General features: G+C 47.4%; 1 protein-coding gene and 1 long non-coding RNA gene across 2 annotated transcripts; one reads left to right on the top strand and one right to left on the bottom strand.

Annotated features, from left to right (window-relative positions):
* Positions 1-26,387: 26,387 nt before the first annotated feature.
* Positions 26,388-51,841, top strand: KRT80 (keratin 80). Its single transcript, XM_038378946.2, has 9 exons — positions 26,388-26,862; positions 32,181-32,395; positions 37,404-37,464; positions 39,470-39,565; positions 45,345-45,509; positions 45,960-46,085; positions 47,265-47,485; positions 48,420-48,475; positions 48,564-51,841. Exons 1-9 carry the CDS (start codon positions 26,536-26,538, stop codon positions 48,794-48,796), a joined length of 1,500 nt encoding a protein of 499 aa, XP_038234874.1. The 5' UTR covers positions 26,388-26,535; the 3' UTR covers positions 48,797-51,841.
* On the bottom strand, positions 49,493-58,348 carry LOC122458355. Its single transcript, XR_006278363.1, has 3 exons — positions 58,131-58,348; positions 55,781-55,905; positions 49,493-49,627 (listed from the first exon to the last, which is right to left on the bottom strand). It is a non-coding gene; the product is annotated as an uncharacterized LOC122458355 (long non-coding RNA).
* Positions 58,349-63,421: the final 5,073 nt, after the last annotated feature.

Raw genomic sequence — 63,421 nt, 5'->3', positions numbered from 1 at the left:
AAACAATACAATAGAACCTCAGAGTTACAAACACCTTGATAACGGAGGTTGTTCAGAACTCTGAAATATTCGTAACTCTGAACAAAACATTTGGGTGGTTCTTTCAAAAGTTTACAGCTAAACATTGACGTAATACAGCTTTGAGACTTTACTATGCAGGAAAAAAATGCCACTTTCCCTTGATTTTTATTCGTTTACATTTAACACGGTATGGTTGCGTATTTGCATTTGGTTTTGTTTGTTTTTCTCTGCTGCTGCCTGATTGCGCATTTCTGGTTCCAAATGAGGTGTGTGGTTGACTGGTCAGTTCCTAACTCTGGTGTTCGTAACGCTCAGGTTCTACTGTATATGGCAGATCCCAATTAAACTTCACAGAGCAGGTGTGCCTGGCATCTTTCTGTTTCTTCTGACTTTTTCCCTTCTTGATCTAAAATAAAATCCAGTTGAGACTAAAAGTGTGTGTTTTACACTCTGGGCAAGGAAACGTGTGGCTGTATAGCTCCGTGGTCAAAACATGGAAGGTCAGCTCCTGGGGTAAAGCATCTGACTCCCACACAGAAGGAGGCACAAAGTAAAAATATTTTTGAAAGCCTCTCCCACTTCTGAATGTCTGCAACAAGAAGTATGTCCCTGCTAGGCTCTTTAAGCCCTACCCTGATATTTGAAAATCATGCATGGATATTTAACCCCCTGTGCTCTTCTGCAGGGCAGAATGGGGCGGGGAGGCAGGGAATGATGGTACAATGTTCTGGCTAAATCACTTTCAAAATATTTGCCCTCCCCTGCGTGGGCAAAGTGGCAGGCAGCTGGAGTGGATCTCAGCCGTTCCAAGCAGGATCCTCTTTGTTAACTATGTAGGAGAAATAGCCATGAGCTTTACTGACTGACAGACATATTGGGTTTGCTGCTTTCTTTCTTTGCACCAGTGCTCAGGTTGGATTCAATTAACACATGCTAGCAAAGCCCAGCCCCGGCATAACCTTTTGCCTAGCGTAGAACTGGCTCTTGGTTTTAGCTGATTGAGCTTGATCATTGACTCCTTTGTATTGTATTGTATTTACACCAGTGCAAATTGGGGATAAAATGCAGCCAAGCAAATCTGGGTGTGTGACATACTTCTTCAGTTTGCACAGAGAGAAAAGGACAACATAAGTTGCAAGGCCGGAGGGAATCAGACCCATTAAAAGGTAACCTTGATCTCAGTTAAATCCATATAAATCCAGATTTACACTTATGAAGCCAATGGCCCGCCCTGATTCAGATGTCACTTATACCAGTTCTAACCCACGGTAACTCTATTTATCACAAAAAGAAAAGGAGTACTTGTGGCACCTTAGAGACTAACAAATTTATTAGAGCATAAGCTTTCGTGAGCTACAGCTCACTTCATCGGATGCATTAGCTTATGCTCTAATAAATTTGTTAGTCTCTAAGGTGCCACAAGTACTCCTTTTCTTTTTGCGAATACAGACTAACACGGCTGCTACTCTGAAATCTATTTATCACAGTGGACTTAGCCCTGATTTACATCAACAAGAGAGAAGAATCAGGTCCATTAAAAAACAGTTTCTACTCTCATTTACACTCAAGTAACTTCACTGATTTCAACCAAGTTAACTCCAGATTTACACCAGGGAATGTGAGAGGAGGGTTTGGCTCTGCACGTTTTCTCTGGCAGTCCCGGCAGATTAGAAGCAAAGTTTCTTTTTGTTGTTGTGGACACCATGGTAACTCTGCATAGTTTTGCACCTGGATGGACTAATGAATACTTACAAATGAATGTGAATAGCCCTTAGTGACTCTGCAACAAGACACAGTATGAACCTGTTAAACACCTTCCCTTTGGGAAGCAAAAGCGTTGGAGTTCTGGATAGAGCTGGGGCAACATTTCCCCAAAAAGTCAAAACCTTTCATTTCACCTTTTTTCAAAACAAAAAATTTGGACTTTTTGATTCAAATTGAATTTTCATTTTGAATTTAATCTAAATTTTGTTTTTAAAACATTTTTAAAGGTGGTGGTGGAGAACCCTTCCAAATGAAACAGTGTTTCATTTGACCAGAAACAAAAAAAACCCACCTTTTTCAGTTTGCTGAAATTTTCAAAAAATGTTCGTTTCAGGTCGACCCAAAACTATTTCCCCAGATTTTATGGTTCAACCATTGAACGAAAAAAATCAGTTATTTGAACAGTCCGGATTCAGGTTGTTTGTTGCTTAATCTTTTTCTTTATTGAGTCACACCACCCATCCGATGCAAGCCTGAGAGCAGTCCCTTTTCTGTGTGCACACAGAGGAAGAAATGGAATGAGTCATAACAGAGAAAATACAAAGTAAATACAAAGTCCTTATATAAACACATAGGCATGCACAAGGAGGTGAGGCCTCATTTCTGCAGGTGCTTGCACAGCAAGAGCTAGTTGCTGCACTCTGGTGTCTAAACACAGCCCTCTGCATTAAGCAGCAGTGAGTCTAGCCCCGTGTGAACCTGAGTTGTTAATATCAAGAGTGGGGGGCAGGAAAGAGAGGCTGTGTTGGCAGGAAATGGACATGATTCTCATCATGAAAACAAGGTGCTTATGTACCACAGATTCGTAGCTTTTCACAGAATCATGGAACTGGAAGGGACCTCGAAAGGTCAGCTAATCCAGTCCCCTGCACTCATGGCAGGACTAAGTATTATCTAGACCATCCCTGACAGGTGTTCGTCCAACCTGCTCTTAAACAACCCCAATGGTGTAGATTCCACAACCTCCCTAGGCAATTTAGTCCAGTGCTTAGCCACGCTGACAGTTAGGAAGTTTTTCCTAATGTCCAATCTAAACTGCCCTTGCTACAATTTAAGCCCATTTTACAGCCAGATGGGACCATTAGGTCATCTAATCTGGCCTCTTGTATAGCGTAGGCCGTAGAAGTTCAGCCAGCTACCCCTCCATCGAGCCCAGTAATTTACGTTTAGGCTTCGCAGAAATAAATTTCTATTTTTTCTTCATTTCGGTGGATAATATCGATTCTTATTTTTAAACATTTTTCACAGCTGCACAGAATTATGGGGTTTAAGCAATTTTTTTTATTGATTTAAATTTTCACCATTTCGGGAAATGATGGGAGGCTCGCACAATAGGAGGGGTCAGACGACAATTATTTCATGACAAGCGACACTGAGATTCGGAAAGCGAAAGCTTTATCACCGTTGAAACGCCGGTTGCCAACGTCACGTGTCAAAATATACAGAGCGCATAGCCTCCGATCAAACTTTAATACATTCTCAAGCAGGATTTCTCGTATTTTGCCTATTTGTGAGTTTTGATTATTCCCAGTGGAAATGTCTTTTGATTGGTTTCAGTGTGCTGCGGTAAAATCAACATTTACCTGCAACCCCTTGCAGTGTAGACATACCAAGAGTGGCCTGGGTAGGATGATGATCCCTTCCCCAAATGGTGCATCTGAGCAGTATCCGGCTAGTGATTAAACACAGGCATGGGTTAGGGTTTTCCCTCCGTTAATAGGCTGTGCTGGTGAATATGGAGCTGAGGAAGAGCAGTTGTAAGTGTGTCTGATGACAGAGCCAGGAGGAAAGAGAAGATCTGCACTGCAGATCCGACTGTAAAGCAGCAAGCTCTGCAGTAACTTGACCCTGGCCAATCTCCGCATGACTGAGAATCTCCTGCAGAAGCGCTGGTTGTGCAGGTTAAGCCTGCTCGGGGTGGAGGTTGGGGGCTGTTTTGATCCACAAATTCTCCACGATTGTCAGTAAGTGAGAAACTTGTTTGGGTCAGTTCCATCCTCTCTTCATTCACCTTGAAATAGGCACCTCTCCCTCCTCTGCCTCTTGCATCTAACAGCCTTGCAGCTGTGTACATCAAGACAGCATACTTTAAAAGAGAGAACAGCATTACATCACCACCTGGTCATTTAGGGCCTGATCCAGGCAAAGAACTGACTCCCTTTGAATTCAGTGGTAGTTGGATCAGATCAGAACACACAGGGAGTTGAACCAGGGACCTCCACAGATTTAAAAAAAAAATGGCTTACTACAGTTTGAGCAAATCCAGGCTCTGCAGAGTGGGCATATGTGGCACACCCTCATTGCACCGTGACTTCAGCTACTACAAACCCAACAGAGCACACCATGGGGTTCTTGTGGCTCCATTCATTCAAAGAACACTTCAAAGGCAGCTTTCTCCTCTTGCGTTTGGTTTGTAGATTGCCTCTGGATTTGCAACTGCATTCAGTTCTGATGCAGACTGGTACACGAGACACACCCCATGCTCTCTCCTGGAAACTTTGTTCTTTCTCATTTACCATCTTTTAGATCCCATCCATATTGGCCAGAATTCTTATGTTTTGAGCAAACCTTACACTTTCAATACAGATGTCTTCTATTTTAGAGTAAGAAAAATAATAAAGAAGAGATTAAAGTCTGTGGAGAGAGCACAGTGTGTTTGCCTCTGCAACAGGCTGCAGCGGAGCTGTGCACAAAATGGTACCTGTCTCCAGCAGACTCTTAGGGCTTGTCTACATGGGGACGCTCAGGAAAGTTAATCCAAATTAATTAAAGGTGTGAAAGTGGACTATGCAGAGCACATTAAACTCCTTTGTGGACAGTCTTACTCTGAATTAAAGTGGCTTTAATTCAGGTTAGCTGAATTCATTTTCTAAAAAAGGATTTTGTTGCATGGGTCTGATTATCCACTGTTCTGCACTTTGTGATGCTATTTACAGCTGTGTAAAGGGAGGGGTGATGTGCCACCCAATCGCAGGTGCCAATGACATCACCTTACAATGGAAAATCAGTCTGTGTGAGTGGGATGAGAAGGGGGCCAGTAATAATACATAAGGAGTTTTAATATACCAACACCCAGGCCTGAAGGCTTCTGGGTTCCTTAACAAAAGACAAAACACATAATTAATCACAGCCTTCCCAAAGGCATCTGAGAATAGGCACTAATAATGACATGGCTAACACAAGCAACTCCTCTTCCGGTGATACCCACAATCCCTGTGTACAATAAACAACCCAACAGCAAATGACTCAGGGCATGTCTACACTGCAGTGTAAACCCAGGATTTGAAATCAAACCTAATCCCCCCTACCATCTACACACAAATCATGCTAACTTAGGGCTCGGATCTGGGGTGCAGCATCTGAGCCTGAGTCAAGCTGGGACGCAGGCTTCAAACCCTGTTGCTTTGCAGTGTAGACACAGCCCCGCTGGACTCACGCTTTGGGAGTTCACCATGAGTACCCCACAAGCCTGCTTCCTTTGTCCTCTGGTTGGTTGAGTTTTCCCACATTGCACCATGAGCCAAGGGCTAGAGCAGCCATGTTTTGGGAGGGCGCTAGGAAGTCTGGGATTGTGGTGGTTGGATTTAGGCCCACATAATGCAGTGTAGATGCTGCAGCCCCAGGTTGAGACTCAGAATGCAACAATTCCTTCAAGGTTTTTAAGACCTGACTTGACAAAGCCCTGGCTGTAATGATTTAGTTGGGGTTGGTTCTGTTTTGAGTAGGGGGTTGGACTAGATGACCTCCTGAGGTCTCTTCCAACCCTGATCTTCTATGATTCTATGAATTCCTAACCGAGGGTTACAAATGAGTGTAGACGCTCAAGCCCTAGGGTAACAAACCCAGGGCCTGCTAACTCGAGTTCTACAAACCCAGGGCTTGCATTGCAATGTAGACATACCTTCAGGAGCCGATGGCCTTCTTGCCCTGGGGGGATGTTACAGATGGGTTATGGGGAACAGCTGCAGCAGCTCATCTGCAACTGGCTGCACTACAGTTTGAACAGGCACCTGCAGTGATGGGGCCAGATCCATGCAAGTGGGCACAGACTCTCTGCGAGGTCTATGCCACAGCATGCTGGAAATAGATTTTAAGGCCAGAAGTGACCATGGGATCACCAGTGGTCTCCAACCTTTTCAGACCCAAGATCACTTTTTGAATTTAAGGGCAACCCAGGATCTACCCCGCCTCTTCTCCGATGCCCCGTCCCTTCCCCAAAGCCCTGCCCCCTCACTCCATCCCCACCTCTCTCTGTCGCTTGCTCTCCCCCACCCTCACTCACTTTCACCAGGCTGCGGAAGGGGGTTGGGGTTTGGGAGGGGGTGCGGGCTCTGAGCTGGGGCCAAGGGGTTTGCGGTGTGGGAGGGGGCTGGGCTGAGCCTGGGGAAGGGGGTTGGGGTGCAGGCAGGGGGAGAGGCACAAGCTCTGGGAGGGAGTTTGGGTGCAGCAGGGAGCTCCAGGCTGGGGCAGAGGGTTGGGGTGCAGGATGGGGTACAGGGTGCTGGCTCTGGGAATGGGGTCAGGGATGAGGGTTGGGGTGAGTACTCCCACCACCTACCTCTGGCGGCTCCCGATTGGTGGTGGAGCGTGGCTGCTGCTAAGGCAGGATCCCTGCCTATCCTGGCCCCATACCACTCCCAGAAGGGGTCGACGTGCCCCTGAGGCCCCTGGACGGGGCGGGGGGCACGTGGCTCTGTGTGCTGCCATCTCTGCAAGCACCGCACCTCAGCTCCCATTGGCCACAGCTCCCCGTTCCCGGCCAATGGGAGCTGCAGGGGCGGTGCTTGCAGAGATGGCAGCACACGGAGCCACGTGCCCCAAGCCCCGTCCCGGGGCCTCAGGGGCACGTCGGCCCCTTCTGGGAGTGGTGTGGGGCCGGGATAGGCAGGGATCCTGCCTTAGCAGCAGCCCCACTTTACCACCAGAGATCGCGATCAACTGGGAGATCCTCTAGGATCTCCCAGTCGATTGTGATCGACCGGTTGGTGACCACTGAGTCAGTCTGACCTCTTGAGAATCACAGGTCACAAAATTTCACCCCTGTGTTGAGCCCAGTAACTTGTGTTTGGCTACAGCGTCTCTTCCAGAAAGGCCTCCAGTCTGGATCTGAAGTAATGTGCAATTGTGCAAGTCCAGATACGTCCTGTAGAATACACCTGCACAGCTGGGTGGATGCCAGAGTGCGTAGAGCATAAAGTGTTTATATAAACAGTGTAATATGATTGCATGTATACAGTGGCGCATGGGTGAGGTAGGAGAGTCATCCAATTGGGGCACATGACTAGCCAGCAGATCGCGATATTGTGTGACCTCCGGCAAGTACCTCCCTGCCTCAGTTTTCTCCTTCTGTAGAATGGGCATCGTGAAACTGGGAAGCTCAGGAGGCTTCATCCATTAATGTTTCTGGGATTCCTGGATATTATACTGAACGACGCCACAGCAAAGCCTCTAAATAAACAAGGAGCTTCTCAATGACACGATGCCAATGGGCGTTAGGCACCTAAATGCTACTTGTGCCTTTGAAAATGTCACCCTACATTGCTACCAGTGAATATAGTCTCTGGGCCAGATCCTCACCTGGTGTTTATACCTTGTGTTGTGGCTGCTGCCTTGGTAACTGTTTGTCCAGTATGTGTCGATGAACGGTGCAGCTGAATGGTGCTCACTGAAGTCACTCATTAAGGAGTCCACCTTGGGACACAGCAAGGTGCTGCATGTCGCAAGATCCTTAAACAGCTGTTTGTAAGCTGTGGGTTTTCCCTTCCTGGGTTTTCCTTCCTTTTTGTGAGTGACTCTCTTGGGTGTAACTAGTTATATATTTCCTTCTGTGTCCTATACCTTTAAATCTCTATGAAGGGTGCAGAGACAGGCAGTCATTTTGAGTTCATTTCAGTGCAGACCATCTCCTGGAAGACTTTGCCATAGGTTTCCCTAGCGATTTAGGGTTCCTCTATTTTTGGATGCCTAACACAAGACGCCTTAAAGGGCCTTCCTTTTTTGCCAACCCCAAATATTCAAAAATCGCGAGTCCAGTCTCCTGAAAACACAAGACGGGCTTAAAAATCATGGGGTTTTCTTTTTCAAATGAAAGCTGAGATTTTTCACGCAATATCATGATTCCGGCAGCTGAGACTTTAAGAAAAACATTAAAAATCACAAGACTTGTGATAAGGTCTTGAAAGTTGGACACCCTTGGTTCGGCGCTTTCTGAAAATCAGGTGTCTCGAGTTGAGAACTGAAAATTCGAGGCACCCAAAAATTACTAGTCTTTCTGAAAATAAAGATCTTTAATTATTGACATCAGTGGATCTACGGCAAATTCCACCAGTTGGGGACCTGACCAACTGTCTTCAGTGAAACCGTGTTGATTTATACCGGCTGAGGGTTCGGACCAATGCATGTATGTTTTAATTAATTAATCAGATTGCATAATGTGCCAGATCAAAAGCTGGTCTAAATTGGCATTGCTCCATTGAAGTCAAGAAAGTAACACTGCTTTACATCAGCTGAGGATAATTGCATTTCTATAGTACTTTATGGGCGTGATACATCATTGTGTTACTCTAGTGTTACTCCAGGCTCAGTTGAAATGAATGGAGTTACACCAGGATAAATATGAAGCTAATACAATAGGTAACCAGAACCAATCTGTCTTATCTTCATCTGGTGTAAACGGGTGTAGCTCCACTGAACTCAATTGCACTGTGCCAGTTTACACCAATTGACCCCGCATATTTAAAGAGGTGTAAAGGCATTTGAAACCTGAGTTTCAAAAAGACTCAACCCCCAACATTTGGGACACTTTAGAAAATCTCATAGACCTTAAAGTCAGAAGAGACCATCAGGATCATCTAGTCTGACCTCCTGCACATCGTAGGCCACAGAACCTCGCCCACCCACGCCTGGAATAGATCCCTCACCTCTGGCTGAGTTACTGAAATCCTCAAATCATGGTTTAAAGACTTCAAGTTACAGAGAATCCACCATTTACACTAGTGTTTGTGTTTGTACAGGGCCTAGCACATCGGTGTCCTGGTCCAGGATTTAGCCCCTTAGGAGGCCCTACAGCAATAGGAATAATAACTATAACCATTCTGCTGCCTAAATGGGAGCTGAGCTCTCCTGAAAAATCTCAGCCCAATTGTGAGCGCCGAGATCTTTTGCAGGTCAAAACCGTCAAAGCAAATTTGTTGCTTAAAAGTCTGAAGAAATGTTCATGGGCAAGTCGCAGGGGGGAAGGGAGAGACAATTTGCTGTGTTTGCCCTGGTAACTCGGCACCGGGGATGCCTTAGCTGGAGTCCTGAGTCCAATTCTGGGCACTGCTCTTTAGGAACGATGTGGACAAATTGGAGAGACTCCAGAGCAGAGCCACAAAAATGGTGAAAGGTTTAGAAAACCTGACCCGTGAGGAAAGGTTAAAAAAACTGGGCAAGTTTAGTCTTGAGAAGAGAAAACTGAGAAGGGACCTGATAACAGCCTTGAACTATTTCAAGGGTTGTTATACAGTGGACAGTGATCAATTGTCCCATAGGCTCAACATCCACCTGCCACCTGCTGATCAGCTGTCCGACAGTGGGCTGGAGGTGCTTGGTGGAGGGGGCAGAGCTGGGATGGGAAGAGGTGGAGCGAGGGTGGGACCTTGGGCGAAGGGCAAAGTAGGGGCGGGGGGGGGGGTGGAACACCCATAAAGAAGTAGTAGACTTAATCTGCAGCAAGGGAAATGTAAGTTAGATATTAGGGAAAACTTTCCAACTATACCAGCAGTTAATTCCTAGAACAGGTTTCCAAGGGAGGTTATGTAATCCCCATCATTGGAGGTTTTGAAGAACAGGTTGGCTGTCGGGGTGATCTAGGTATGCTTGGTCCTGCCTCAGTGCAGGGGACTGGACTGGACGACCTCTCGAGGTCCCTTCCATCCCTGCATTTCTATGATTCTAGGATATTATCTAAGAAAGGAGACTTTTTCAAAGCAGGAAGGAAAGAGGCAAAATTCCTTCACACTGCTCCATTCCCAGCCTGCACGCTTGTATCAAATTGAAGTTCTGAGACTGGTAGCAACGTAGGGTGGATTTGATCTCTGACAGGCACAGGGTTAATAATGACAATCTTTCTTACACCAGTGTCATCAGGAATTCAGTTACTCCAACCATGTCTATGGGGGTTATGTGAGTGTGAGAACAGTGTAAGATTACAATCAGGTCCTTGAGTGTGCAGGGCCAAATTTTCCACTGCACCTGGTGTTAGTCATTCCGACCTGGGCAAAGTGTTCGTGCTTTCCACAGGGGTAAGCGACAGCCCGAGATCCTATGTGTGCATGGAGGTGTTAACACCATCAAAATTGTACTGGAAGAACCAGATTCACCAGTGCTGCCTAGGGTGTGAAACATCAGCATGGAATTTGGCCCCGGGAATTAAAACTAGGATGAAGCGGATGATGTATCACAATCAAAGAGAATTAAATACTCTCCTGAGAGCTTTTGTTTGGAATTTTCTCTTTCTCTCTCTCTCACACACACACACTCACACACATAAACTCTGCAAGCAAGAAGATAATTCCTCTGTCCCCCTCAAGGGGCAGTGCACTGACTCAGAGCAAAAGGTACTGCCTGGTGTAAACTTGTGCAATGCGCTACAGAGCATGCGATTTGCTGCCAAAGTTTCCCATCCAGATCAACTAGGACAGCAGGTGGCACTGTTCCAAAACAAAAAGAAAAGGAGGACTTGTGGCACCGTAGAGACTAACAAATTTATTTGAGCATAAGTTTTCGTGAGCTACAGCTCACTTCACTTCACAAGTCCTCCTTTTCTTTTTGCGGATACAGACTAACACGGCTGCTACTCTGAAACCTGTTCCAAAACAGGTGATACTTGGAGTTAGTTGCCCAAACAGCATTAGCTCATGCCTACAGCACCACTGACAAGTACCCATTAAATGCTTGACCTCAACACTGACCAACAGGTAGTGCGCGAGTTGCATAACCCAACCAGCTCTGCAGCTGGCTGGGTTGCATCAATTACAAGTTTCAGAGTAGCAGCCGTGTTAGTCTGTATTCTCAAAAAGAAAAGGAGTACTTGTGGCACCTTAGAGACTAACAAATTTATTAGAGCATAAGCTTTCGTGAGCTACAGCTCACTTCATCGGATGCATTCGATGAAGTGAGCTGTAGCTCACGAAAGCTTATGCTCTAATAAATCAATTACAAGGTGGTTCACAGTGTGGAGCCATACGGCCCTAAGGGGGGAGCTTTGGGAGGCATCTAACCCCTGCTTTGCGCTCATTATGAGCAGCTGCTAATCATGGAACATGGTAGCGGAGAATCAGGTCCAATGAAAGTACCTCAGGCATAAGTGGCAGGAAATCAGACCCTTTGCCTTATAAAATATCTTTTTCAAAATCAAATTTTTGAATGTTTGAACTTTCAGATATTTGAAATGTTGTATTTTCTAATTTGTGACTTTTGTAATGTTCAAAAATTTCAGTTTTTATTCCCCCCACCCCTTTTTCCCCTTTTTCCTCTTCCTTTTTTGCCACTGAGTGCCATGAAATAAATAATTTCTGGGGTCCTTTCTCCTCACACACTTTTCCTACTCTGTACCTTTTTTAAACTTCACCAATTTGGAAAACGTTACCGAGTGGAGAATAACAGAATTTCATTTTCCCTTGGGCGTGGAAAAAGGAAAAGATGGTGTGTGGGGGGAGAGGGGAAAGAAAACAAAACGGGGCGTCATTCATGTGGTTAAATTCTGTGGCAAAAAGGGGGGGGGGACCTGAAAACTGAAGTGAAACAAATTTCAATTTGAAGCAAAACTAAACGGAACATTCGGTTTCACAGCGTCCCACTGAAAAATTTAGTTGAAAACCTTTTCCTGTGAAAAATTCCACACTCGACAAACCTTTATTTTTCGTCATTTTCAGGTAATGGCTCTAGCTAGCCACTCTGTCTGGTGTCTTCCTCCCTCTTTATGACTTCTCCTTCCTCTGATTTCTCTTTCCAACACAAGGCTCCCTTCTTAGCCCTGCTCGGGCTCAGCATATCGCTACAGTTGTGTCAGTACACAACTGTACACACCCTGGAACAAAACTGCCCCTTACCAGAAAATAAGGAGGTGGTTGTTTTGTTTTGTTTTCAAACAAAGGTTGCAGTGCATTCTAACCTCACGATCCATCTAGTGCAAGCAGCTACGCAATCTTATAAATACCCACGTTGCTTCATAAACCGCTAGCTTTGAAATGTTTGCAGCGCCCACTGTAACAGAATATACCATGACTGATGCCATAAACAATGAGTTAATGAGACATAATATAAAACCACAGGGCATCGTTAAAGAAGATGCTGCAACAAAGCAAGCCAGATCCTAATCTCATTTACAGCGGTGTAATATGGTGTACTGTAACTGAATTGAATTAACTTATTGTAGATTGGATAATACTTAGCAGCATATGTCAGAACACTTTGCAAAGGCAGGTATGTATCACTTATGCCCAATGGGGAAACTAAGGCACTGAACAGCCATGTCACTTGCTCAAAGTAACACAACAGGGAATAACAGTAATACCTAGCTTTTATATAGCACTTTTCATCAGAAGATCTCAAGCCACTTAACAATCTTTAATATTTTTAGCCTCACAACACCCCTATCAGGTAGAGAAGTATTATCCAAAATTTACAGCTAGGGAACTGAGGGGCTACATACAACCCACAGGGCTGAGAACAAAAACCAAGGTTTTGGGGGTCCCACGGTAGCATGTTAGACACAGAACCATGCAGCTTCCCTGTGCATAAGAGTAACTGAAAGATCACAATAGGCAGCAGGTTTAAAATAAACAAAAGGAAGTATTTCTTCACACAACGCACAGTCAACCTGTGTAACTCTTTGCCGGAGGATCTTGTGAAGGCCAAAATAAAAAACAGGGATCAAAAAAGAACTAGATAAATTCATGGAGGACAGGTCCATCAATGGCTATTAGCCAGGATGGGCAGAGATGGTGTCCCCAGCCTCTGTTTGCCAGAAGCTGGGAATGGGCAACAGGGGATGGATCACTTGATGGTTTACCTGTTCTGTTCACTCCCTCTAGGGCACCTGGCACTGGCCACTGTCGGAAGACAGGATACTGGGCTAAATGGAACTTTGGTCTGACCCAGTATGGCCATTCTTACGTTCTTACATTATGTTCTAATTTGGCTGTGTTTATTGTTATTGCTGTGTTCGTGCAAACAGACGTTAGATAAGAACACGAATAATTCTTTGTCGAAGATTGCAGCGTTAATCCTACTTTATGTCTTCAAATCCAGAATGTAGATTCATAGATTCATAGATATTAAGGTCAGAAGGGACCATTATGATCATCTAGTCTGACTTCCTGCACAATGCAGGCCACAGAATCTCACCCACCCACTCCTGCGATAAACCTCTCACCTATGTCTGAGCTATTGAATGTAAACACACAAGACCCAAAAGCAGAGAGAGAAAAAGCAGGCTGCTCACTAATTCAACTCAGACAGCTCACCCTGGCTCTTAGAAGGTAGCTGTGGTAGATGACCCAGAGCTCATGCATCCCTATGGAGCCCACCTAGCCTGCAAGCAGTCAAGAAAAGAACCCTGATCATTTAAAGTAATAGCACACAATTTGAATATGGTTTTCAATGCACCACAGTTATTACCTAAGTTGTCTATTCTGGCCTGTGTTCACCACTGCTGAAACTCCGTTGAGGTCACTGATGTTAAATCAGAGACAAAGCTGGCCCAGTATAGAAGGGAATTATTCACAATTACAACTAATTTGGAACCTTCTTGTACACTGCAGGTTTGAAAGACCTCAAACAGCATCAGCTTCTTGTTACACTTGGATGAGGAGAGACTGAAAACCAAAAAAGGAACAGAGAGGGAGAGAAATAAAAAGAAACCAACCAATGCCAGATTTGAAAACAGAGCCGAGAGCAGCACAGAATAAAACACACAGAGAGATTTCGCAGGGTAGCTAAGCCCTTAGTCTGATACAGTCAATGTGGCCTGGTGGATATTAAATTAGGACTAAGAAGAGCTGGGCTCCTCGTGTTGTGCCTCAGTTTCCCCATATGTAAAATGCAGATAATGATACAGCCCTCCTCTGTCAAGCACTTTGAGAACTACTGATGACCAGGGCTATGTAAGAGCCAGGTATTCTCATCTGGCCCAACATTGTGCTGGAGCAGCTCGTGAGATTTTAGCATTGCCAAGTTGGAAATTAGCCCCTGGTCTGCCTTGAACCCCCTCATTCCAGCCTAAGCATAACCCAGAAGCTGATGTGAACATTGCCCTTTGGATAAGTGAGTCTGTCTGTGTCTCTCTGTTGCTTCTTGTCTTTTACTTAGATTGGAAGCTGTTTGAGGTAGGGACCCTCTTTTCCTCTGTGTTTGTACAGCACCTAACATAATGGGGACCTCCTGGTCTACGTCTACTGGTAGGCAGTGTGATTTAGTGGTTAGAGCACTGGGTTGGGATTCAGGAGACCTGCGTTCTATTCCCAGCTCTGCTACTATTCTACTAATTGACCTTGGGCAAGTTACTTCACCTCCCCGTGCCTCAGTTTCCCCATCTATAAAATGCAGATAATGAGACTGACTTCCTTTGTAAAGTGCTTCATGATCTGCTGGTGAAAGTATTATGCAAGAGGTAGCTACTATTATTGTCACTGCAACACAAATAATAAATACATCATTAAAAAAAATAACAGCGTGCAAGACCAAGCTAGGCCACACAAGTCAAAGTCAGGCTTGTACCTGCCCCTAACCCCAACACCCGTCCACACACCAAACCCTCTCTCCTGAGCTCACAGTCACAAACTAGCAATGGTCAGAAGTGTGAAGAAGCAGACGCTGAACCAAAGACAGAGTGGCATGTGGAGACCAGAGAGGCATATTCAGGGAGCTGGGCACAGACACTGTGTCTACACTAAGAAAAGGAGTACTTGTGGCACCTTAGAGACTAACAAATTTATTAGAGCATAAGCTTTCGTGAGCTACAGCTCACTTCATCGGATGCTTATGTTCAAATAAATTTGTTAGTCTCTAAGGTGCCACAAGTACTCCTTTTCTTTTTGCGAATACAGACTAACACGTCTGCTATTCTGAAATGTGTCTACACTAGAGATCTGAACCAGCTTCAAGTGAACCAGTTTAAACACAAATAGGCTGAAATTTTCCAAGTGGTTTAGTGGATTTAGACACACAGCCCTCTTAATTTCAGTTTGCATCTAAAGCTCTTAGGTGGCATGACAATCTCAGTGACATGCCTCAATACGTCCACAGTAGCAATGCTGAACTGGTTTGAGTTTTGCCTCATAGGCATTATTCTAAGGGTCTAACTCTGCAGTGAAGATAACTTGAGTGATTGGCACCTGGGTCTACCTAGCTGAGGTCAGAGCAGCCACACTGGAAAGCCCTCTCCATAGTAACGTGTCCTCACTGGTCCCGTGCTACATGGGGGTGTGTCCCCCTTGGACTTTCTGGCGGTATGTCCCATGGGTCCTTGGAGCATCTTGTGGGAAGGCATTGGAGGGTTATAAGCATCAGAGTGATTTAGCTTTCACTGCAAAGTGGTTTAAGCGGGCAGAATACCAGAGCAACAGAAGAACATCTTTGCCAGCAGGCTGGCTAACCTAGTGAGGAGGGCTTTAAACTAGGTTCACCGGGGGAAGGAGACCAAAGCCCTGAGGTAAGTGGGAAAGCGGGATACCGGGAGGAAGCACAGGCAGGAATGTCTGTGAGGGGAGGGCTCCTGCCTCATACTGGGAATGAGGGGCGATCAACAGGTTATCTCAAGTGCTTATATACAAATGCACAAAGCCTTGGAAACAAGCAGGGAGAACTGGAGGTCCTGGTGATGTCAAGGAATTATGACGTGATTGGAATAACAGAGACTTGGTGGGATAACTCACATGACTGGAGTACAGTCATGGATGGTTATAAACTGTTCAGGAAGGACAGGCAGGGCAGAAAAGGTGGGGGAGTAGCACTGTATGTAAGGGAGCAGTATGACTGCTCAGAGCTCCGGTACGAAACTGTGGAAAAACCTGAGTGTCTCTGGATTAAGTTTAGAAGTGTGTGCAACAAGAGTGATGTCATGGTGGGAGTCTGCTATAGACCACCGGACCAGGGGGATGAGGTGGATGAGGCTTTCTTCCGGCAACTCACGGAAGCTACTAGATCGCATGCCCTGATTCTCATGGGTGACTTTAATTTTCCTGATATCTGCTGGGAGAGCAATACAGCGGTGCATAGACAATCCAGGAAGTTTTTGGAAAGCGTAGGGGACAATTTCCTGGTGCAAGTGCTAGGGGAGCCAACTAGGGGGAGCGCTTTTCTTGACCTGCTGCTCACAAACCGGGTAGAATTAGTGGGGGAAGCAAAAGTGGATGGGAATCTGGGAGGCAGTGACCATGAGTTGGTTGAGTTCAGGATCCTGACGCAGGGAAGAAAGGTAAGCAGCAGGATACGGACCCTGGACTTCAGGAAAGCAGACTTTGACTCCCTCAGGGAACAGATGGCCAGGATCCCCTGGGGGACTAACATGAAAGGGAAGGGAGTCCAGGAGAGCTGGCTGTATTTCAAGGAATCCCTGTTGAGGTTACAGGGACAAACCATCCCGATGAGTCGAAAGAATAGTAAATATGGCAGGCGACCAGCTTGGCTTAATGGTGAAATCCTAGCGGATCTTAAACATAAAAAAGAAGCTTACAAGAAGTGGAAGCTTGGACATATGACCAGGGAAGAGTATAAAAATTTTGCTCGGGCATGTAGGAAAGATATCAGGAGGGCCAAATCGCACCTGGAGCTGCAGCTAGCAAGAGATGTCAAGAGTAACAAGAAGGGTTTCTTCAGGTATGTTGGCAACAAGAAGAAAGCCAAGGAAAGTGTGGGCCCCTTACTGAATGAGGGAGGCAAGCTAGTGACAGAGGATGTGGAAAAAGCTAATGTACTCAATGCTTTTTTTGCCTCTGTTTTCACTAACAAGGTCAGCTCCCAGACTGCTGTGCTGGGCAACACAAAATGGGGAAGAGATGGCCAGCCCTCTGTAGAGATAGAGGTGGTTAGGGACTATTTAGAAAAGCTGGACGTGCACAAGTCCATGGGGCCGGACGAATTGCATCCGAGAGTGCTGAAGGAATTGGCGGCTGTGATTGCAGAGCCCTTGGCCATTATCTTTGAAAACTCGTGGCGAACGGGGGAAGTCCCGGATGACTGGAAAAAGGCTAATGTAGTGCCCATCTTTAAAAAAGGGAAGAAGGAGGATCCTGGGAACTACAGGCCGGTCAGCCTCACCTCAGTCCCTGGAAAAATCATGGAGCAGGTCCTCAAAGAATCAATCCTGAAGCACTTAGAGGAGAGGAAAGTGATCAGGAACAGTCAGCATGGATTCACCAAGGGAAGGTCATGCCTGACTAATCTAATCGCCCTTTATGATGAGATTACTGGTTCTGTGGATGAAGGGAAAGCAGTGGATGTATTGTTTCTTGACTTTAGCAAAGCTTTTGACACGGTCTCCCACAGCATTCTTGTCAGCAAGTTAAGGAAGTATGGGCTGGATGAATGCACTATAAGGTGGGTAGAAAGCTGGCTAGATTGTCGGGCTCAACGGGTAGTGATCAATGGCTCCATGTCTAGTTGGCAGCCGGTGTCAAGTGGAGTGCCCCAGGGGTCGGTCCTGGGGCCCGTTTTGTTCAATATCTTCATAAATGATCTGGAGGATGGTGTGGATTGCACTCTCAGCAAATTTGCGGATGATACTAAACTGGGAGGAGTGGTAGATACGCTGGAGGGGAGGGATAGGATACAGAAGGACCTAGACAAATTGGAGGATTGGGCCAAAAGAAATCTAATGAGGTTCAATAAGGATAAATGCAGGGTCCTGCACTTAGGATGGAAGAATCCAATGCACCGCTACAGACTAGGGACCGAATGGCTCGGCAGCAGTTCTGCGGAAAAGGACCTAGGGGTGACAGTGGACGAGAAGCTGGATATGAGTCAGCAGTGTGCCCTTGTTGCCAAGAAGGCCAATGGCATTTTGGGTTGTATAAGTAGGGGCATAGCGAGCAGATCGAGGGACGTGATCGTTCCCCTCTATTCGACACTGGTGAGGCCTCATCTGGAGTACTGTGTCCAGTTTTGGGCCCCACACTACAGGAAGGATGTGGATAAATTGGAAAGAGTACAACGAAGGGCAACGAAAATGATTAGGGGTCTAGAGCACATGACTTATGAGGAGAGGCTGAGGGAGCTGGGATTGTTTAGTCTGCAGAAGAGAAGAATGAGGGGGGATTTGATAGCTGCTTTCAACTACCTGAAAGGGGGTTTCAAAGAGGATGGCTCTAGACTGTTCTCAATGGTAGCAGATGACAGAACGAGGAGTAATGGTCTCAAGTTGCAATGGGGGAGGTTTAGATTGGATATTAGGAAAAACTTTTTCACTAAGAGGGTGGTGAAACACTGGAATGCGTTACCTAGGGAGGTGGTAGAATCTCCTTCCTTAGAGGTTTTTAAGGTCAGGCTTGACAAAGCCCTAGCTGGGATGATTTAACTGGGACTTGGTCCTGCTTTGAGCAGGGGGTTGGACTAGATGACCTTCTGGGGTCCCTTCCAACCCTGATATTCTATGATTCTATGATTCTATGAACCAGACTCTAACCCACCCCCCAGCCAGGCCAGCTAGCCCAAGTTGAAAGCACCACTAAACTGGGGAGAGAGGGGTTTGTGTGTGGCCAGGTGTTGGGGTTAGGGCAGGTACAAGCCTGAGTTAACTTGGCAGTGAAGACAGACCCTAAACCATTTCAGCTGCAGTGCTTTCTGGATACCTATCCCACAATTCTCAGCGCAGCTCCCAGAAGCCGTGCATTTTGGGAGATTTTTGCAAGACCACCAGTGCAGCAGTGACTAGGACAAGTTGACCTGTTTTAGCTTATCTGCGTCCACACTGGTACTAAACAAGTTTGGACTGAGCCAGTTTGACTTTGAACCAATTTAACTGCTATTCTAGGTGGCTATTGGACCAGCATTTCTGTGTGCATGTGAATGCAAAGTGTTCCATCACAGTCTGAGCCTTTAAATGGGATTTTTAAAAGAGACCAAAGGAGTTAGGCACTCAAATCCCATTAAAAGTCAAACGACTCCTTTGAAATTCTTTTAGAGTAGACCAGAACAACAAGACAGGGAGTACAAATGGGTGGGGAATGGATTCCCCCCCTCCATCCTGTTTTGCATTGGGATGAAACTGACACCACTCAAAGTTCTTTGTGAAAAAATAAGGGAGAGCCACACAGCCCTGATAGTCAATGGGCCGGTAGTTAGGGTGCTCACCTTGTAGACTGGTGTCTCCGGTTCAACGCCTTGCTCTCCCTAATTCAGACCAGGCGCTTCAATCTGTTAGAGCGCTGATTGCAGGGGAGTGACCTAACCACTGGGGTGTGGGTCTCTCTGGATCTGAGCAGAAATTCCATCCTGAACCTGATAAACTGCTTCTGGCTAACATAAGTTTTGGTTTCGATGAACTGGCATTTTCAGCTGAAAAATGGTTTAGTCGGAAAATTTGCAACCAGAGCCAGCGGGGGGGGTCGTTCCAGAGGTGCTGGGGAGCGTGGGAGTTTCTCTCGGCCTTCCCCTGCAGAGCAGAGGGAAAGAGACCTGGTGTCCACCAAGGAAGGCAGGCAGGAGAACAGGAAGAGACAAACGATTCCGTCACCGGAATTGGTGTTATTGTTACTTATTTTTTAGTGCCTGAAATTCCCAGAAGCTTACGTGGGCAGTGAATGGGTTGAAATCATCCTTGTGTGTGAAATTGGAAGTATCGTGCTGGCCTGTCCCATCCTGCCTTTTAAGACTCTTTTGTAAAATTCTCTTTGGGTGACGTCTTTATTTATTTATTTTTAGCGTCGCTGTTAGCTTTGGCAGCAGAATTCTGGGTGAGAGGGGAAAGGAAGGAAGGGGCAGTGGGGTGCTAGGAGGAGTGGTGGGGTGGGGAAGGATTTGGGGGAGCAGATAACAAAGGGATGAGAGAAAGGAAGAGTGAAATGAGACAAAAAAATGGGGAAGGTCCAGGAATAAATGAGAAGAAAGAGGGAATAGATGAATAAATAACAGGGGAGAAGAATAGTGTTGGAAGAGAGCTGGGATGGGGAAGAAGCCAGAGAAGAAAACTGGAGCCATAGTTCCCAACTTTTCCCAGACTGGGACCCTTTTTTTCCATACAGAGCAACCCCTACTCTGATGCTCCCCAGCCCCAGCTTGCTGCGGTCAGGCCAGATTTCCCCTCTCATTTAGCAATATGGGAAGCAATATGCAACCCGCCGGACACCCATATGTGAGCTTCCAGGTTGAGAACCCTTGGACTAGAGCAGCAGTTTTCAAACTTTAGCAACTCGAGGACCCCTGTTTTGATTTAAAAATTTTCACGGACCCCCCCATCCCCACCCCACTCAGCCCCAGGCACCACACCCACTCCACCGCTTCCCCCAAGGCCCCACCTCTTTCCGCCCCCCCTCCTCCAAGCGTGCCCCCTCCCCACTCCTCCCCCTCCCTGCCAGTACCTCCTGCACACCGCTGAACAAAATGACAGAAGCAGTTCTCCAGAGTGCAGGAGGCGCTGGGAGGGCAGGGGAGGAGCTGAGGTAGGGACGGGGAGGAGTTGATCAGTGGGGCCCGCAGGGATCCATGGACCCCAGTTTGAGAAATGCTGTACTAGAGGGATACGCTGAACAGAATGACAGAAGGGAAAGGAGAGAACTAAGACAGGAAGGCTAGCCTGGGAGTTGGGAAACCTAGCATCCATTCCCTGCTCTGCCACAGATTTTCTATGTGACCTTGGGCTAGTCACTTAGGCCCGGATCATGGAAGGTTTTTAGGCTTCTAGCGTCCATTTAGTTTCACTAGGAGTTAGCAGCCTAACTATCTTGGAGGCTCTGGGCCTTAGTCTCTCTCTGCCTCAGTTTCCCAACTGTAAAAGGAGGCTAATAGCACTTGTGAGAATTAAAGATTATGAAGTGCCCAGATACTCCAGGGAAGGGGGCCAGATAAGTAACAGCGTGACAGCATCCAAAGAGCAGGAATGGACAGAGACCCAACTAGAGGAAATGGAAAGGAACTGGCTCCCCTGGTATTTACACAGCTGAAAATCAGGAATGAGGCCGGGGGAGTTACTCCTGTTTTATGCTGCTGTGAAGGAGAGCTAAGTAAAGGGACTGATTGTCTGACATACTTGGAAAGGTGGGGTTGAAAGAAGTAGCCCAACCAGGCTTCCCCCATGCTTCCCTTCTGGGACCTTCCCCCCGACCCCCTCACAGAGTCCCAGAGCCCAGGCTCCGGCCCGAGCCTGAAGGTCTACACAGCAATTAAACAGCCCCATAGCCCAAGCCCTACAAGCCCGAGTCAGCTGACACGGGCCAGCCCTGTTTAGACATGTCCTTAGGGAGAGAATTGGACTCCAAAGCACACCAGTGTTTGCTTTCGCACACACCCGTGCAGCCTTCTCCAATACAGTGGGGGCCTCAGGGGGTGTTAGTGAGGACACAGCTTGGACCTCTGTCCTTATTATGGTGGCTTCTGCCATCTCTGGGGGGGGAGAGCTAAGCACTTACACAGACCAAGTCAGGGCTTAACCCACAGGAACAATTTGAGCTTTACATGAGACCTCCCTGGGGGAAGAGGGGGGTCGGTTGTCCCACATCTGCCCGCTGGGAGGCTCTAAACCTTCCTCTGCGCCACCCGGCCCTCAACTGTGTCAGAGACAGGCTACTGCATGGCATGGACCTGGGTCGGATCCCAGTGCCCTATCCACTACCCATCGCATTTGCCCGCCCCAAGATAGATCTGTGATATCCGGCCATTCCCAGAGACCAGCCCATTTTCAATTGCTCCAAATACCTTGCCAAGGCGGGTATTTTCAATTGTGCCTGCGGTGATTAACCTCCTGCGGTCCCACTTCATATATACCTCACATGCCTGAACTGGCTTCAATGAACCCTGCTGACCCAGGCCATTATATAGCCAAGATTACAACAGCGTTCAAAAAAGAACTAGCTCAATGCATGGAGGATACGTCCATCGATGGCTATTAGCCAGGATGGGCAGGGATGGTGTCCCTAGCCTCTGTTTGCCAGAATCTGGGAATGGGAGCCAGGGGGTGGATCACTTGATGATGACCTGCTCTGTTCACAACCTCTGGGGCACCTGGCACTGGCCATTGTCGGAAGACAGGATACTGGGCTAGATGGACCTTTGGTCTGACCCAGTCTGGCCATTCTTATGTTCATGCCCGCTCCCCTCTCTGGGTCTCCCATTCCTCTCTTGCCTGCCCTTCGTTGTTCAGACTCCGTGGGGCAGGGCTGGCTTGTTTATTTGTGACATGCACAGAACCTGCCTATAGCCCAATAAACAGTGTTGAATGAACTAAGAAATAACCCCACTAGGCAGGAGAAACCTGTGTCAATAACCGGAGGAGGTCAGTTTTGGGGTGGTGGGGGTGAATCACGGCAGGTTGGGGCAAGGTTTCTAGGAACCCTGTGGTTCGTCTGAACTAGCTGGATTGTCATGTCTTGCAGTTTTTGTTTGTCAACCTTCCCCCACCCCCCACTCTGCAGCCCAGAAAGCGCCAAGTGTTATAGATGGGAACTGCAGATTGTAGCCTTCAGAGACCAGCCCATTTTCAATTGCTCCAAATACCTTGCCAAGGCGGGCATTTTCAATTGCTCCAAATACTGCCAGCCGGAAGGGAAGGAACACCCTGAGACGGAAATGCTGCCTCTCCCACAGGGCGGGGGAGAGACACAAACATAAAGCAGGATTAATGCAGGTGGCACTCAGGGTACCCGCCCCCTCCATCCCTGCAGTAAGATCACACAGCAATGCCAATTCCTGCTGCAAGATTGGTAGGTGCGGAGTGGCTGCGGGCTTTCCAGCAGCAGTACCATGCCAATGCCGGGTCAGACTGGCAGGCTGAATGCTCCCCGTAGGAGCCTTGCAAACAGCTCCACCAGAGAGGACACCAGCGGTGTGAGCTCTCCTACAGCAGTGCCTTCTCTTAAAGGGCCAGACCGGTCCCCATCTTACGCAGCCATGTAGAGTGGAGTGAAGGGAGGAAGGATCTGCAAGTACCTTGCAGATCCTGCTCAGAACAGCACTCCCTGCACAGGCTGGAAAGAAGGGGCCCTTACCAAATTGCATCTCCTCCCTCCGACCCCCTGCTTGCCCCAGGTGAAGCTGGGAGGGGGTTGGAGGGGGTGGACAGAGCCCACAGGTGCTGCAGGGGGAAAAAGGGGCAGCAGGGCATTCTGGAACTCCTTAAAGGGCTATACCTCTCTCTGCCTGGTGCAACCAGAGAGCTCTGGGGGAATGTGTCTACACTGCAGCTGGGAGTGAGCCTTCTGGCCCAAGCAGACACAGCCGCTAGCAGGGCTCAAGCTAGCGTGCTAAAAATAGTGTGGACACGGCAGCTCCAGATGGAGTAGGGGTCCGAAGCCTGCCTGCCCCCTTTGGCTCGAGAGCTCGAGCTGCAGTGTCCACACACACTGTTTTTAGGACATGGGCTTGAGAATTCTAATGCAAGTCCGTTCACCCAGGCTGGGCAGGGTCCAAGGCCTCCATCATCATTGTGATCATCTAGGCTGACCTCCTGTATAACACAGGCTCGAGAACTTCCCTAAAATAATTCCTTTTGATACTAGAGCAAATCTTGTAAAAAACAAACAAACTTCAGTCTTGATTTAAAAATTGTCAGTGATGAAGAATCCACCATGATGCCTTGGCAAAATGTTCCAGTAGTTAATTCTCCGCACCGATATTGATGCTCTCGCTATAATCAAACCATAAACGAGCAGCCCACAATGCAGGCTGGGTAATCTTGCCTCGTCTTTCAAGACACATTAGTTTCTCCATTTCCTACGGCTGGATTTTGCTTTGAACCTTTGTGTTATTTTTTTAATTATTTGTATTCTGGTATCACCTAAAAGCCCCCGTGTGAAATTGTTGACCCATCGTGCGAGGCGTCGTTAAAAACGCTCGCGATGGTTGAAAGTTGTTCAACGGAACGTTTGTCCCCCTTGGAAAATGCCATTTTGTCAAAAGCGAAACTGAACATTGAAACTGGCCGCAGAATTGTGTCGCTTTCGATAAAAGTTCGGTTTTTAAAAAAAAGTCAGACTTCTCGGAATGGAACCTTTTGATTTTTCCTTTCAAAAGTTCTTTGATTTGGTATTAATTGTAAATTATAATAGACATTAAAAAAATAAGAATGACACGTTCGGATGGAACATTTTCAAAATTTTTGTTGTCTCAGAAATTTGGAATGTTTTTGGTTTTGTTCCAGTTTGGAATGAAAACAAATTTCAAAATGTCACTATTTCCCGCAGAATGGACAGTGTGCACTTCAACCAACTCGAACAACCTCAAAGTAAGGGCTAATCTCTTCCCTGAAGAGTTTATCATCTAAATAGGCAAAGGGTGGAAGAAAGGCTATAGCACTTTATCCTCATGAGGAACTAAGAACCATAGATAGTAAAATTGTCAAAAATGACTCAGTGACTTAGGTGCTTATGTTTCATTGAAAGACAATGGGACTTAGGCTCTTGGGGCCAGATTTTTAAAAGATTTTTAGGCACCTAATGATGCAGGGACATGCCTAGTGGGGTTTTCAAAAGTACCTGGGTGACAAACTCCTACTGGGTGCTTAGGTGCTTTCAAAAATCCCACTAGGCACCTCTCTCCATATTCAGGTGCCTAAACACCTTTAATAATTTGGCCATAAGGGCTCAAGCCACTTTTGTAAATGGAACTGAAATTCCTAAGTCACTTAGGGTACATCTACACTGCATCATATGCCCACATCTGTGGGACCCGGGTCTATGGACTCAGTATTGCCAAGCACGCACTTGAGCATCCACACTGCATTGTTAACCTGAACCCGGGTCTCACAGCTGTGCTAACGTGTCCACACTGTGCTACACAGATCATAGAATCATAGAATCATAGAATATCAGGGTTGGAAGGGACCCCAGAAGGTCATCTAGTCCAACCCCCTGCTCAAAGCAGGACCAAGTCCCAGTTAAATCATCCCAGCCAGGGCTTTGTCAAGCCTGACCTTAAAAACCTCTAAGGAAGGAGATTCTACCACCTCCCTAGGTAACGCATTCCAGTGTTTCACCACCCTCTTAGTGAAAAAGTTTTTCCTAATATCCAATCTAAACCTCCCCCATTGCAACTTGAGACCATTACTCCTCGTTCTGTCATCTGCTACCATTGAGAACAGTCTAGAGCCATCCTCTTTGAAACCCCCTTTCAGGTAGTTGAAAGCAGCTATCAAATCCCCCCTCATTCTTCTCTTCTGCAGACTAAACAATCCCAGCTCCCTCAGCCTCTCCTCATAAGTCATGTGCTCTAGACCCCTAATCATTTTTGTTGCCCTTCGTTGTACTCTTTCCAATTTATCCACATCCTTCCTGTAGTGTGGGGCCCAAAACTGGACACAGTACTCCAGATGAGGCCTCACCAGTGTCGAATAGAGGGGAAAGATGTTCTATTTGTCTGCAGCTTGAGTTGCCTCCCCACTGCAAAATGACAGGGCTTGGACCCGCATGACAGCAGGACTTGGGCTTTGACCCACCCCCTTCGCAAAGTCCTAGGACCTAGATCCTGAGTGTTTGCTGATCCGAGTCACAGTGGTGTGTGTGTGGACGGAAACAGGGCTGGGGCTCAAACCCAAGTGAGAGCAAGGGCATAGTGTGCAGACATATCCTTAGGTGATTCTGAAAATTTTTTTCATACCCAAGGTCAAAGAGGGGGTTACGACTTTCTCTGATGACTAGTGATTTTGCATGCCTTAAATTTTAGGTGCCTGACTTAAGACGTCTTCAAAGGGCTTCATTTTTAGAAAGTGCTCAGCACCTGCCCTCTGAAAACCAAACCCTTGTAAGGAGGGATAGCTCAGTGGTTTGAGCATTGGCCTGCTAAACCCAGGGTTGTGAGTTCAATCCTTGAGGGGGCCATTTAGGGATCCGGGGCAAAAATTGGGGATTGGTCCTGCTTTGAGCAGGGGGTTGGACTAGATGACCTCCTGAGGCCCCTTCCAACCCTGATATTCTATGATTCTATGATACCCCCAGCTGGCCACCCAAAATTGCTGGTCTCCTCCGAAAGCCCAGGGTAGAAGCAGGAATTGAATCACCATCTCGTGAATCATTGCCCATTACCTTATTGACATACCTATCCACTTTGTATGAGGGAGGCAGATCCTTGTGCCACTGGCTCGTTTCTTCACCATTTAAGGATGAGGAAGCCAGCTGCTCGGGGCACCCACTACTTTAATGACATACCTATCCACTTTGTATGAGGGAAGCAGATCCTTGTGCCACTGGCTCGTTTCTTCACCATTTAAGGATGAGGAAGCGAGCTGCTCGGGGCACGTGGGTGCGAGTGATTTCATTTCCCTGTGAGTATCAGGGCCTGTGTGCTCGCTCACCAATCAAACAAGCTGCACATGAAAGGCGGGAACATAAACAAACAAAAAAAAAGGCCAACAGGTTGATCTGGATTACCTCAACGGTCACGCCCTTCTCATTTTATGAACATAGCAGCGCAGGTGTTTGTAATGCATTAGCTAACCCCAGCTCAGTGGAGGCAAGAATTAAACAGACCATATTCCCCAAGGTGACACTTCTCTTTCTCGGCAGCAGCAGGTGGCTTAGTTCATACATCTTCTCCTACCTCCCCACCACCTGCCAAGCCAGGATGACCAGCCGCTCCAACGAATTCAGCAGCCTCAGCAGCAGTTCCCTATCGTCTTGGCAGGCATCATGGAATCAGACCAGGGGGAGCTCAGTTGTGACGTCCTCTGAATACTATGGCGACAGCAGCCCTGGCAGTCCAGCCAGCAGAGGCTTCAGCACCTCGAGTCTTGGTGGATACATGTCTTCCTCTTGCCCGTCCGTCTGCAGCAATGAGAAGCTCTGGACCCCGCTGCACCTAGACTTGGACCCCACATTCCAGGAGAGGAGGAAGCAGGAGAAAGAGGAGATGAAGATCCTCAACGACCAATTTGCATCCTTAATCGGGAAGGTAAGAGGAGCGCCAGGTTCTAGTGACCACAGAGGCCAGTGAGGGATGGGCTGTGAGGTGCCTGTGGCAGGAGAGATTCGCAGGGATAGCCATTCCCAAGTGCCCAGTTGGGGGGATAGTTCTTTCCTCCCGTGCTGTCTATTTTACCAAAAGTTTGCATGATTATTAGCTAACTATGGCAAATAGCCCAGTCCACCGCTTCCAAGACCATGCCCATCCCCATTGGCTAGTAATCTCCCTGGGCGATCCCTGAGAAAAGGGAAACTCGGCCACTGACGGAAGTAGGTATGGGGTAAGCAGCAAAGACAGGGGCTGTGAGGACAAAGGATGGAGCAGAAGGAGTTTCATACCTGTAGCTGGGCAGAGAACCGGCACAGAAGTTGCAATCAGTAAATTAGCCTATAGTTCCTGCTCGTCTTGTTGTCTAATGGCTAAAATGAGAGAAAACTGACCAGCCAATAATGTGGTGGGTGATGGGGGGGTTGGGAGGAAGGGTCGCTGGATCAGCTAAGCAAGCTCTCCTTCAGAGAGTCTTTCATCTGCTAAGATCCAGGGGAAGGTAGAAGATTTTTCTCAAGCAAAACACTTCGCCTACTTGAGGCAGGTTACTGCAAAGCTCTTATACTCTGTAATCAGATGGTAATCTCCCGAAAGGGTTGCTTCACTGAAGTATATTATGTAGGCAGTTAATTCCAAGCTACTATTTAAAAAAGAAGAAAAAACAGTGCTAATATGGGTCTGAACTAGTAACGTGGGGCTCTGTTTTCAACAGCATCTGCCCAAACTGCACCTATACAGGGTTCCACGTTTCCGTGTTCAAATGAGCATCCAGGCAGGCCCAGCTGCCCCCTGGAGTGTGCAAATGTGACCATCTGTGCATTGCACTTTTTCAGATGCCAGCCCTGAGAATGAAATCTAGGGTGTATGAAATTCACCCCCTAGCAGAGAGGCCAACACGAGACCCAGGCCCCACTTAAACCCTCAAAACTGGCCTTAAGTGGTGCATACGAATCCCACTGATGAGTGTGTATTACAGGGCCTCTTCTGTGTCTGACCCACAAAGCGTCTGGTATAATCCTAGCTAGGGTGGGTTGGCTCTTTAGCTCAAGGGCTTCTAGCTCTGGAGATCTCTAGTGTGTCAGCCAAGATGGCGCCCATCTCCCACTGGCCTTCTACACAGGGGTGAATTTCAACCTATTGGCAGAGAAACGTAACAGACAGTTGTGAATGTGCCACTGGATAGGGAGTGTGTCTTTTTATCAGGAATTCACATGACCTCAGTCAAATGCCACACAGGCCATAAACCCCCAGGGTAGTAGCTGTGGCCATAGCTGGGAGGTAGGGGGTTGACCATTCCCAGTCAGAAGGCCACGCACCTTTGGGATCTGCCACACAGCTGAGGATGATGAGTCCTGGTCAAGCTGTCACTGACTCTGGGTTTCCTTTTGATGTGGCTCACATGTATTTGGAGAGGAGGCAGATAATGGCTGGCTAGTAGGTTCTTAGTTCTGACCTCTTCTGCAGTCTAACGAATACAGGAACACAGGACATTGGACTGGAAGAGACTTCCTGTGTCATCGAGACCAGTCCCTGCTATCCCAGACAACCCCAGCATCTCATCCTGTTCATACTTAGCAAACCGGAAACAAGAGACCTCCAGAGATAACGTGTATGGCAGGTTCCCCCATTCTATGCTCAGTGATGATCATCTAAGGCCCATAGGTCAAATCTTGGGTCCCCCTATGAATAGCCCCAGTAACTTTGGAAAGAGGGGAGTGGCATGCTCTCCCCTCAATCAAGGCTTAGGGACCAGAACACCCAGCCTGCAAGGTCTCAGCCATCCCTGCAGCCTCTGAGCAGGAGTAGCAGCAACCACCAGCTGTGCCCCTTTCACACTGGTGTTTGGGGTCCCTGTGTTATGCAGGGACCCGGTAGCCACTTCCCTAGTCCGCCAGCCACCCCACTGTCCATGACTCCTCCTCACTGAGCTCTGCCACTGAGCACTTGTTCGGCGGTACTTTGCAGGTTGGCTCTCCGTGCCCTGCTGCCTTGTACCTCCGAAACCGGGCCTTTCCTAGTGCATCCTGGAGGATCTTTCACACAGGCCCGGGGTGGACTTGGCTCAGTGTTTGTGCCGGCTGTTTCCAGTGGTGCCTCTGTAAGCTTCTCTGTTTAGATGTAGGCGCATCAGGGTAGGGGTTGCCTCTTATTTTATTTATTATTTGTATTACGGTAGCACCTATGGGCCCTAGTCATGGAGCAGGACCCCATTGCGCTAGGTAGCGACTCCTGTTGCGCTAGGTGCTGTATCTTATTGATTAGGTGCACTATGGTAGCAGCTAGCCGCTTACAATCTAAGCATATGACAAGAGATAACAGATGGATGCAGACAGGGCCGGGGAGGGACACTAGGAAACAATGAGCTAATATTGGTCAGAGGCAGTGACGTCAGCAAAGCAACTGCCTAACCATTGTCCAGCCTTCCTTGTAGGTTGCATGGCAAAGGAGAGTTTCAAGGGGGGGGTTGGAAGGTGGGTCACGAGGGGGCTTTGCAGAAGTTCACAGGGAGTTCCTCCAAAGCATGGGGGGGTGGCAGCATGGGAAAAGGCAGGATGGTTCTCCTTGTGTGAACAGTGCTTCGCACAATGGGGTCCTGATCACAGCTGGTGCCTCGAGGCACTACTGTAATGTAAAGAAGAAGGCAGATCAGGAGGATCTTTCAGTGACTGCTGACAGATGCCAGACCAGGGACAAACTAAGCCAATAAAACACACTCTATTAGAAGGTCTTGTCCCAGGGCCCGGTGCAATTTTCTACCCCTGGGCAAAGGAAGTTAGATCAGTCCTCACCTACTCAATGTATTGGATGGGCAGGAGCAGGCAGCTTTGCACAGGTGATGCTGTTACTATCCTTCAGAGAGGACGCACGATTGAGTCATGAGTGAGCCATCCCCTCTGACTTATGGCTGCTTTACAGCATTTGGCAGCTGTCACCTACCGAATTAAGTGCAATTAAAGCAATTTGTTTTGTGCGTGGAGAGGAGAGCTGGCAATTAAATCGTTACTGGAAGCACTTTGAGGCTGAGCCGTATGGCTATCACTGCGAATATGGGAGTGTGCCAAGTTAGAATGGAGGGCAGACGACCTCCTGCATGTACCAAAAAAAAAAAAAACGTGCCCGCACACACACACACACACACAGATGCACGTACACTGACAGGACACAGGGTCTGTAATTCTTGCGGTGATTGTATGTAGCTCCATAGTGGTGCACGGCACTTGGCAGTGCAAACATTGGAACCTGATTCACTTGACATTACTCCAGTTTTGCCCTGGCGTCGGCCTACAATTATTTATTTATTGTATGGCTGTAGTCCCGAGTAGCAATAGTCACAGCCCAGTACGGCTCTAGTTGTACAAATACAGGTCAAAAAGACAGTCCCTTCCCCGAGGGGCTAATAATCTAAGTCACCCTTCCTATTTCACTGGAGTGACACTGGCATACACTGCAAGGACGCAGCAATGAATCAGGCCCATATTTATGTTTTAGGACCAACAGTTATTACTGATACCTGCAGGGAAGTGAATATCATGCTGGCCCAACTGGGCTGAGGAATTGTCTTATCATAGTGTTATTGTTTGTAGTATAGTAGCGAGATGGGAGCCCCTGTTGTGCCAGGTGCTGCACGGACACATAGCAAGAGACAGTTCCGTCCCTAAAGAGCTTACAGTCTTAAGGGGCAGAGGCTGGGGGGAAGGATGGTCCAGTGGCTAGGACATGAGCCTGACGCTCAGGAGATCCAAGTTCATTTCCCTGCTCTATCTCAGATTTCCTCTGTGACCTTGGGCAAGACACTTCTCGCAGTGCCTCACTCCCCTGACTGTAAAATGGGTATAATAGCAGTGTCCTACCTCACAGTGGTGTTGTGAGGATAAATGCATCAGAGATTGTGGCGTGCTCAGATACTACAGTAATGTAGGGCCAAATAAGTACTTTAAATAGAGGGGAAACTGAGGTACAGAGCGGTGAGTCATTGGCAGAGCTCAGGTCTTCTGCAGCCTAGGGTGGTGTGCTACTCGCTGGACCATGTTCCCTCATCAAACCAATATCCAGCTGCATGAAACCTGATGGACACAGCCCATACAGAAATCAAAGCACTGCCAGCATACGTAACAGAGATGCTGTCAGACAGACTGCAGGCTGAAATGGGGCGGGGGGGGGGGGGGCAGGTGGATGTCCTAGCAGATGAAAAGGCAAGTTGTTACTTGTAAAGAAAGATTGCAAAAATGGACAGAGAACAGAAAGATCAGGCAATCAAATAGGGATGGCGCCTATAAATTTTATCTCTGTTGGCTCACAGGAATGTTATCCAGGCTTCAGATTCATATCGAGGAGAAGGGGTGTTTACCCAGAGGAGATAGTGCCCTGTATTGTTTATGCCCCAATCACATCTGATGGTGTGGGAAAGATTCCAATACAGATTAGTATTATTCTATCCATGAGACCTTGCCTTTGGATTCTCCTACCAGCCTCTTCTCTCCACTCCGACCCATTTCCAGGAGTTGGTTTTGCTAGTTGAACCCTGATCTGCCACATTCTCTAGAGGGTGCTCTCAGCAGCCATCCACATCTATGTTGTTCATTCCCATAAGTTTACCCTCTTTAACGTTCAATGGATGGGTTCTATTGGTTGGCCTTTTGTGCGTTCCTTCAGCTGCCCAATGGCATGGTAGAAGCTCTGGCTTCAGTCTTTATGCACGTCCTAGATATTTTCCGCTAATTTTGTATACAAGCTTTGGCACTTAGGGGTTGAACTCTCTGATAAATCTCAGCATTCATTGTAAAGTCATTCCATTTAATAATTACTATTTTTCTAAGGCTTTTGTTCTTGACGGCATTGAGATGATTTTCCATCCCCTTGGTAGATCTCCAGCTTTTCACATCCATATGTGAAAACGGAAATAACCTTTGAGTTGGAGCTTCATAGCTTGGTCTTTAAGATATCAGGTTTTGATGCCATGTCCAATAGGATGTGCTAATCAGCTGTGATTTGATTTGAGTGATGGTCTGTCGGGAAACCACCAAGCACGTAAAGCAAAGCCTCCATATGTCAATGTAATGCCCTTCTGTACCTGATCTGCATGGGATTGAATTCTTTTACTGCTCCTTGCTTGAGAGCCTAGTTGGGTCCCTCAAGCTATAAAGGTTTGTGCATTTATTTCTGGGGTTCCCCATCTCAATGTCTAGTGTGTTGGCTGAGGGGTGGACATCAGCCTTCCACCATCAGCCTTCCTAATGTCTCTGGATTCCGTTCTGCAGGTCCAATGCCTGGAGCGGCAGAACAAGATTCTCACGATCAAGTGGAGCTTCCTGAAAGATCAGGACAATTCCCGTTCCGAGTCAGACATCAAACTCCTCTATGACCAGTACATGAGCAAACTGAAGCAAGAGATAAGGGCTATCGGCCATGAGAGAGAACAGCTGGAGTCGGAGTTGACTGAGGTGTTGAAGTCCATGGATAACATACGAAGCAGGTGCCAGTTGTCCTAGTTTGTTGGGGGTCTTTGGAAATATAGGGATTAATTTGCAGCCTATTGTTAGGTACCAGTTCAACAGAATGGACTGTGGATAACTAAGAGAATAACATGGAGGTCTCCTGTTGTCCTCAAGGGTCTGATTTTGGGGGGGGATGATGAGCTTTCAACAAGAACTGCAGGTTCTGAAAATAAGGCACACACTTTTTTCCTGCTTAATGAACTTAGACAAGTAGAAATCCATAGAGAGAAACAGAGAGAGAGAAAGAGAGAGAGAGAGATTCTAAGGGCTTGTCCACCCAATTTACATGCACAAAATCACATTTGCATGAACAGAGGTGGGATTTTTGCACGCACAAGTGCCCTGTTTGCACAAGTCAATGATTGTATTTTGACACAGAAATGAATACCTCACTCATTTCAAGAGAGTGCTCTCTGAGCCCTATGAAATGTGCCCCCTTCTGTCATGTTCTCCCAATCTGTGACTTTAGAAAGTGGGACTTTACCCCTGGATTAACTGTTGTATTGTCCAGTTATTACGGTTTTACTACTATTAATGAGCCTGATTCTTCTTTCACTTACACAAATTTTACACCAGTGTAACTGCATGAACTACAGCTGAGTTACTTCTGATTTACACTAGTGTAGACTGAAGAACAATCAGGTATAATATTCATTATGAGTCTGATTCTTAAACCCTTTACACCACTTTGGCAGTTGAGGTAGTGTTGCCAGTGGTTACAGTATGGGACTGAGACTCAGCAGTCCTAGGTTCTATCCTCGGCTCTGCCAGTGGCCTACTAATAACCTTGACCAAGTCACTTCACTGCCTCGTGCCTCAGTTTCCCCATCTGTGCAATGGGGATAACAATGCTGTTTGTTTGTAAAGCATTTTGAGATCTATTGATAAGTGCTATAGAAGAGCACAGATGTAAAAATTAGTATTACTTAAGTGGTTGTAATTATTTAATCTAATTTACATAGAATTTAAGCCCACACTGTCAGAGTGGTGCAAAGGAGCCTTAGTTTCAGTTAGAGTCATGCTCCTCTGCATTCAGCCCCTTTGTTGATTGACAAATCATCCCCAACCCTTATGGGTTTTGAACATATTGGTTATTTGTACCTTTTCAGCCAACACTGTGAACAAACCATTTTCACACAATGGCCTGACTGCTCACCTTGTTTAATTCGATCTGTTCCCCCATTGGGATGGTTCATGGAACTGGTGAATAATTAACAGTGAATGTGCTTCGCAGAGCAAATTTTCAGATCAAACAAACCACTGGAGAAAAAATTCATGGCATTTTGGGGCATTCGTGAAAAGTTTCTTGAATGAATGGTAATCATGCAAATATTTGTGCTTAGCTATTTGACCCAACAAATCATAGTGAAGCCAGCTCCCTGCTTTTATTCCGGGCGTGTTCCTCAGCAGATGAAAATAAATGTAGCTCCTGGATGATTCACCAGCTGAGGATCTGGCCTCAAAGGCTGGACTTTTCCTTTACTCTTCAACCAGCACTTGATTTTGCACAGGCTTTTTTCTCAAGCATTTAGAAAATGTTATTCTTTATCTCATATTTTCCCAGGCTTCTATAATAATACTTACCTTTTGTCATCCAGAGATCTCAGGGCACCCTTGACAAAGATGGGTAAATATCATGATCCCCATTTTACAGATGGAGAAACTGAGACACAGAGCGGTATCACTAGACAGCAGCAGAGCAGGGGATTAGAACCTAGGTTTCTTGATGCTGAAGCTGCTTGAAAAACAGAATTTCTGTCCCCTGGGAAATTCTGATGTTTTGACATTTTGTTTGGTCCTGCATTGGAATAAAATGTTGAAAGTTTTCATGGACCAAAAATGTCCAAAGAATTTCAATTTAGAAATATTGTAACATTTCATGACCAAGACATAGGGAGAGATAAAGAGGGGTGCATCATGGGAAATGTAGTCTGGCCAGGTAGCAAGTCCCATAAGGGAGAATAGAGGCATGAGGGGTCCATAAGTACGACTCCCATCTGGTGCTCAGGCGGGGACTCAGCGATCAATGTCAAATCAATCAAAAAATGAAATGTTTTGTTTTGCTTTTCCCAACAGAAAACTCCATCAAAACCAACTTTCCCCCACAGAGAATTTGTTGATTGGAAAATGCCTGATTTGAAATTAGTCAAGCAGTCCCTAGCTAACTCCCAGTCCACTGAGTCAGACAGGAGGACCTTGTACAGTGTGTTTTTGCTACCGTGCACCCTGCTGCGTTGCTACTCAATAGCCAGACCAATTACCCTTAAAGCTACACACTACCACGCAGGTCCTCAGGATCATCCTGAAGGAGAAAGCGAGCTGTGATCTGTTTGTGCTCTGAAAGGTCGCTCAACCCCCTCACAAGTCATCTCCCTGCTCCCAGGCCCTCCACATCTAAAGGCTTCTCTCTGCTACCCTTCTCTAGCCAAAAGCTGGATAAGCCAGAGTGGGGGCTGGGGGATGAGCATGGGTTGTGGACAAGCCCGGAAGCCATCCTGTCAGGATTGTTGTTTGCTCAGTAGGTGACATTATGTCAATGCCCTGCAATGCATGAAGCGTTTTCGGCAGGGACTGGGGTGAGGATGGAGCGGGAGAGAGGCAGGCTGTAATTAAGAACAACATACGTGCGCTGGCACCAAGTCAGACATTCCAGTTAAGGAGCAGAAAAACCAGAAGAACCAACCACTTCTCCCATTTGCCTCCCGATCATTTAACTTATGAAACAGTTAAATACCAGGGCGAGGCAGAAACAATGGCATCACCTGTCATTGTCGTTTTTTACCCTGTTCTCCTCCCTTGTGCCCTTCCCTTAGACCCAGGCTACTTTAGCACTTAGATTGTAAGCGCTCCGGGACAGGGACCATCTTCCTGGGCAGCAACTGGCGCTCTGACCGCAATGCAAATGATTATTACGAACGATCAATGATTAAGAAGAGCCACAGTAACTGTGGGATTTGAGTTTGGGTTCTCTAGTCCCATGTAGATTGGTCTTCTTTGCAAAGGTTACGCTCACTTGGGATCCGGCACGTTTCAGTTAGTTTTCAGATGGAGGCTACATTTATATGCAGGTTATAAAGGGTTAGTGGATAAGCAAGTCACAAGTGAGAGTAGCACGTGCTGCACACTCTCCATAAAGCGCTTCACTACAGGTGTGGAAGCCTGGTTATGAGCCAGGGTTAAGAGTGACCGATTGACTTTGTAACAATTGATTAGCCAGGTCTTAAAACCGCTAGGAAGCATTTATTAACCCTTTGCAAACTCTTTATGCAGGTAACCCTCAATATAAAGGTGTAACAATGCTGCCTCTGGCGGGACACAGCTGAGAGTATCAACTCAGGACAAATTGCTTAGAGCAGGGCAGTCACAGCCCAAGGCTGGGGTCCTTACTATTAAGTCACATCAAACCAGCCAAACAGAGAGGGCTTCAGTCTCACCCCACTGGCTAACCAGAAGTCATACAAACAATTCCCTTAGACCAGTGGGTCCCCAACGTGGTGCCCTTGGGCGCCATGGCATCCGCCGGGGCATTTATGTGCGCCCGCCTACTGACAAGGGAGCGCTTCTGCCAGACAACCCGCCGCCAAGGAGCGTGGCGGCTGGACAACCTGCCACCAAGAAGCAGCAACGCCAAGAAGCGTCGCCACCAAAATGCCGTTGCTTTTCGGCGGCATTTTGGCAACTGGTCATCTGGCACCTGCCACACTCTTCTGGGAACATGAATATGAATATGCAACAGAAAAGTTGGGGACCACTGCATTAGACATTCCAGTTTCCAAGTATCACCACCAGCGCCACTCATTATGGGGAGGAATGGTTATGAAAACCAATACCTCAGTAAAACAAAAAGGGTTCTCCCGATCCCAAAGGACCAAGCCCCGGACCCAGGTCAATATACAAGTCAGATCTTACCCACAAATCACATTGCCAATCCTTTAGAATCTAAAATCTAAAGGTTTATTCATAAAAAGAAAGAAATATAGATGAGAGCTAGAATTGGTTACATGGAGTCAATCACATAAAGTCATGGCAAAGTTCTGGTTCAGGCTTGTAGCAGTGATGAGATAAACTGCAGGTTCAAATCAAGTCTCTGGAGTACATCCACAGCTGGGTCATTCAGTCCTTTGTTTAGAGCTTCAGTTTGTAGCAAGATTCCTCCAGAAGTAAGAAGCAGGATTGAAGACAAGATGGAGGAGCTGCAGCTGCCTTTTCTAGTTCTTTTGCCATGTGGCTTGTAATTCCTTTGTTCCAAACACAAGCCACCCAGCACATGGCATGAAAAAACCTTAGAGTTCGGTCCATAGGCATATCCCTGCACACCTTGCTGAGTCACAAGGTGTATCTGCCTTCTCTCAATGGGTCAATTGTATAGCTGATAGTCCTTAATGGGCCATCAAGCAGGCTAGGCAGTGGTGTCGCCACATTGTCTGGGGTGTCACCCAGAAGCATAGCACAAGTTTGAAATACAGACAGTATAGAGCCAATACTTATAACTTTAAATACAACATGATACATGCATTCAGATAGCATAATCATAACCAGCAAATCATAACCCTGGTTGCACCAATGATCTATACAGTCACTGTTCATGTCAATAACTTCACAAAAGGGTTACCATCATTTCCTTTAAATGGCCCTTTATCTTTCCCACTCTGATGGAAGTTGAAGGAAGGCTGCCACTGTTGGGGTGGGTTGGGTTGTTCCCTTTTGAGAGAGGCAAATGGGGAATTTGGTCCCCTGGATGCAGAGTGGTCCAATGAGGAGACCATTGGCCTAGGGTTCAGAAGATCTTGGTTCTATTTCTAGCTGGACCAGCAACTTCCCCTCCCACAGTTTGTCTATTCCAATTATAAGCTGTCTGGGGATCATTGTGATTCTTAGAGATGTATTGGTACAAGAGGTGTTAAACAAAGCGACCTGCAAGATCTCCAATACAGGATTTAGCTAAGCCCTGCCAGGTTTCACTCCAACCTGCTTCTCTCTCCGTAGATACGAGGATGAAATACGTAAACGGAGTGGCATGGAATTCACCTTCACGGAGCTGAAAAGGGTAAGAGGCCATTCATCTTCACAGCTGTATAAAGGGCTGCGTGCCCATCTATGGAGAAGATGCACCTGCAGTGGAAGGAGTGTCTAGTGGTTAGGGTCCTAGCATGGGCTCAGGAGATCTGGATTTGCGTCTCTGCTCTGCCACAGACTTGCTGAGTGGCCTTGAGCAATGCATATAGTCTTTCTAGTGCAGGGCCTCAAAGATACTGTATTTAGGTGCTTAACGCCCACTGATATCAAAGGAAGTTAGATGCCCAGATTTCTTTGAGGACCTGGGCCTCAGATCTCTGTGAAATGGGAATAGTAGCAGCATGATGAGGTGCGCAGCTACTACCTTCACGGGGGCCAGGTAAGCACCAATAAGAGGGTTGGGTTGGCTCTGTATTTGCATGAGAGACCTGCCCCTATAGGCAATCTAGAGCCTGGCTACCCAGCACAAAAAGACCAGCAGCCATGAGCTGCAGAGCCCAGGTCAACTGCCTGCAGAGCTAAAATAGACTTTCAAGCCTTGGCTCTGAAACCTTGAAAGGGGGGAGGCGACTCAGGACCCAGGCTCCAGCCCAAACCTGAACATCTACATGGTCATTTTTAGCCCCGCAGCCTGAGCCGCACAAGCCCTAACCAGTTGACCTGGGCTCTCTTGCTGTGTAGCCATTCCCCTACAGTGATAAAGGCAGGGGGGTTATAGGCTCAGTAGATGACAACCTGGGCCATGAGGACCATAGTCTGGTGGAGGTGATGTATTTTGAAATGAACCGTAGAAAAATGAGGACCTGAGCACCTGTGGTTGCTCAAGACCCTAAGTTTTTGCACCAAATGCTGTGGAGTATTAGCTGCCGTGTCTTGGCCAAATTCTATTAGGCAAGATTCCGGTACAGTTTCAGTTGCATATACCATGGGGTCTCAGCCTGGGGTCATGATCCAGTAGGGTCACAAGGATGGGTCGTAACCACCTTCCCTTCAGCGGCACCCTGAAACATTTCTCTACATGTGGTCACAGTACGCAAAGGTTGAAAACAAGTGGCAGACAGTATTCTCCTTTACTCCCTGTGAAATGTAGTGCAGCCAGGCCCTGCTAAACAGCCACCTTGTTCCACCCCAGAGGTAGCTGCACTTGTGATGAGTGAATGGAAATCAATTGTTGTGTAGGTGGGTTTGGAATCTTTGGCAAGGAAAGATAGGGTGTTATGAGCTGTGGGGAATGCTCACCATGTTCTCTGTGTGTGTATATCAATCTGCCCTCTGTTTTTTCCACCAAATGCATCCGATGAAGTGAGCTGTAGCTCACGAAAGCTTATGCTCTAATAAATTTGTTAGTCTCTAAGGTGCCACAAGTACTCCTTTTCTTTTTTCATAAATGATTGTTATGGTTAATTACAAGTTGTTCCCAAGCATGCTCATGGCCTGGTAAGGGCAGTTTGTGCGACTTTTGTTTATTGCATCAGTGTTTTCAACAATCTCTGCTTTTCCTTATGATTAAAAGATGACTGTTTATGGGCCAGTCCTGCTTGTTTCCTTTTATGGAATGGCTATTAGCCATGATGGGCAGGGATGGCGTCCCTAACCTCTGTTTGCCAGGAGCTGGGAATGGACGACAGGGGATGGATCACTTGATGATGACCTGTTCTGTTCATTCCCTCTGGGGCACCTGGCATTGGCCACTGTCAGAAGACAGGATACTGGGCTAGACAGACCTTTGGTCTGACCCAATATGGTCATTCTTATGTTCTATGCCCCATCTCCTTTCATGCACTCAGGCACTAACAAAAAGAAATTCTACCTAGAGGTCTTCTTCTCATATCACCCAACCTTAATGGGAGCAGCAAAACAGGGTCCCACCAGCAACATCCACCATCCTGCAGAATGGATGGATAGTATCCCCAAAGGACACTGCTTTCTCCCAGGACTGGGTAATCAGTGCACAATGGAGAAGATCTCTTGCCCCAACAGAGCCCAACGTACAGACCATCTGTTAGTAGCACTGATATGTCTTCCTTGCCCCACAGGATTTAGACGCTGGTTGCATACATAGAACCGAGCTTGAGGTCAAACTGCATGGGCTTCAAGAGTTGATGGAGTTAAAGAAAGCCGTATACGAGCAGGTAAGAAGCAACAATAAGACCAGATGCCTAAGTGTGTGCAACAAGGCTGGTGGAGCTTGGCGAAATGTTTCAGCTAAATACTTTCTTTCTGGTGAAAAATGCAGTTTTGGCAGCACCAAAAAGTCAGGTGAATTTGTGTCCATTGTGCCGCATTGTTTGGTTTTTGGGGGACGGAGGCGGGGGAGGAATGAAAAGAAAAAAGAAATCTGAAAAAGTCTGACAGATTTCACGGCCGTGTTTGTGAACTCATTGGGATTTTTCCGTTTGAAATGACTTTTTCTTTCAAAATTTCCTTTCGTTTTACGTTTTCAACATCCACTGAATAGAACAAACTACCTCTGTGAATATGTCTGCAATAAAAAACTAATGGCACTAAGTCTTAGAACCTGGGGAGCTGACTCGGGCTCCGGCGGCTACCAATTGCAGTGTAGATGTTCGGCCTCAGGCTGGAGCTGGGGATCTGAGACCCTCCGCACTCTCAGGGTCTGAGAACCTGGGCTCCAGCCCAAGCCCAAAAGTCTACACCAGTGTTCCCTCTAATTTTTGACAGGCCGTGTGCGCAAAAAATTTCTTCTGTGCAAATTTTTGACAAGCCGTTTGCGCCAAAAATTTCTTCTCTGTAAATTTTTGTGCGCATGGTGTTTTGCCGTGTGCGCGGGGTTTAGGATCAGCTTAGAAGGAACAGTGGTCTACACTGCAATTCTATAGCCCCGCAGCCCAAGTCAGCTGCCCCGGGCCAGCCCTGGCCATGCCATAGGTCTCTTATCACAGTGTAGATGTAGCCTGTGTCATTTTCGTAACAGGGTGCTGTTAAGGGAAATAGCTCAGCGAGATTCAAAGGAGGGGGATTAAGGCATATTAGCATCAAAAGAATGGCATCAGCAGTTAAGCTAGCTAAGATGATTTTACAAGCCCAGTGCTGCAAGGCATATACTTGTCTCCAGCTGGGATTGGGAGGGAATCCTCAATCAGCACCCTTATCTGCCACTCCCCTATGGTATATTGTAACAGAACAGGTGCCTTCTAACCCTGTTCAGCCTTCCTCCGAAACACCCGGAACAGGCCGCTCTCCAAGGAATGGGCCCAGCCGTTCCATTTCAGAAGCATGCTGAGCGACAATCGCCTTCAGACTCGCACCGGGTGCGCGGCACCCATCAGCCACCTGCCGACCAGCTGCTCAGCAGCGGGTGGGAGGCGTTGGGGGGAGGGGGAAGAGCGGGGGCAGGAATAGGTGGAGCAACGGCGAGGCATGTTCAGGGAGGAGAGGGGCCAGGTGGGAAGAGGCGGAGCAAGGGTGGGGTCTTGGGGGGAAAAGATGGAGTGGGGGTGAGGCCTCGGGGCAGAGCGGGGGTGGAGCACCCACCCACAAAGAAGAAAGTCAGCACGGTAATAGCACAGCCTCCAAATCAATGAATTGACACAGAGAATGCAGCCGATTCACAGTTGCATGGTGCCTGATGTACCATTGGACAAGGCCATGCTTTTCGACAGTAAAGCTCCAAGTGCTTTACAAAGCAGACCAGTATATTTATCCCTGTTTTATAGGTGGGGTGCACTGGGACTAAAACCCAGGTTTCCAGAGGGTTAGACCTGTGTCCTAGCCACTAGACCATACTGCCTTCTGAATGACTTTATAAACTGCCAGGCTGTCTCCCTGTGCTGACTGCACTGCTGGAAAAGAATGTAATAGAGATGGGAGGAAGCCGTCCCTATGCGCTGCAGCACCTACTGGCCTGGCTGTATGTGACCCTCGCTATGTTCCCAGCTTCCTCTTGAATTAGTTTCTGTTGAGCTTCCCACTGTTGACTTTGGCAGCCTGTTGTATTCTTTAATCCACCCTTCATGCAAAGAAATTATACCTGCCCCGGCCGTTCTGCAGACTGAGCCTGTATTCAGCTTAAGCCACTTTCCTAGCAACCCTTGTGGAGCTATTTGACGTCAAGGATCTTGTTTCCTGGATCCCTCACTTTGTCTCCTCTTTTCCAAAGCTACAGGGGCCAAGGGAACAAATCTTTCTTCTATGGCAAGAGATATGGGGGAAGGTCTTTAAGGGTATGTCTACACTGCATTGTAAACTGGGGTCTGGAGGACCGGGATTGTGTTTCCAAGCCCACGCTTGAGTGTCCACACTGAATTGTAAACCTGGGTTTACAATTGCTGGATCCGGCTCTCACAGTCATGTTAACACATCCACACTATTCTGCCTAGATCTTCTGCCTTGAGTCTTCAGCTAGAGTTGTGTCCACACTGAAGAATGACAGGACTTGGACCTGAGCCCCAGCTGGACTTGTGCTCTGATCTATCCCCCTAGCAGGGTCACAGGACATGGGTCATGAGTGCTTGCTGACTCAAGTCAGACTCATTTGTGTGTGGACAGGAGGAGGACTTGGGCGTAAACCTACAGGAGAACTTGGGCTTAGTGTGTGGTTTAGACATACCCTAACCACTTTATACATCTGTTGTGCATAGTTTTTCCCTGGTACAATTCAAAATTGATAGTGAAAGGTCCCTTTAACATCATTATAATGTTTTCTGGAACTTCCATTGTAATTTACAGAGGTTTTTTGTTAGGCCTGCTGTTCCGGTAAATCTGGATTAGTGGTTAGAGCAAGGGGAAGTCAGGACTTCTGGGTTCTTTCCCCAGCTGTGGGAATAGAGCCTAGAGCGAGTGGGACTTGGGAGGCAAGATTCCTGCGTTCTATTTCAGCCTCCAGAAGTGTACTCTACTGGGAGAGAACAACTTCGTTCTCTTCTAAATGAAAAGCTTTCCTTTGGAATTGATTTGTCAAAAGGTCAGGAAAAACCACACAAAAAATTGAACATGAAATAATCCCCCTTTTTGAACCACCCCAGTCCTCCCTGAGGTAACTGATACACAACCTAGCTCCTAGTTTGAATTGGTTTCCTCCATTATTCTGTAATGACAGCCGCACTAGAAGAAAAGTTCTTGGGCACGATTCTGCTCTCACGTCTGTTTCATAGACTTGTAACTCCATGTACCTGATTCTGCTTGTCTTTATAACAGTGGCAGTCACAGGTAACACTGGTTTCAGAGTAGCAGCCGTGTTAGTCTGTATTCGCAAAAAGAAAAGGAGTACTTGTGGCACCTTAGAGACTAACAAATTTATTAGAGCATAAGCTTTCGTGAGCTACAGCTCACTTCATCGGATGCATTATGCTCTAATAAATTTGTTAGTCTCTAAGGTGCCACAAGTACTCCTTTTCTTTTTACAGGTAACACTGGGGAGTTACTCCTGATTTATACTGGCATGAATTGAAAAGAATCAGGCCCTCTATGCATAGAAACTGCTCCAGCATATGAAATTTACATGTGTTCTCCCACATTAACCTTTCCTCTAACAACCCCTATAAATTTACCTGGGGATCAAGCCTCAATGGGGAAGAAATACACTTAAAATCCTGTTTAATGGAAAGAGATGTCACCAATAACAGATAAATCATCCATCCAGTTCCAATCATTGTTCCCCCAATCAGGGAGAGGAAACGCAAACAAAGCCATAAGTGCCCTACCTTCTAGGAAAGCCTTCCATACAAAGGGCCACAAAAGCATGGAATAAAAGAACGTTGACAGACACAAAAGGCCAAAAATGCAGAGTTATTGTAAAGGGGTAAATCAGGAGTAACCCCATTGAAGTCAGTCATGTTACACCAGCATAAGAGGAGAATGATACCTACAGTGAGATGCAGAGTAAGAAAAAGGATTATCGGGCATTCCATTAGCTCACAATCCCTTCAGGTTTGGTCTTGTCCGAGTACCAATGGCACAGGAGTGTGTGGTTTCCTAGTATAGATTAGGGTGTCTTTTTTTGATTTGCTGAGCCATGTCTGCATCTGTTCTCACTTCCCCTTAGTCATCAAGAACAAACACCCCAGAGTCAGGAGATGCAACATGCGTATACTGGCTGAGGTGTGCATACCACTACTGCCCAGTGTTGGATGGAGTCACACCTTCTCATGTGCTGGAGAAGGCATAAGACATATAGTCCCCATTTACCCTTTGGGTGGCGGCTTAATATTGAGTGGTGGACAATGGAGATCCCCCTTTAGTTGGGCTGTATGCCCAGAGAAGAGCGTCTTAGTCAGCTGCTAGACACTGTAATCATGAGACGGTCGCAACCCCATACCACTGACCGTTTCCTCACGGAGAGCATATATCACCAAGGACACATGGCCACTTTAGCTTTGCAACAGGTGCAGGCGCCCCACTGCCCTCTATTGGATGGCAGGCGTGTGTCATAGGCCATATATTGTCAGGAGCTAATTGCGATTCTTCTTAAGTGCTCGGGGTCCTTTGCTGCAGCATGTGGACCCACGTTCTCTCTATAGCATTGGTATGGAGTCCCAGGGGGCCGGGCTGTACAGTCCAGAGTCAGCTCTGAAGTCTGTGGACAGCCACAGTATGTCAGCAGGTATCTGGCACAAACTAGGTAGCTAAGAACATAAGAGTGGCCATACTGGGTCAAAGCAACGGTCCATCTAGCCCAATATCCTGTTGTAGCAGATCGCTGACCCACTGGCACAGCACCTCCTGCTGGTCAATCAAGAATCAGCTCTTCAGCCTCAGAGTACCCTCTGCTAGCCAGAGTCTCACCTGCCACAGGCCCCACATCCCTCCCGGACCCCATTGCCCTCTTATCTTGGGATGCTGCCCCACAGTAGCACCCCCCACACTCTGGGTCTCCCCTCCCAGGGAACCCCCACCCTCTATGCCCACCTTGCCTCAGTGGCTTGTCATCATCTAGCCCCCTTTCTCTGGGGCAAACTGCAGTCTGTAATGGCCACTCATCACTGGCCATGGGATTGGACCAGCTGCCTCTGCCTCTGCCTCTGCCTCTGCCTCTGCCCAGGCTGCACCTCTGCAACCCCAGGACCTCCTTAGGCAGTTGCCAGGCTGGAGCAACCCAGCACCGCTCTGCTTCAGGTACCCTGAGCTCCCAGGCAGCCAGGTCCTTCTCACTCCAAAGCTAGAGAGAGACTGACTGCCTTCTGGCCCTGCAGTTCTTTTATAGGGCCCAGCCTGGCCCTGATTGGCTGCCTCTTCTTATTGGCTCTCAGCCCCAGCCCTCTCCAAGGGCTGGCTTTCAACCCTTTCAGGGCCGGAGCGGGGTGATCGCCCCGCTACATCTGTCTTCCAACAGTGGCCAGAACCAGATGTTTCAGAGGGAATGAACAGAACAGGGCAATTATCGAGTAATCCACCCCCATCATCCAGTCCCATCTTTTGGCAGTCAGAGGCTTAGAGAGCGTGGGGTTGGGTCCCTGAACATTTTGGCTAATAGCCATCAATGGACCTCCATGAGCTTTTTATATACTTGTGGCCTTCGCAGCATCCCCTGGCAATGAGTTCCACAGCTCTCAGATTAATTCACACCTCCTTGGCCCTACCCCACGGGCCCACTGTAGATGAGCATGGTGTCTGGGTATTGACATGACCACAAACTCTTGCTAAATCAACCAATACGCACATAGTGCTGCACATAATTTTGCCCAGGATAGGGGGGAATTTGAAATCCCAGCAGTGGTCAAACCCACAGCCACTATTCTGAGCCCCAGCCCAAACCCGAGGGAGATTGGTTGAATTAAGCAGGACACCAGAGCCAAACCACTCCATGGTGGGGTTTGCAAACCTGAGTCTTGACTTATGAAAACTTCCCACCCCCCAGCAGTGTACAGGAGGGATTGGGCTGGCCACGCACAGCTGACTGTAACCTTGCTTCCTACGTATCCGCTCAGTTCTCCTCTCCTTCCCGCGATCCAGGAGCTTCAGGAACTGCTGGCGGAAATCAAGGACATCTCAGTCGTCATAGGGATCGATAACAGATGCAACCTTGACCTGAGCCACATCGTGGAGGAAGTGAGGGTGCAGTATGAAGCCCTCGCTTTCAGGAGCTGGGAGGAGGCAGAAGCCCTTACCTGGAGCAAGGTATTCAGCTCTCTCTCATGGGAGACACGCCGCAAAGCCGTTGGTGCGGGGGAGCAGGAGAGAGCCGGCCTAGAAACCATGGGGATCAGTGAGCGGTAGATAGACAGCGAGGTGGTGGAGAAAGAAGGGGGAGCAAGGGGAAGTGAGAGAGAAGGAAGAGCTAGACAGAGTCTGATCTGGCAAGGGGGTTGGGCTAGCTCAGTGATTTGAGCATTGGCCTGCTAAACCCAGGATTGTGAGTTCAATCCTTGAGGGGGCCATTTAGGGGTCTGGGGCAAAAATTGGGGATTCGTCCTGCTTTGAGCAGGGGGTGGGACTAGGTGACCTCCTGAGGTCCCTTCCAACCCTGATATTGAACCCAGCACCCGCGAGGGACCAGCTCCCTGCAGAATTCCAGGCACGGCTGCAAGGTGGGGAGGGGGGTGACTCTGTCTCAACTCTTCCCTGCAGCTGAACGAAGGAGCCACCCACTCTGCCACGTACAGGGACCAGCTCTTCAGCAGCCGGCGGGAGATTGCGGAGCTGACCATTCACATTCAGAAGCTGAGGTCCTCCATCGTGTCCCTGAAGAGCCAGGTGAGGCCGGGAGGCTTGGGAGAGGGGGAACCTCGGGCATTGGAAACACAAGAGAAACGGCAGGCCCCCCCCTCCAGGTCCGAGCCAGGTGCCCGCGCACACCCATCACTCCCCACTTGGGATGAGTCTGCCAGGGGAGTCTCTTGTTATTCTCTGTGTTACTCCGGCACTTACAGGCCTCAAGTGAGATCAGGGCCTCGTCATGCCAGGCATTGCACAGACACGCAGTGGGAGACAGTCCCTGCCCCCAAAGAGCTCACACTCTAAATAGCCTAAGGGTGGGAGGGGAAACTGAGGCAGAGAGAGGGGCTGTGATTTGCCAGTGATTTGCTGTGGAGAGGACCATGGGGATGGAGGTGGGAGAGGGCTTTGGGGGGCAGTGTCATGGGAGAGGATTATGGAGGGAGAGTGGGGGTGGGGGATCTCATGGGGTGGGGGGTTATGCAGGGAGAGTGGGGGTGGAGATATCATGGGGTGGGGGTGGGAGAGGGCTATGGAAGGAGTGGGGTGGGGATGTTATAGGGTGGGGGTGGGAGAGGGCTATGGAGGTAGGGGGGTGGGGATGTCCGGGGGTGAGGGTGGGGTGGGAGAGGGCTATAGAGGTAGGGAGGTGGGGATGTCCTGGGGTGGGGGGTTATGGAGGGAGAATGCGGGTGTGGGATATCATGGGGTGGAGATGGGGGAGGATTATAGAGGTTGCATTGGGGGAGAGGTATAGAGGGCGAGTGGGAGGGGGTATGGGGGAAGATCGGATGAAGGTGGGGGCAGATGTGACATGAGGAGAAGTCAGGGGAGAACGGTTATTGGGGGAGGGGGGAAGATATATTATGGGTGGAGGGAGGTTGATGGAGGCAAAAAGCACTTGGAGAAAATAGCTGCTGGCCCGTCTGGCTGTTTCTAAAATGTGGGGAGTCTCGCACAAGTAGTAACTCGAACACTTCAGACCCCCACCCCCCTCACCCCCCCATAGACTCACTGCAGCAGCAGCAGCAGCCCCCAGAGCTCTTCATTTATGCTCCAGGCCGAAAAGCACCCAGAGATCAACTGAGGCCGAGAAAGCCTGTGCAGAAAACCAGGGGTGTGGAACCCTAGTCATGGGCTGGGGGGGCAGGAGCTGTCCATCTGGCTCAGCACCCACTACCCACCTAACAGCGCTTCCCTTCCCCTTCGCTGCCCCAGTGCCTGCATTTGGAAGGGGACATCAAAAAGGCTGGGGGAAACGGCCAGCTCGCTCTCCAGGATGCTGAAGCCAAGCTAGCCGAGCTCCAGGAAGCCCTGCGGAAAGGCAAGGCGGACATGGCCAGCTTGGTGAAGGAGCATCACGAGCTGATGAACATCAAGCTGGCCCTGGACGTGGAGATCCTCACCTACAGGAAGCTGGTGGAAGGCGAGGAGAGCAGGTGGGTCAGGCAGACATGTGCAGGGGAAAGGACGTGCGTGAGCCTCCCAGGAGAAAACCAGGCTCCCAGCGCGTTCGTCTGGCTCTTTGAAGGCCGGGTCCAATGTCCTTTCATGTCAGTGGAGAAGCAGATCCTGAGCCTCATCCTTGTCTCTGCTGCCAGCCGAACCAAATCACTGGGCCTGAAACCTCCTATCCCAGATGTGGGCGTGTTCATATCTGGACCTGAACTCTGTGGCTTGGAGGCATCTCCAGATATAACACAGAAGGTGGTGGGGTAACCAAGCTGTGCAGTCAGCTACACCTTTGCAAACCCATTGGAGCACGGAGCAGGGGTTCCCAAACTGAGACATCTTGGGGTGGGGAGGAGGGCACACGGGAGAAATTTTGCAGTGGTGGATTTTATTAATTAATTTATTGCATTTCCAAAATAGGCTACTCAGACAAAGTGTTAAAACTCTGTGGGAACTTGTTATATAAAATGCGGGAGTTAATTCACTTCAGAATGTGCCAATGAGAACACAGATAGAGACACTAACGTACAGAGCCCTCACCTCCAATCACCGTACAGCGCGGGTTCAGTTGCCCAGCAACTGTCAAGTCTAACTCAGCTGGTTGATCTCGAAGGGGGTACAAGGGGAGCTGGTAGATCTGGAAGGGGGTATGCAGGTCAGTTGGTAGATCTGGAAGGGGGTATGCAATACTCTCTTGTGTAGAGTGTCAAATTCTGTCTTCACCTCCACCCACGTAACCCCATTCAAGTGGGGACAGTACGCAGGATCAGGTCCTACATCCATTTCCACCTATCTAACCTCCCTGAGGACAATCGGGTCACTATGCCCGGGTATAACATTGTTTGGGAGGGCAGTATTTTGCACAAGGGTCTGAAACTGTCTGTATTCCATAGCCTCTTAACGTCTGTCTTTACTTCCCAGCATGGAGTCACTGACGTGCCCTGTCGTTAGCAGCATCCACTCCAGCCCACGGCACTGTAAGCATTTATTACTATAGCTTGATGAAAGCAGCAGCTGTAGGAAAAATAAATGCCAAGCCCCTACTCTCATCTCCTTTCCCTGCAGTTTCATGCATCTCCAGCTTCTTGGGGTCTTCCCAGCTGGCTTCTCAAGTGAAGGGCAATTCTACCGATGGGGTGACCCAAAATGGAGCAGTGGCAAAAGCCGTCCTCACCAGGAGCCAGAGCAGCGGCTCAGCAACTTGGGATGCAGAAGGACGGCCCAGTGGGGCACGTCCAAAGCATCGCTTGCTGTCTGATGAAGAACACAGCCATGAGGAGTCAATCCCTGCGGAATAGATGCCAGACAGGTTGGCAGCTGCGCCTGAACGAGACCAGAATGCCTTCTCCTGAAGCCTGATTCTTGCCAACATCTGCGGGGCCAAGAATGGGAATCAACTTCAAACCAGCTCTTCCCAGCGTTTACGTCTTCCCATCTCCAGCACTGGTTAGAAGCAGGACTCCCAACCTGGCAGAATGCTCTTTGAACGTGCCCAATTCTCACGCCAGCCCCGACAAACTCGTCCTGATCCTACCTCCCTGAGGTGGGGCTCATAAGGCTTAATTCATTGATGTGCTTTGAGATCTTCAAACAGAAAGCTCCGCAGAAGGAGAAAGTGTTATTACTTAGTCTCCACGATGGTAAACTGAAGGATAGTAGCAGCATAGTGGAAGGTAGAATGCAGGAGCCTAGTGGGTAGAGCTGGACTCAGGAAACCTGGGTTCTATTCCTGATTCTGCTGGGTGAGCTATGTCCCGCCTTATGCCTCAGTTTCCCCATCTGTGAAATGAGGATAATGCTATTTACCTCCTTTGCAGAGCGGTTTGAGATCTCAGTGCTAGCTAAGAGCTAAGTATTTTTAGTTATTTTACCAGTATTACCAAAAGATTTCTTGCTTTCTTTCTTGCTTTCATTCTTTGGTTTGTGCGGATTTGCGTTAGGGTCTCTTTCACCAGCTGATAATGTGGTGCGTGCGAACGGTCTCAGCCACATGAGTTGGCAGAGGCTGTGTTTGGTGACGTTTCACCACTGGCATTCTGGCTGCTCAGGGGAAACCGTTGTGTAGTCCCAGAATCCTCAGTCAAAGGCTTTCTTCCTATTGCTGGCAGGAACTCTATCTTGATGGTGTCCTTTAAAAATAAAATAAAATAATCGTGACCTCAGGTACACTGGTGTAAATCTGGAGCAACTCTGCTGACTTCAAAGGAGTTTGGCCCAGATTCTGATCTGAATTACAGTGCTGTAAAAACAGGTTTACTTCACCTGGGTCAATGGCGTGAGGGCCTGTCTTTAATCTCATTTCCACTCGCATAAACCCAGAATGACTCCAATAATTTAAACAGCAGGTTTATCCTAGTGTAATAGAGATCTTAAAAGAAACCCATACGTTTGTAAGTGTCCTCCTCTGTGTTGCTTGATAATGGCCATCCCTCCTGGTTTGGGGGAGGCGAAGCAGGTGCACTCTTCTCAATTGGACAGTAAAGCTAGATGGGTCAGTTTTATTTGCGGCTCATGGTGGGTCGAGGAGCCCAATTCGGCAAGGTGCCGAATTCTCCTCTATTAGATGCCTCAACCCAGCCCCTTGTATGGCTGGGTGCTCATGCAGGTGCCATAGGAAATCCCACTGCATGCTGGCTGTTAACGTAGCCTTTCAGGGCTGACCTCTGCACCCTTCAGAGAAGCAGCACAAGGCGGGACACCATTCAAAGTCCACTTAAGCAGGCTGAAGTAGACACAGTGCACGAGGGAGAATGTCATCCTCAGAGCTCATGGAGGCTACGAAAAACCCAACACGACTGTAAAAGACAAGCATTGATGGGGGGCGGGGGGGTTAGTTGTTATTTGTTCTGGGATATTTATTGGTTGTCATTTAAAGAGAATAATCAACATTATATATATATATATATATATATATATATATATATATATTTCATAACTTGCGATGTCGCTTTTAACTTAATTAACTAGATCCCCAGCTGGTGTAAATCAGCATTGTCCCATTGAAGTCAGTGGGGCATGCTAAATTTACACCAGCTGAGGATCTGGCCTAGTGTATATATTTATTTCCCTCTTGCACAGACTCAAGTATACACTGCATTCCACCGAGGGCCAAAGTCTACACAAAGCCAATGGGCTTGCTCTGGTGGCAATGAATCAATTGCAAGGCCCTTTTTGTATGGTTCTGTTACGCGTGTTGCAATATTTCCACGTTTCTGTAGGGTTGCCACCTGGCATGGCACCCGTGTAACCAGCGTGCTGTCTGTTCCGCACTATGACTGTGTTATTAAAGTATTATTCCAAGTGAGCATAGCTGTGTGGATCCTAGGATATTAGCAAGACCAGAGGAGTGAGGTCAGATTTTGTAATGGACCAGCTTTTCGTTGGTGGAAGGGGAGAGACAGGTTTTCGAGCATACTCAGAGCTGAAGAACAGCTCAGCAGAAACTCCAAAGTTTGTCTCTTTCTGACTTGCTTTGTCTCTTTCATAAAGTATTGAGAGGCGCGGAAGAGGGGAAAGGAGGGGGCGTGTCAATTATTTCCTTACAACGTCCTGACAGCTAAGACACAATCCTGCTCTCAGAAGCCAATTCCAACACCCGCTAGAAACAGTTCTTTGGGTATCAACTCACGTCAGTGGCTGGAGAGGAAAGCTGGCCTGGGGGCTCTGCAATCTGCTCTGCAATTGGCTTCTCGTGTGTGACCTGCGGCAAGTCGCTTAGTGTCTCAATCTTTCTGGGCTTCAGGTCTCCCTCTGTAAAATGGGGATCATCCCACTTCCCTACCCTGGCTGGGGTATGGTGAAGGCAAATACATTGGAGACGGTCAGGTACCATGGGAAAAGGGACCAAATGCGGAGCTAAGATCGAGCCAGCTCTGTCGGAAATCAGTTGGGTTTCACTCCCACCTTAGCCTTCTTGCTCATTCAACGAAGAGCCTCCCCAACCTTGACCAACACCAATAGCCCTTTATCTCTGCCCTAGATGGACACCCCTTTGCTTGGGGTAAAAAGGAAGCTCGGAGGAAACTGCCCTCTCCTTGGAAGGGGAGAAGAGAATGCAGCCTTTGCTCCGAGTGGCAGTAGGGTCCAGTGGCTAGACCAATGGGCTAGAACTCAGGAGAGGTGAGTTTAAGTCCAGATGTTGCCCCCGGCTAGCACAAGTTTCTCCACCTTTTCCCCTCCCTCCCTTTGTGTCAGCTATTTAGACTGTAAGCTCTTTGCGGCAGGGATTGTCTCTTACTATGGGTATGTACTGCACCTAGCACAATAGGGGCTTTATCGAGCTAGACACTGCTGTAATGAAAATAATAATAACAATCATAATAAATGTTATTCGTCTGGTTCAACCCTGAGCCTCTGATCATTCATAAAGTGATGCTAGACCCCTGAAGATTCAGGACTTCATGGTCCATGTATTTGATGGGCTACCCAATAACAGTAGCATGGGTGTTCTCAATCCATCATCCTCCAGCGTGCCGATCTAGAGTTTAGAAGGGAGGGAATCTTACCATTGCTCTGGCATTTGCTGGTACAAAATGTGTCTCCTGGAGAGACCCAGGGATCTGACCAGAGCTGGTGGAAAATTTGCTGTCAGAAAACGCTGATTCCATAAAATCAAAACATTTCATGGGAAGGTATCACTTCTGTCTAAATTTTCACAGGCAAGTCTAAAAACATTTTGTTCCGACAAGGTTGAAATGTTTCAACTTGTTGCTCTGTACCATAGATTACAGTTGAGCACACTAATCAAAAGGAAACATTTCAATAAGATCAACATGAATTTGTTTTGTGAAAAAATCTGACGTTTTTTCCGCCCAAGTTGCTATGAACCCAAATCGCACAATTTCCCATGGGACAGAAAGTCCCTATTTTGGCCAACTCTGGATTTCCCACCTCCCTGAAGTTTGTGTTTCCCTGAGATATGTGAAGAAATGTCATGTGGCTTTTGAGTCTGGTGGGCCCGTGCTAACTCTTCGGAAACAACTGTGGGACATCTCTTCTCCAACCCACTCCTCCTCCCTGCAAACTGCACCAACATCTCCCCACAAATAATAAAATTGCCCTCCTTTGCCAAGAGCAAGTTTGGGAACAACCTTGGCAAGGAAGCAGATTATTGCATCCTGAAGAAATACACACACAGAGAAATCAAGAAACCGTATGGGAAAGGTATACCAAACATGGGGGGTGACTGGAAGTGGATGTAGGGTGTAGCAACCTGGACTCCCACAGGACACTACTTAGCTCTCATTCGAGATACCACGGAACTTTTCATAAGAGTAGAGACTTCCCTACACACAAACTTGAACCAGTTTAATGAAGCAGCACTAACCCGTGTGGACACTCTTATTTCCCGTTTAGGAGTGGCTTATTAAGACTTAGCTTAAGCCTGTTCCTTATTGATTTATGTTCAACCAAATGACTCTTTGCTCCAACCAAAGTAAGTGTCCACACAGAACTTTTGCACTGGGTTAGCACCGTAAATTAGACCAGTACAACTTTACATATAGCCACGCCCTTGGGGTATTGGCCATGCTGTGCTGGCTCTATCCTAACTTGGGAAAGCAAATTCTATCTCCTGGGATATAATTTCCTTCTTTATATTATGCTCTAACCTGTAATGCCGTGTTGCTGTTTGCTGTTAAATAGCTGCTGTGTTCCACCCCAGAGGCAACTGCATTTCACAGATAGGCGGCGAGATCCCAGTATATCTCTTTGGTTCGTTTATTAATATCATGCAAAGTCTTTTTCTGGCTCTGGAGAAGCTCAGGGCAACATTTTCAGACGTGGGTGCCTGAAGCTAGGCACCAAAATCCATATTTAAGGAATCTAAATGAAAGTCTGAAAATCAGGCCCCGTTGATTTAGGCACCTTGCTGTGGAATTAAGAGCCTAACTTTAGCCACCCAAATGTCTTCAACATACCATCATCCCAAACAGAAAATGATATGTTGATTTTAACAGGGGAGCTGGGCCAAGAGGACTCAGAGGGGTAAGGAGGGTCTCCCACCAGCACTGACTCACCTGAGAGTTACCTTCACAGGTAGGGTTTTTATGCATCTGCTGACATCCTGTTTATTCGATTTTAGAATGTCTCCCAACATGGGGAGCAGCTGTCACGACTACTCTCCCTTGCACAATACCAGCAGCCTAGCTGCGATCAGAGCATGGAGCTTTTACTGGAATGATCGCATTCCTTCCTGGAAAGGTGAGGCCACCAGCCTTGCAAAGCACCTGCCCCACACATCTCTGCTCTGACTGCCCCCTGGAGCAGCAGTGCAAAGACTTCCCTCCTCTTGACTGGATCACTCGCCGTTACATGAGATGGGATGAACAATATCATGAAAGATGTAAGACCTGGTCTAAAGCCCTTTGAAAGCAATAGAAAGACCCCCTCATTCATTCCAGTGGGGCTGGAATCAGGCCCATGAATACTTGTTGTCTGTTTTGGCCTGTGGGGTTAGCCATTATTCGGAGCCTTTCCAGGTTACTTCCATTGGGAGGAGAAATCACTGATAGGCCAAAAAAAAAAAAAATAGTTTCAATGAATCGGCACTTTCCAATGAAACCAACGTTTTGTCGAAGAAGTTCCCCACCTGCTCTATTTTAATAAATAGTATAATTAGGCTGGAGAAAGGGAGAGAAAGCAAACATGAGACCTAGCCTTATGAATTCACCTGGGAGGTAGGAGATCCAAGGTACATCTACATGGGAATGAATGACCCACGGCTCAGGGTTGTATCCCTGACCATCTTGGTCAATAGCCATTGATGGACCGATCCTCCATGACTTTATCTAGTTCTTTTTTTTTTTTTAAAGCCAGCTCTACTTTTGGCCTTCACAACATCCCAAAGCAGTGAGTTCCACAGGTTGTGCATTGTATGAAGAAATACTTCCTTGTGTTTGTTTTAAACCTGCTGCCTATTGATTTCATGGGGCACTCCTGGTTCTTGTGTTATGAGAAGGAGTAACTAACACTTCCTGAGTCACATTCTTCATGATGTATAGACCCCTCTATCATATCCCCTCTCCCCCCTTAAGCACCTGGTTCCTAAGATGAACAGTCCCACTCTTTTTAATCTCTCCCAATGATTTTCTAGGGGCTTAAAAGTTAGACATGGTGATGCCCAGAAACTGTCACCCTGCCTACGTTTCTTTGTGAATCTACATCTCAGTGGCCCACTCTAGCAATTTAGCATGATTTACAGCAGCTGAAGGGCAATTTAGCATGAGTCTCACAATATTGAGTGCTTTTCATAAAGCCCCAGCTCCTGGAGTCAGGTGATGGCATAAGAATTACATTTTTAAAAAATAGTCTATTTCTAGCCCTTGTTCTGGCAGAGAAAAGCTGGAAAAGACTAAAGACTCTGACACTGGAAAGCAAATGAAAAGAACCCAAAATGTATTATTATTTTCAAAATACCATGATTTTTAAGCCAATCTCGTGACTTGTAATTTTTGAACGCTCTGGGGTAGCAGTACTGGGTGCTGTACGAACACATCAAGGGAAAGAGAGAAAAGCCCTGCCCTGATGCGCATGCAGTCTGAAGAGACAAGCAAGGCAACTGATCCCATTTTACAGATAGGGCACTGAGAGTATATCTGCACTGCAATGAAACACCCGTGGCTGGCCCATGTCAGCTGACTCAGGCTATGGGGCCGTTTAATTGCAATGTAGATGTTTGGGATTTCATGATGGGGTAGGTCCCAGAGCCCAAATGTCTACACCGCAATTGTACAGCCCCATAACCTGAGTCCCGCGAGCCTGAGTCAGCTGACACAGGCCAGCTGCAGGTGTCATTGCAGCATAGATTTACCCAAGGATGGCAAGGCCCAGATCCTAAAGACCTCTGCGAATCTGCACCTAAGTGACTTGCCGAAGGTGGCACAGGAATCTAAATCCAGTGCCTGACTAGAAACAAACTGCCTGCAAATGACACTGGAGGATTGTTCTGCATGGGAGGAAGCTTAACTAGCGCTGAGATAATTCATGGGCAAGGCATTACAAGCTGCTGGCAGGTCAGGCTGTCTCCCTGCCTCAGATGCTCACCATAACCCAGTCATTAATGAGCTGGCAGTACTGCAAGTCAACTGAAAGGCTGGCACAAAGGCACATTTCTGAGCTGCTAATGAGCAGCTCCTGTGCCAGTCATGCCAGAATTTCAGCAATTCGTATTTACTTGTTGGAACATCCCCAGCCGTCTGCAGTGTGCTGGGCTCCCTGCAGACACAGGGTCTAATGCTGATCTCACACCTGTTTCACCCTGGTCGCCTGGATGCAGGACTTACCGGGTGAGCATCTCTGGCCTGTGCTATGCAGGAGATCAGATTAGATAAACCGGTGGCCCCTTCTGGCCATAACATCTAGGAGTCTTCTTTGTCCTCACTTGATTGGAGAATTGCTAATATAGTTCCTATTTTTAAGAAAGGAAAAAAAAGTGATCCGGGTAACTACAGGCCAGTTAGTTTGACATCTGTAGTATGCAAGGTCCTGGAAAAAATTTTGAAGGAGAAATTAGTTAAGGCCATTGAAGTCAATGGTAAATGGGACAAAATACAACAAGGTTTTACAAAAGGTAGATCGTGCCAAACCAACCTAATCTCCTTTTTTGAAAAAGTAACAGATTTTTTAGATAACGGAAATGCAGAGGATCTAATTTACCTAGATTTCAGTAAGGCATTTGATACCGTGCCACATGGGGAATTATTAGTTAAATTGGAGAAGATGGGGATCAATATGAACATCAAAAGGTGGATAAGGAATTGGTTAAAGGGGAGACTGCAACGGATCCTACTGAAAGGCGAACTGTCAGGTTGGAGGGAGGTTACCAGTGGAGTTCCTCAGGGATCGGTTTTGGGACCAATCTTATTTAATCTTTTTATTACTGACCTTGACACAAAAAGTGGGAGTGTGCTAATAAAGTTTGCAGATGATACAAAGCTGGGAGGTATTGCCAATTCAGAGAAGGATCGGGATATTATACAGGAGGATCTGGATGACCTTGTAAACTGGAGTAATAGTAATAGGAGGAAATTTAATAGTGAGAAGTGTAAGGTTATGCATTTAGGGATTAATAACAACAATTTTAGTTATAAGTTGGGGATGCATCAATTACAAGTAACAGAAGAGGAGAAGGACCTTGGAGTATTGGTTGATCATAGGATGACTATGAGCTGCCAATGTGATATGGCTGTGAAAAAAGCTAATGCGGTTTTGGGATGCATCAGGAGAGGTATTTCCAGTAGGGATAAGGAGGTTTTAGTACCATTATACAAGGCACTGGTGAGACCTCACCTAGAATATTGTGTGCAGTTCTGGTCTCCCATGTTTAAAAAGGATGAATTCAAACTGGAGCAGGTACAGAGAAGGGCTACTAGGATGATCCGAGGAATGGAAAACTTGTCTTATGAAAGGAGACTTAAGGAGCTTGGCTTGTTTAGCCTAACTAAAAGAAGGTTGAGGGGAGATATGATTGCTCTCTATAAATATATCAGAGGGATAAATAAAGGAGAGGGAGAGGAATTATTTCAGCTCAGCACCAATGTGGACACAAGAACAAATGGGTATAAACTGGCCACCAGGAAGTTTAGACTTGAAATTAGACGAAGGTTTCTAACCATCAGAGGAGTGAAGTTTTGGAATAGCCTTCCAAGGGAAGCAGTGGGGGCAAAAGATTTATCTGGCTTTAAGATTCTACTCGATAAGTTTATGGAGGAGATGGTATGATGGGATAATGGGATTTTGGTAAGTAATTGATCTTTAAATATTCAGGGTAAATAGGACTAATCCCCTGAGATGGGATATTAGATGGATGGGATCTGAGTTACTATAGAAAATTCTTTCCTGGGTATCTGGCTGGTGAATCTTGCCCATATGCTCAGGGTTTAACTGATTGCCATATTTGCAGTCGGGAAGGAATTTTCCTCCAGGGCAGATTGGAGAGGCCCTGGAGGTTTTTCGCCTTCCTCTGTAGCATGGGGCATGGTTGACTTGAGGGAGGCTTCTCTGCTTCTTGAAGTCTTTAAACCATGATTTAAGGACTTCAATAGCTCAGACATAGGTGAGGTTTTTCGTAGGAGTGGGTGGGTGAGATTCTGTGGCCTGCGCTGTGCAGGAGGTCGGACTAAATGATCAGAATGGTCCCTTCTGACCTTAGTATCTATGAATCTATGAATCTATTTGCACCAAGATAAGAGCAATTGTTCATGATGGGATCCTTGGTTGCTATCCTCCTTTGATCATTTTCTCCTCCTTCATTAGAGTTGGTTTGACTTTAGAAATTTCACCAGAATGGGAAGAATGACATTTTTCATGGAGAGTTTTGTGAAATTTTCACTGGACTGGTCAAAAAAAAATATATATATATATATTTGGAAATTTCACAATTTTATCCGCCCCCTCTCCCTACCATTCTAGTTTTCACGATTCCCTCTCTGCTGATTCTTCTCCTGCCTTCAATTCACCACTCCTCTCAAGCTCTTCCTTCTGTCTCTCAGCAGCCTTCCGGGTTTTGTCCTTGACACCCCCCCGCCCCACCCTTGCCTCTGTACCTGGGTAACCTTTTGTGGCTTCCACTCTATGCAGATGAATCCCAAATCTACTTCCCCATGACTGAACTCCTTCCAGCTGCTCACTCACACATTCTGAGCCTCTTCCACATGTCTCCTTCGGGGATGTCCTCCAAACTTGCCAACCCAACTTGCCTTCCAAGCCTCCTTTCTCCATCACTGCTGGAAAATCTTCATCTCCCCATCCTGGCTCTGGCTCCAGCTCTGCGTTGCTCAAGATTCTTTGCTCTCCTCTCTCACGTTATATGGGATGTTCATGGGAAGGTGTGTGGCGTATTCAGTGGAAGGTACCTGGGATGTTCATGAGAAGGTGCATGGGATGTTCAGTGGAAGGTTCATGGATGTTAATGAGAAGATACATGGTATAGTTATGGCAAGGTACAATGGAAGTTCATGATAAGGTACATGGGATGTTCATAGAATCATAGACCCGGAAGGGACCTCGAGAGGTCATCTAGTCCAGTCCCCTGCACTCATGGCAGGACTAAGTATTATCTAGACCATCCGTGACAGGTGTTTGTCTAACCTGCACTTAAAAATCCCCAATGATGGAGATTCCACCACCTCCCTAGGCAAAACAGTAACTACCTCAATTAGCTAGCGGCACTTGTAGGTTTTTCATGACACGGTAAAAGGGATGTTCATGGTAAGATCGAAAGGATTTTCAGTGGAAGGCACACTGGATGTTTGTGGCAGGGTACATGGGGTTTTCATGGGATATTCATGAGAAGGTACATGAGCTGTTAATGTCAAGGTACATGGGACATGATAAGATACGTAGGCTATTCAGGCAAAGATAGGTAGGATATAGATCCACAGAATCCAGGGGAAGGGCCTCATACCAGCACTGCATGCACAAGGCCAAGAGAAGCCTGGGGCACATGCAAAACTAAAATGCAATATGGTAAAATAATCCTTTCACGCCCCCCCGCACTCCTGCAGGGCAGAGGATGCTGCCCTGAATTTTCCTTTGTCACCAGTGATTGTGCCAGGGGGTTAATAATAGACTCCTGGCATATATATATAGATCCTTTCAACTAAGGATCTCAAAGCACTCTACTAGCATTAATTAACTAGCAATGTCCTGGGAAGCTAGTTATTATTATCCCTGTTTTGCATATGGTGGAAATGAGGCATAGAGGTAGGATGACTCAACTGAGGTCACCCCACGAGTCAGTAGCGGAGATGGAAATGGGACCCACATTCCTGATTGCTAGTGCCATGCTGCCCTGGTCACTGGTGGTAGCTCGCTTGTTGCATAAGGTACCTGCTGATAGACTGTATTGCCATTGCGCTGCCTAGCCCACCTGAGCAAGCACAGGTGTGATTCCACAACCCTTATTTGTGGTCAGTTGCACTTAATTTTGCAAGCAGTTGTACTGACTGAGTGCCGTCCAGCGGGAATAAGGGCTATAGGATTGAGCCTTGCAAGTTTGCAACTAAAGCTGGTGGGTGATATTTATCAGCTGAAACTTTTGAGGGGGCAGGGCAAAACCCCCCAAATTTCATTGATTCCAAGGCTGGAAGAGACCACTCAGATCATCTAAAAAGAAAAGGAGTACTTGTGGCACCTTAGAGACTAACAAATTTATTTGAGCATAAGCTTTCGCAAGCTGAGCTGTAGCTCGCGAAAGCTTATGCTCAAATAAATTTGTTAGTCTTTAAGGTGCCACAAGTACTCCTTTTCTTTTTGCGAATCCAGACTAACACGGATGCTACTCTGAAATCAGATCATCTAGTCCGACCTCCTGCATAACACAAGTCACAGGACTTCCCCAAAATAATTCCTAGAATGGATCTATCCAAAAAACACCCAGTCTTGATTTTAAAATGATCCGGGATGGAGAATCCATCATGACCCTGAGTAAATGGTTCCAATGGTTAATTACTCTCACCGTTAAAAAAAATTACACTTTCTTTCTGGTCTGAATTTGTCTGGCTTCAATTTCCAACCATTGGATCATGTTAGACTTTTCTCTGCTAGACTGAAGAGCCCATTCTTAAATATTTGTTCCTCATGATGGTACTTATAGACTGTGATCATGTCACCCCTTAACCTTCTCATTGTTGAACTAAACAGACAGATTTTTTGAGTCAATGATTATAATGCAGGTTTTTTAATCTCTTCTCTGAACCATCTCCTATTTATCAACATCTTTCCTGAACTGTACACTCCAAAACTGGCCACAGTATTACAGCAGCAGTCCTAAGAACAGCCATACTGGGTCAGACCAATGGTCCATATAGCCCAGTATCCTGTCTTCTGACAATGACCGGTGCCAGATGTTTCAGGGGGAATGAACTGAACAGGGTAGTTTCAAATGATCCATCCCCTGTCATCCATTCCCTGCCTCTGTCAATTGGAGGTTAAGGGATGCCTGGAGCCTGGGGTTGCATCCCTCACCATCTTGGCTAATAGCCATTGATGGACCTATCCTCCAAGAACTTATCTAATTCTTTTTTTAACCCCGTTATACTTTTGGCCTTCACAACATCTCCTGGCAATGAGTTCTACAGGCTGACTGTGTGTTGTGTGAAGAAGTACTTCCTTTTGTTTGTGTTAAAAAAAACTGCTTCCTGTTCACTTTATGAGGTGACCCTAGTTCTTGTGTCATGTGAGGAGGTAAACAATTCTCTATTCACTTTCTCCACACTATTCAGAATTGTATATACCTCTATTATATTCCCCCTTAATTGTCTCTTTCCTAAAACAACAGGGGATGGACCACTTGATGATAATCTGTTCTGTTCATTCCCTCTGGGGCACCTGGCATTGGCCACTGTTGGAAGACAGGATACTGGGCTAGATGGACCTTTGGTCTCACCCAGTAGGGCCGTTCTTATGTAGGATGAACAATACCCTGGTCTTATTAATCTCTCCTCATATGGAAGCTGTTCCATACCCCTAAACATTTTTGTTGCCCTTCTCTGCACCTTTTCCAATTCTAATATACCTTTTTTGAGGTGAGATGACCAGAACCGCAAACAGTATTCAAGGTGTGGGTAGACCATGGATTCTTATAGTGGCATTAATTATGATATTTTCTGTTTTACTATCTGTCCCTTTCCTAATGGTTCCTAACATTCTGTTCGCTTTTTTGACGGCTGCTGCCCATTGAGCGGATGTTTTCAGAGAACTAGCCGCGATGACCCCAAAGTCTCTTTCTTGAGGGGTGCACTTCTAATAACCCTTCTAACCATAAAATCTGTGATCCACACAGCACTATCCAGGGGCACTGGAACTGGGGGGTGGGGCGTGGCGCAAGGGGCCATGGCCCCCAACCCTCCTCTTCCCCCTGAGGCCCTGCCCCCTGGCCAGGCCAGCAGCTGGAGCCTAGACAGCTGTGGAGAGCTGCAGATCCTCCACCTGCCCTGGGCGGGCGGCCCAGCGGACATGGGTCGGTGGCTGCTCTCGGGCAGGCGGAGGGGCCCAGGCTCCCCAGCCCTGCTCCAGCTTCCAGCTTGGCCAGGGGTGGGGCCTTGGGGGAAGAGGTGGGGCAGGGGCGGGGCCACAAAGGGGGCCCTCCCACTTTTGGGAAGCCTCCGCTGCCCCTGGCTCTACTTGCAACTTCTTGCCCTCCAATGTGCTGGTTCTCGGGGGGAGCTGAGATACCTTTTCTCCACATGCACACACCCAACACTCCTGCAAACATACTCCCCTGGTCTCCTGGCTACAGCCATATCCCTTGCTTGTTACAGAGATCACCAGCCCTTGGATCTCTTTCAGACCATTGCTAGGCAGCATGACTTTTCCTCTGCTCATTAACACATGTGCCTGGGTCCTGTTCTGATACTGCAAAGCCCCTCTGGGAATTATTGTCTTGCGATTGTCTCCTTGATTAGCTAAGGTTTGCACTTAAAATTTAGGTCGACACAGTTATGGCGCTCAGTGCCAACCTAATTCCCAATGTAGACGCAGCTACACTTGCTTTACTGCTCTGAGTGATGGCAGCTAGGGCAGAGTTCCCATAGTGGTGGAAAAAACCCTTCCACCACTGCTGCATCTCCACTACGGGAGTTATGCTGGCATAGCCACGGTGCCGTAACTATTCCATTATAGTCCCCATAGCGTAGACATAACCAGCGTGAGCTCCTTAAGCTCATACTCTACTGATATGACTAAACCCAGCAAACTAGCTGACATCTCGTTCTGGCTGTTTGTCCCCAAGTTCTGGGAGCATGGTATCAATTCTGAATGTCTCCCCATGGGAAACAGGTATCCAGCTGAGAGGCATTGGCAGTGAAAGGGCATCAGATGGATAATTCAGTTCCAGAGCCTTGAGACTACAGTGATGGGCACTTGACAAACGCCAAAGAACTTAGCAGCTCAGGCCAATCTGCCCTACCCATCTTCCCCCGCTCCACTCATCCACCTCGATCAGACTCTCCCAGCCAAAGAGAAGCAGCTCTGAAGGTAAGCAAATCTCTGGGATTGCGGTAGAAGTGCTCACAGCATGGGAATGCTGGGCATGAAAGTTTTCCATGGAACATGCAGATATCCCATGAGCTTCAGTTTGGGCTGCACATTCTTAGGAGGTAGGAAGTGGAGAGAGAAAGCTCTCAAGGTAGGGATTGTGCAAGTGAGAAGCACCTTGCACGGTGTCTAGGGATGAGCTCATGCTGCAAAGTTCTTGCCCAAACATTGTCAAAGTCCAGGCAAGTGTGGATCTGGAGCTACAGGTCAGGTCCATCCGTAGCTTTGTCTGGGTCCCAAAGAGCTCTTTGGTCCAGCGACCATCTGAGAAACTGTCCCAAAGAGAAACTGGCTACAGGGCACTGGCTATGGGCTGCTTAAGCACAGCATGGAAGAGTGTGAAGTTGACCTAGTGGTATCCTCTGTTCCATTCCTTGCTTCATTAGAAGCTTCCCATGTGACTTTGGACAAGTCACCTGTGGCTGGATTCAAGAGCTGAGCACCTACAATTGGGCCCAGATACAATATTGCCAACATAAGCACTCAAAAGTCATGCATCTCGTCTCCACCTTCTCCCCAATAAACCATGAGATGGGCTTTAAAATCAGGAGATTTTTTTTAAAATGCATTGAGGATTTTTTTTTTTATTATTTGCCTCCTACTTCTGGAGCATTGAGGGGGTCAGTTGCTTCTCTTTGCTTTCCTCTGTAATCAAGAGGATTCGAAATTTCCTTCTAATTTTAAATGAAAGCAGCTGTTCTCAGGTAATAAACTCATTCTGGCATCTGGGGCTTTATGAAAATCATCATTCCACCCCCTTGTTAGGGCTCAAAGTGGCACTTGGAGGTATCAGCACACTGGGTGGCAAATGGATAATAAATGTGATAATAGGTTTCAGAGAGGTAGCCGTGTTACTCTGTATTAGCAAAAACAACAAGGAATCCTTG

This window comes from Dermochelys coriacea, chromosome 20 (assembly GCF_009764565.3).
Source record: "Dermochelys coriacea isolate rDerCor1 chromosome 20, rDerCor1.pri.v4, whole genome shotgun sequence".
Classification (NCBI taxonomy): Eukaryota; Metazoa; Chordata; order Testudines; family Dermochelyidae; genus Dermochelys; species Dermochelys coriacea.
The sequence above is the reverse complement of the archived record's forward strand: the minus strand, read 5'-3'. Positions and strand labels throughout refer to the sequence as shown.

Bases quoted from the DNA above. Each gene is read 5' to 3' on its own strand.
- KRT80 (XM_038378946.2), top strand. From the start codon at position 26,536: ATGACCAGCCGCTCCAACGAATTCAGCAGCCTCAGCAGCAGTTCCCTA. The intron at 45,510-45,959 runs GTATTCAGCTCT...TCTTCCCTGCAG, and splicing joins AAGCCCTTACCTGGAGCAAG to CTGAACGAAGGAGCCACCCA. The intron at 47,486-48,419 runs GTGGGTCAGGCA...TTTACTTCCCAG, and splicing joins GTGGAAGGCGAGGAGAGCAG to CATGGAGTCACTGACGTGCC.